Below are 60948 nucleotides of genomic sequence, written 5' to 3' on the forward strand. Positions count from 1 at the left end.
GTAATTAGCCCTTTCTTGCGAGGTTTCTCTTTTATTAGAGATATAACTACTTTTTTAAAGCGATATATTTACTGTTTCACTTTCTTTCTTTTTTTTTAATACAGACCTCAATACAAATGGGTTTTTACCAGTACAGTATCTTGTTTTCTTGCACCTGTTAGTTGTATTTATTTTCCATTCCTAACCTGGTGACCATACTCAACATTTGCTCAGCACCACTATAGTGGTGCTGAGCAAATGTTGTATACAATAAAAGCTTTTATATCACCGGCTTCAAACTAAACACACAAGACGAAGAGTTAGTGCAAATTGGGAAGTTATGACAACCTCAATTTGACTCTGATGTGTTTTGTAATGGAGTTAACTTTTCCTCTTCCAGTCAACGCGAGAATTATATTGGACGTGTGGACGAGGGAATATAGGGTGTCAAAGTTCAATTAAGTTCATATTTCAATGTTGGCAGCAAAACCATGGCTGAAATTCAGCTGCTGGCCAGTATGGCCGTAAGGCTCCTATATCAGGGATTTACAACTTTGTTAGCGTAAATATATCCCACTCCCTGTCACTCCTGAGGTTACACGGCAGCTAATAAATATTGATGAAGGCAAACACTCTTTTTCCTGACAGAGTTTTTGGTGAGCAGCTGAGGAGTACAGCGGCATAAATATTTATGTGAAGAATGAGTGAAAAAATAAATCATTTCAGGTTAAACCCAACTGCATTTCATTGTGCAACCAATAATAAGAATTCAACTTTGAACCCCATTCAAATCAATCAATGTTTAATTCAAACGATGAATCATTTGATAAATGTTTTCCTCTCCTGTCTCCCAATAGAGCAGGGCTTTAAATGCCATAATTACAGAGGGCTTGTATTATTCCTCCCTTCACCAGCATCAAACCCGATTAGCCAGCCGTCATATATAATTCCATCAGCATCTATCCTTCTGTGCAGACATGTCCCATCATCTCCTGCGGCCTCGGGCAAGGTTCAAGGACTATGGTACCCATTTACAACGCATGAAAAGAAAGCTACTGTACAAAAATCTATAGCTGAAAAACAACTCTTAATAACTCGGGAGGATCATCTCTCTGGGACCACAGATGACAGTTAGAATATCCGTCCATGTTTAAAATGTTTCCTGGCGTAACTCAAAAGAGCTGATTAAAAATAACATAAACTGTGTAAATGTGAGTATCTGTGGGGATAGAAATGACATACAACTGTGCCTATGGTTGAGTTGCATTTACAGTACTCTCCCATGAAGTGCCTTGAGAGCGGGAGTCGCTCATCATTTGAGAGTGTGTGTTACAATTAGGCCACACACACACACACACACACACACACACACACACACACACACACACACACACACACACACACACACACACACACACACACATACACACCGTGAATCACAACCGTCATCCAGCACGCCAACTACAACTTGACCCTGTAACCCCCTGTTATTATGAGATGGGAAACTTACAGAAAAAATAGCTAATGTTTATTTGATTGTTAAATAAGTGTTCCCAAAAAAGGATGTAATTTCCTCATAAGACTAGATTATAATAACAATTTTGTAAAAGGAAACTTCTTTTTGATTTGAGCCTCTAAGAACAAATAAGGTTAAAGCACAGACCAATGAGAGTTACAGGATACAAACAGTCAAATGTACTTGAAAGAGAAAATGTCAATCAAAGCACCACATATGCATTTCTACTGCTGCTTCTTTGGTTTCCCCTTATTTACCTGCCATAACAGCAGAGGGAAATTTATTTGAAGAAGGTGTAACCATAATATGGGGTTACGGAAAATTACAGTAAGGGAAACAAAAGATTCAGCAAAAAGGAGCCACAAAGGTGTCAGCGTATATGTGAGAAGCCGTTTAATTGGTCATAAAAGGTGCAGATGGATCACACGCTCAGTGAACCCAGACTTTAAACAATCAATTTGGAAAGAGTTTTCCACAAAATGTCAAAGCAAGGATGGAAACAAATGCCAGAGAGGGAAATGGGAAAGATCTTTTGACCAGCTTCAGAATTTCTACTCGAAGGAGAAGGTCCAAAGCCAAAATGTGGTACTTTTAACTTATAGTACTGTGTACTTTTCATAAAAAAACGTAACATACGCCTCTTAGTACAATAGTATTTTGTTTTATAATGACAAAAAGAGAAGATCACATCTTAATATTTTACAAAAGACAGCTGGATTGTTCTAATACCCAGAATATTTTGTGGATAATGTTTTCAAACCAACATGCTTTGCTAGTTTGAACTGTTGCTCTTCAGAAGAACTGCTGACAGACACAAACAGCAACAAACAAGAAGGTGTCAACATGAGTCTTCTCCTGCAGTTCCACAGCTAAAGAGAACTGTGTGAAAAATAAATGTTTTTCAGCAAAAACCCAGAAGTGTCAAAAGATGTGTCTGGCACCACATTTTTAAAGGATCTGCATGATTTGTTTTAATATGACGGCAATGAGATTTAACATTAGCCAAGTGTTGACACTGGAGGATTTAAAGGTCTAGCCAAATCATTTCCTAATCAGAGCAGCTATCGTGTCCAAGCGTTGATTGCCATATCTGATCTGGCGTCATTATGTCCTCCTTGGCCATAATCCTGTAACAAAAACTAAAATCAATGCTAGGAGAACTTGAGCACCAGGTCACTGAGGCGGTTCAACCCGTAACCGAGCCAAATTCACAAGTAGATCATATTATTAATATCATCTCAAGCGACGGAGCTCTGCCAAAGTTTGATCATAAACTTCCGCTGCATTGTTCAACAACACTCACGATGACCCCTCGCATCATTTTTGTCATTGATTTTATTGAACTCATGTGGAGCGTGTGGAGCGGAGCCTGTTTACTGACGCTGTGTATAGAGACTGGGGTCAGCTGTGTTTCGTCAGTACAGTGAGACCAAACACAGCCATCACTGAGTAACAAAAATGTTCTCATTAAATCTGCCGTTTTCATGTGGGTTTTTCAGTCATCGGCAGCGATTGTTACTCACGTTGTTGGGTTTGGGCACCGTAAAGAAAACCACTTAACGACGCATTCTGTTTTCACTTATATTTAACGTCATGAACAGATTTTGTGCATGCAAAGTGATGTATAAACTGAATAGTCAACAAGAAGCAGGTCCTCTTGTGGGAACAGCTTAGAAATACTAAATGAAAGCAACATTATTATTCCTGCAGATTGTGTATCCTATGGCAGAAACATAAACAGTAGGACTGTATTGTCATCCAGATGTTGTTCTCTCTGGTGCATCACTTAAAGCTTTAGATTAAAAGTGTTTGCTGGCCCTTCCTGATCCGGCTCTTTGGCTTCACTCCGTTCGGTCTCAGTCCGGACCTGATGTTATCTTCAGGTCTCAGCGCCAGGCAAACTTTCACACATCTGCCTTAAATCACAACCGACTGCCAGCAGAGGCCCCATTTCTCAACCGCGGGTCATACTTCGTTTGAAACGGTTTCCCACATACTTGTCTGATAACAGTGAAACAGAAAATTGCCTCAACGAGATGCAACAGGACTGCATTCTGGGGGAAAAAAGGAAATGATGGGCTTCAATTGCATGCTATTATACCGCTTAACATGTTTCCTTTGACTAGTTGCCAAAGGACAAAATAAGACATTTCACTTCACTAAAACTAAAGGACAAGCTGAGGCAGGTCGGCTTTAAAAACGTAAACGTGTTGCAATGTTCACATTTGTGTTTAAGCACACGTATAGTGTGAGGTAAGAAAGTTGTTGTGATGCAATGAAATAGTCTATGGATAAAACATTGGGCTTTAAAAGTGTGTTTTTATTCATTTCATCCAAAGAAAATAAACACTCGTCAAATAAGTCTGAAGCTCTTATTTGAAAACAGCAAATAATTCATCTTAATAAGGAGGATCTAATGTTCACTGGGGACCACCAAAATGGATGTTGACTGACATTTATCGACCTCACCCTGAAACTAAAACTGCAGTCTGTTTATAAATTCCCTCAACGATTCATTTGATCTTCTTTCGCCTATACGTTTCCCAGTATCTTCTGGGTAAAATATCCTTTTTTACAGATAAAGCTTAACCAACAGTTATGTTTCATTGACCCATTGCCATTATCTTTAACTCAAATGAATGTGTTACTGTGTTGAACACACTGACAGCTATCACTTCCTGCCGCTGTGTTGACGTGCTTGAGTCTTTCTCAAAGAGACTTTGAATCCACCGAGGGCCGACTGATGCAAGATCTGCATTCAGAAAGAAAAACGGTTCACCATACAGCCAAGGGGAATATTATTTAAGAGAACAAGGACGGAAACTCATTCACCTTTTGGTGCTAAACCACGGATGACAAGTCTTTCAGCAAATGTGGATTGTATTCACTCCTTCCTCTACTGAAAGCAGAACATAGCTTTGTCTATCTTTCTAATAACACTGCCCTCTTCTCTTTCCATGCCTCTTTACGTCGCCTGTTTTCGACTCATACAGAAATTAGCCTCAGGAAGAAATATACTCCACGGTTGCCATTGCAGCAACATTATGGTCTATTTACCTTGGACTTTAAAATCACTTCAAGTAACGACACTTGCTGCCTGTCCCTGTGTTTCTATAAAATCACCACAGAGCTGCGTGCATGGTTAATTTATGGATTCAAATGCGTCAATTAAGATTTGAAGAAGTACACACTAGACATAGCAGAGGTTGAAAGTTAAAGCAACTAAAGTATAATTATAGTGGCACGCACGCAGCAAAACAGTGACAGATAGCAATTAAGTCATAAAGAGGACAAATATTTAAAAGTTTCAAGCTTCTTTTCACATATGATTGGCAGGGAGTGCAAACATTTGAAATGACTTATCCTCACGTCAAGAGGATTTCCAAAACGTTGTTGAAATTCAGATGAAGACTAAAAAAGGCACACACACATAAAATGATGCCAAGTTTAATTTAGGATTGCAGGGGAAAAAGTCACATGATATTCAATATTGTTGACATTATTGAAAATAGCAGTTCTGTATAAAAAATGTTTTCTTCAATATCTTCATCAAAGAAATTGGCACCCAATTACCATTTTTCCAAGCTAATTTAAACTGCATTTCTCAATAGCAATTTACTAAATGTATTTCACATAGATTAGATCTTAAATATAATGGAAGATGTTTACAGTAGCAATTACGGTTAAACATGTTTGCATAACGGACTCGTACATTATATTCCTTGAAATCAAAAATGATAAGTTTATAATCACGATGTTGTGCGCAGTTTTGGTTTTATTTGAACAGATTAAATAATTGTCAAAAGTTGGATTATTGTTTGGAATCAAAGTTATGGATTTTTTATTTCCACTAAGTTGCAGTTTTTAAAATGATACTCATTTGAACGTACATTTTTGGTTAAAGCCTGAACACTTCACCACATTTGTTATCAGACTAACATGCAAGACTGTTTTGGAAGCAAAGAAAAAACACTTTACACATTATTTTCTATTATTATCGTTTTAAAAACGTTAGTATTTGTATATTTTACTATGGATGTCATTCCAGGAAACCCTGCGTTTGAGGGCTTGAATTCAGCACAAAGCTTTGCAGTTTTGCATGAATGACCGCAGCAGTGTAATGAGCAGCCTGTCACTCAAAGCCCATTGGTGGCTTTCAGATAAAGTCACCTGCACCTCCCTTCCTCTCTGAACGGGAGCCTGCACCGGGGGGGTCGGGTTTCCTGCAGGACTGTGTGACTTTTACCATAAGAATGAAGCCACTGCCATGTTCTTTTTCAGAGGGAGGTGGATTGTTCTAGTCTGCAGACTGGATTGTGTGGCTGCTTGTCAGTCATCCCAGACGGGCTCATTAAAACGACTCCATTAGAGTTAATGAGATGTAGGGCAGCGGCTGTGGGTGGCCTCTTTATTCAGGGCTAACAGACCACATAATTGATTTGGTTAATTCACAACGAACCTTAAGAAGCCTGGAACTATTCTAAAACAAGAAATGTTAACATAATAATCACACTCCATGAGAAAACACGACTTTAGAACAACAGGCTCAGCAGAATCGGGAGGGTGGTGAAAACAACAAACTGCCTCCTGCAGGATTGTACAGGTGGATGCTGGGGTGAAGCAGCTGAAGCTGAAATAACAGCATAACAACTGAAGCAACAGCAAAAGAGTCACAGTAGAGTTTGCACATGAGCAGCAGCACACTAAAGCTACCATCACAGAAAAAGAGAGTAGAAGAGCAGGGAAGGATGGCATATAAAGACCACAATATTGCAAAGTTGGGTTACAACTTGTGTTTTTATTGCATTGATAATCTCCCAATTATTTATTCTATTTAAGATTCAAATATCAGACCATACTGTATGCACAAAAACTACAGCATAGTTTCTGCAATTAAAATCTCAAGTCTAAAGCAACATGTAATATTCCCAACATGGAAGAAAAGGCATAAATTGGTGCAATAAATATAGTGGTGGAAATAAGTTACAGGAATAAGATAAAATACATATATCTCACATAAAATAAGGCAAACAGAGTGTAAAATTAAACAATGTACATTTACAAATATACTATAGTTCTATGTACTGTAGGTGTGTCCATGGTTCATTTAAACATTGCTGATTAAAATTCCCAAGAGTAGAGGCTATTTTTTTTTTTTTAACTGTGCTAAACACAAATACAATCAGTTTACAAGTAGAAAACAAATTCATATTTAAGATTCCGGGACCAGGGAAAATGTGGACTTTGAGGTTAAGAATTCAATTGATACATTAATAATCAGAATTTCATTTTCTGTAAAGTGTTTATGATCGATCAGTGTGTTGCAGTGTTTTCATGTGCAATTGAAAACTGGATTTATTATGTGAAGACAGAGTTAGGAGGAGATATTTAGTGTCTAAGTTCTGATGTAATCACTAGCAACAAACATATGCCAAACCTAGCATAGCAGAGCAGAACTAATGCTCAGCTCTATCCCAGAACCTGTTGGATACAGAAGCAGACTTTTATGAGAAAGTTATATGAACTCTATTGGACGATTCGGGGAACTCAAACTAAGAGGGGATTGGACCTTTTAGTGAGCTCCTTCCACATTAGGGCCAGGCCTCAGCCATTGCCCATAAAAACAGCAACACCTCCAACTAATCCAGAAATATAGGTGGATTTAAAACCCTAAAACGTTGCCGTAGCAAAGACAGCCTAATAGCACCCATGGCTGCAGGTATTGTGCATGCTACTGAGTGGCATGGCTTACTGGGCCACTTAAATGCAACAGAGCATCATTAATGTAATTATTTGCACCTGTGTTTTTTTTTTAATGGTTCAAATGTGTGCTGTTTAAAAGGGTACATTGACCAGATGCATAACAGCAGAGTTAAGGCACTAAACTACGCTGCAAAATAGGAGAAATGATGTGAAGAATATTATGGAAGATGTCACAGCATGTTACTTAGCTTGAAGAAGAAGCGATGATCCTCAACAGTTGAGATGAGGTCCAGAATGTTTGTTTCCCATACCTGAAATCACGTTTAAGCAGGGGTGGTTCTAGGGCAGTGCCCCCCTAACACTGACTTTGGACCCCCTGTGGCCCTGAAAATGAAAAAGAAAAGAAAAAAAAGTTTATGATTAAACGATTTCATGGCTGACGGAATAGGTGGAACTAACGCTATTTGTCATTCTAGTCGGACCCATTACAGCGTAAAAACTGTAACTATAAGTATCTGAAATAAATATGTGTCCTGAAACAAATACCAATTACTGTATTGCATTGTTTTCTTATTTCTTACGTCAAATTGGTCTAGAACCGCCACTGCGTTTAAAGACGACAGTTGATGAGAGTTGAGTCCCTGAATGCAACACAAACGAGTATATCCTCTCAAAGTGAAACGGCATGGACTAGCTTATGTTATGAAATGCTCATAAGACGTAATTTGTCGTTTTTAATGTTAAATGATTAAATATTGAGCAGCTGGGAGAGTGACAGTTCAAATAAACCGCCCTTGCTTGATAGTGGTGCGTTCAAAGTAAAGTTGTAAATTATGTAAACCATAGCTAACTATGACCAAAGGGCTCTCTTATAACTTCACAATGCTGCATTGTATATGGCTACCAGTTTGTTTGTTTCTGATTGACTTTTGTCAGTTTAGTAGCTTCAGCAGATAGTTTAGTTTAAGGATAAAACACATGAGACTGTAGTAGGCTCTAGAAACAATTTGATGTTAATGTAACAAAGCAAAGTCAACCCTTGATACTGTTTACAGTCTGTGGCTGAAACTAAAAGGCTTACATTTACTTAAGTATTGTGCCTAAGTACAAATGTATGGGACTTGTACTTAACTGAAGTGGAAATACTTCATGTAACCCTGTATTTCTTATATACTACATCTCAGTGGCAATATATTTCTTTCGACTCCACTAGGCCTATATTTGTTTGACAGCTTTAGTTACTTTTCAATATACAATTTTCATAACCTTTCTGTGCAGTGAACGTCACATATTTCCAGCCCATTCATTTCGCATGTGAATGTCTTTGACTAATTAAAGGATTAAGTTTTCCTTTGTAACTTGAAAAACATCTTCTTATAATTGAACTAGACAGACACTTTCTTAAAAAAAAAAAACATAGTTGATTTTTTAGAGAAACATGGTTCTAACAAGAGAACAACATTTGATGATGATACTCTGGAAATGTAACTCCTCATCCTGCACAACCTTGAATATCCACAGCAGTAAAATGCACCATGCACATTTATGCAGCATTCATATTTATCCAAAACATATCATTTATCATATTTGATGAATAGATAAAACTAAATTGATGCCACACATCATACATGTTGACCTAAAAAACATAAATATAATTTATATTTTGTGCATTATTTAAAATATTAAATAAATAAAAAGGTCCATTATAGCCTACACAATAAATAAACAATTACCACAGTGTATTATGACACAGTCACAAATAGAGGGAGGATATGAGCATGAATAATAACACAGATAAACCACACTTGACGAATTTGTGTGAAGCACTTGCAGCAGCCAATAGAAAACACAGCTTTTTGCAGTATTACTCAACTTTTTGCCCAATTAAAAGTTGAGAGCACAACTGCAGAACAGTCCTGCGGGTTTTAATGAGGTTTTATTATTACTCCATAAGGAACTTTTCATTGTTGTTTTAGCACATTTCCCACAATATTATCATTTGCACATTGTGCTGCAAAAACCCTGTCCAAAATCATCCAAAAGCTGTTTCATCGGGTTAGGGCGTGCAACATCCTTCACTGTAGCATCACCGTTATCTGAGTGAGCAAAATGTTTCCTATGTGCAGGTTGTTCTGCTGCAGCCCATCTGCTTCAAGGCTCAATGCAATGTGAGAATGACAGGCGTTTTCAGGAAGCAAAAGTCAAACCTAAACAAACTTTACACAGAGCGGCCAATCAGGCTCCACCGATTGAAAATCAGCTCAAATATTGAAGGTCAAACTTTTGAGGAACTCTTTGAATCAGCTTACCATAATAACATATTGAGGCTGGCCAATAACATCGTCTCTGACCCTGACCGTGTCCTGAACAGTGAATATGAATTGTAACCATCTAATCTGAGATAGGTAGCAACAAATGTATAAAGTTAGACTCAAATACTCTCTTGTGAACCAGTCAATCCTAATTTTAAATACCGAGTTAATCCCAGGTCAGATGTACGTTAAAGGATCTTAAAAATATTGTCTTCAGTCAATATAATTTATGTAAATGTCTGTTTCCTTTCCTTCATATTTGTCCTTGTGGCTGTTGCAAATGGATCTTGTGTGATGCAATAACAATTCCAGACTTGATCTAACAATATAGTATTATCCTGTTGTACTGTAAGGTGTGCAACATCCTTCCCTGTAGCATCACCGTTATCTGAGAGAGCAACATTTTTCCTGTGTGCAGTCATCAGGTAGTTCTGCTGCAGCCCATCTGCTTCAAGGCTCAATGCGATGTGAGATGCCCCAGTGCACACTAATGTTGTACAGCAGCGTTATGTGGATAGTTGTAGCCCACCTAGTAGCTTGAATGAATGTTGCTATTCTCCTTCACGGCAAGACCAGACTGCTGACTGCATGTTCCTTAACCACAGAGCAACAGCTGTGTGTCGACGGCCAAAATCTGAGCTTCAAATTACTGGGACATTTGTTTTCTGTTAACATGATTGCTCTTTTGCATGATACATGAAATAATAGTGTTGCAGATTTTAAATAACATGAGGCATTTATTCGCATCTTGTAATTTTCAGAAAACTCATTATACTCTTTGCACAAATGACACATTATACATGACAAGAGAGATTTTCTCTGCTGCTGTAATACAGTTAATTTAAGAGGAATTCTCTCGCATTTCATATTAAATCTCAAATAGTTTGATGGCTCAGCTTGTAGCATTACTTTGCATGTTAAGTATTCTAATTCACTGAACTTTTAATCAACTAAATAAATATAGATATTATTTAGGGGTCTGTATTATGGTGCATACATTCAATGCGTTCGTAGGTCATGATTTACCTTGCATCTTATCGTGCAAAAGATAAGGTGAGATTGCCCCGAAAAAAATTATCTTGCACTCTACAAACCTTAGTTCTTCAATAAATTCAAATGGGAAGCAATCAAACTTTTTATTTGTCTTTTAATTAAATTCTAAGCAACACTTACTGACACTGACGTCTTAGAGTTTAGAGATTTTTTTTCAGCTCATGCCAAAGAGGCAACTCCAAAAAGAGTGTTTTGAAGTGAGGCTAGTAATCTAATTAAAAAAGGGAGAGGAACATTTGTGAAGGGCAACGATCGTCCACAAACATGAGACAAACAAACAAAGAACAATATCCTATTGAAATGAGAGAAGAAGTCTACAGACATTTGTTTAGATCATTTCAATTGAAAAAACATGTAATATTTGGGTACCATTTATTCAGGAATATGTTTGTTGTTAATTTTAATCTTGTGGTTATGTTTTTCCATGTTGTAAACATCTTTAACTTTCTCCCTTCATTGTGGACTGTGAGGCGCTGCAGCCTCAGCCAGGAGACTGTGATCCAGCCCAGATCACTGTTAAGACCTCAGTTATAGACAACCTTACAGTGCCTCTGACCTCACATGTCAGTTCATCAATGCATCTCCATGACTACTGAAAACCTCTGGAGAAACATACTTCTTTTTTTACATGAAACTGTTGTATTCTGTTTTTTGTTTTTTTCAGTTTTAATCACCATGTCTGTCTTGTGCATTTAAACATACATTATTAGGGTTAGTGTTGGATAATGAACCTGGGAGGAGGCTTCTTGTGAAGGTCAGATTTAACACCTACAGCAGTTGGGTAGTCCAGCAGTTCATTGATTTGCACTATGAGGGACAATTAGTTACACAATTTGAGAGAGTAGACAGAGTCATAGGAACAATGTGTCTCCTTTGTTAAACAGCCCACGACTGAAAAGTCACAGATTAAAACGCCATGACAGCCAGAGAGCACCGTTGTCGTGGGGCTGTAAAGCGAGAACACTTCCTGTGCTGGCATACATTCTTTAGTTAGAGGAGTAAACTTCAATATTTACAGGCCTTTTACTGCTGTTTAGGAATAGCTTACATTCCTGTCATTTTGCAAGCGAACTGTTTTTCTAACTTCTTCAGCCATGCTTAAAAGGTAGCTACTTGCAAAGCTATCCTCAATTTAAAGAATATACAATTATGTTTTCCTGGCTTTTGTTTCTGTTTGTGTCCGGTGATTGACACGAAGTAAGTTTGAACATAACACACTCAGACTGCTGACACTTAACTCAAGCACACTTAGGCTCGATGACACAAAGATAAAAACGAAATGACAAAACATAATTAAGGCTTCTGGTTTTCAGTGATGGATTATCTTTGGTGAACGGTGTCTGTGTTTCATCACTGCAAACATCTTCATCAAAGCACTCTGGATGTAGGAAATCATGCTTGATGGAAAACAGACTAAAAACAGCAATATCAATATTTAAAAAATGTTATGCCGTGTTGACAGCTCATCTGGTTTGTATATGAGGCTTCATAAACAGAATGATCTGGATTCTTCTTTTTTCCTAAGAAATATTTGCTCATTAAATATGTTTCAATACATCTCGTGTTCAAACAAACCTTTCAAAAACAAATGGGTTAGAGAATGCTGATAGAATTTACAGCAGTAATATAAAATACCCTAAATAAAATACTCAGATCCCTTGCTCCAGTAAAAGTAATATTACATTACAAGTAAACGTCCTGAATCGAAAATGTTACAGAAGTCAAAGTAAAGAGTATTATTAGCAAAATGTATCTAAAAGTATCAAAAAGTCAATATGCAGAATGGCTCTTTTCACATTACCCAAATTATTTTTAAACATTGGGTAAATTAGTGTTAAAGTACTGTACAAAAAAAATGTATAACATACAAATGTATTGTATGTACATAAAATAATTTAGTGGAGTAAAACAAAATAGTTATTTGCTTCCAAATTGTAGCATAAAATAGAAACACTTAAGTAAAGTACAAGTATGTCAAAATAGTACTTGAATAAATGTACTTTGTTACATTCCACCGTTGCATGTTACCACTTTTTACATTATGCAGGCCTTCTTTATTTCGGTATGTTCAGTATGTGAGGATCTGGTGAGCGGGAATAACATATTAACTTTGTTTCCAGTATGGTCCTCACAAAGTATGTGTTTACAGTGGGTTTATGAGCCGGGCGAGACACTTTCCCTGCTTGTCTCTCAGCAGGGTGCGGAGCGGTGTGGAGCTGGATGGGGGCCACAGCCGGGCCTGATGCAGGAGCCCAGAACACAGCGAGCCCTGATCACGTCCTCTAGAGACCACCGAGGTGCTACAGTTCACGTGGAGACACTGAGAAGGTACAGGATAGTAATCTGCAACACAATGAAGCACACAAAACTAGAAGAGACCCCATATCAGTTGATGCAACAGCTTGTGTCACAAACACAACATCCAGCAAACTGCGTGGTCCCTTCATCAAGTGTGTCAAAAAAAAAGTACTTTGCCTACTCTGAGACTGGTTTTTAGTAAATGCAGTAGATATTAATCTCACATTTCATTCTTTAAAAGGATCATCATTTTACACATCCTTATGAACGTTTAACCCTTTTTTCAAACTGGTTGTGTGACATATTTTTTTTATCTCCAGGGAAGCAATTAAAAACAATACATTGATAAAACATAAAGGTAGGGATAAAATAATAGGAAGTTGGCAGCAATTAAAACAAGCAGGAAACGGAGTAAAAATAAGAAAAACAAGTTCAGAGACCTCCATAGCTCTCTCAAAGTGACTGATGTGAACATGTATGGTTTTATTTGACTTATATCTCTATCTTAAGTATAACATCTCAACTTTAAGCAGGTTAATATACAGTATATGGGCGTTCAACTATATCGTCTTCACTGGGTATTCTATGGGCTCAGAACAGTCTCATAATACACACATGCACACAGAAGGATTCACACTTGTATTTCATGATCCGCAAAAGGATTCACACTTGTATTTCATGATCCACACTTGTGTTTTTCAATGCACACTCAAATGTGTTCCGTTTCATATACATGTAAATAAAAACCAAATACAGAAAAAAGTTTTACATGTATGTATTTTTGATCCACACATATTTGTTTTCCGTTTAAAACCGCTGCACCTACAAACACAAACCGCTTGCTGTACATTCGTGTGTGGGTTTTTTGAGACTCCCCTGACAGTCAGCGGATTCGTACTTGTAATTTTTTCTATCTATAGCCAATCAGATGTCTCCTCAATTCTAAGCCAATCACATGAGCGCGCCCCCACGAGGGTAGATGTCTTGCGTTCATGACGTAGTGCTTCATGTACGCATTTTGCGCAGTCCGGAGCTGACAGGTCCATGGAGCCTGCCTGCAGGCGCTCATCTCAGGACACCTCCACTCTCAGGACATTGTCACTTTCCGAACAGGAAATGCACGCAAATACAAGCCTTTATATTATTAAGGTACAGCGCCACTTTCCGAACTATTGATGAATGCTTGTGTGTACACAAAAACGGCAGGCAAAACCGATTTAAATGTGTGCTTCCTGTACAGCTGCTTTATCAGGGTTGCCAACTTTGGGTACCTGGCTGGAGTGAGATTTTGATATCATGGGTTTACTTAGACATATGCGCACGAAATGACTGCTATCGTGTCAGCAGCGGGACCTTAGCATATATATAGGATATATATACGATATATACAAATACACAATATTAGACACAGACTATAAAGGGCAGACAGTTTCATTCACTAATGAAAGTCAAACACATGTTTGTTTCAGCAAATTTGCCGAGCTCCGCTACAACTACGGGTAGCGATGAGAAGTGAGGCAGGGACGAGCTCTGCCTCTCGTAAGCCCACAGTAACTTGCTGGAGCGCGAGCACTAATTTAACGCGGGCACTTATTTTGTGAGCGCGCTCAAGCCAGTTACTGTGGGGTGAGGTGAGGCACAGATGAGCTCATCCTCACCTCAGAATGTGTCACCCCACAGAAACTGCCTGGAAAGAGGGCCCTAACCGCATGCCTATTACCATCTCACTGTAGGTCACCAATGTAATGTTTGTAGATCCCTTTATTACATTTATCCTCGCCATCCATAGTCTCTAAATAACTTATTTAACGTATATATTGTAGTGCCGGTAAGAAGGAGTCGGAGGCGGAGTATTTAGAAGGGATTTCCACTCTTTATTTTCCATCAAGCAATAGTAGTATCAGACATGTACTCAGTGAGGAGAGTCAAGTTAGAGTGCGTTGCTAGCTCTAGCTTGGCAACCTATATCTCCGGTGTTACGCTGAAAACCAGGTCTGTGTACGAACTGTGACCCAAAAGTGAATTATGGTTAACTAGAGTCACCACACAAGCCCCCCCAGAATTCACAGATAAACAAAGTCCGTGCGGCGGGGAGGAACAACACGCTCCTCCTTAGGCGCGGTCCTCAGGCCCAACATCACCCAGGGCAGCTTGTCGACCCAGTTACTGTCCGTAAGGCCGGCCTTGAGCGCCGCCTTCATGGAGCGATGGAAGCGCTCACAGAGTTCGTTAGCCTGGGGGTGGTAAGCGGTAGTCCTGTGCAGTTTGACCCCCAAACTGTCTGCAACAGAGCCCCAGAGCCCCGAAGTGAACTGTGAGCCCCTGTCCGAGGAAATGTCTGACGGGGTGCCAAAACGACACACCCACGTCGCGATAAAAGCCCTAGCCACGTCAGCGGCTGAAGTCGACACAAGAGGAACCGCCTCCGGCCAACGGGTCGTCCTATCCACCATGGTGAGGAGGTAAGAAAAACCCTGAGAGGAGGGCAACGGACCTACCAGGTCGATGTTAACATGATCAAACCTCCTCTCTGGCACTAGGAACCGCTCCAAAGGGGCCTTCGTGTGGCGGTGCACCTTAGCACGTTGACAAACCACGCACCCCCCAGCCCAAACTCTTACATCCTTTTTCAGCCCACGCCAGACAAACTTCGCGGCCACCAAGCGCACCGAAGGTTTAACGCCAGGATGAGACAAGCCGTGCACCGCCTCGAAAACAGGACTCCTCCAGTTGGCGGGGACGACCGGTCGTGACAGGCCCGTAGAGACGTCGCACAGAAGGGTGATGCCCGCGTCGTCGAACACCACGTCCTCCAGGCGCAGCCCAGCGCTCTCTGTCTTCAGACTCTGGACTCCGGAGTCGGTGACCTGGTCCGCCGCCATACGAGCATAATCCAGGCCCAGCTGGACGGCTCCGATGACGACCCTGGAGAGGCAATCGGCAACCAAGTTCGACTTGCCAGCCACGTGTTTAATGTCTGTGGTAAACTCCGAAATGTAGGAGAGCTGCCGCTGCTGACGTGCCGACCAAGGCTCCGCCACCTTTGACATGGCGAAGGTGAGCGGTTTGTGGTATACAAACGCTGTGAACTCACGGCCTTCCAACAAAAAACGGAAGTGCCGCACAGCCAAATAAAGACCCAGGAGCTCCTGGTCAAAAGCCCAGTACTTGCGTTCCCTCGGCGTCAGCTGCCTGCTGAAAAAGGCGAGCGGTTGCCAAGCTCCGTCCAGCCACTGTTCGTGCACCGCGCTGGCTGCGTAGTCCGAAGCATCCGTAGTGATGGAGATGGGAGCCTTGGATGAAGGGTGTGCCAGCAAAGCCGCTTGAGCCAGCGTGGTCTTAACTTCAGTGAAAGCGACTTCCGCCTCTGATGCCCAGTCGATCGCCTGAACGGGGGTCTTGCCTTTCAGAGCCTCATACAATGGCCGCATGATGTGGGCGGCCCGGGGGATGAAACGGTGGTAGAAAGTCACCATCCCCAGGAACTCACGCAGTGACCGGGCTGTAAGCGGGCGAGGAAAAGCCGCAACAGCCTCCACCTTCGCCGGCAGGGGTGTTGCACCGTCCCTGGTGACGCGGTGCCCGAGGAAGTTAATGTCCGACACCCCGAACTGGCACTTTGCAGGGTTGATGATCAATCCATGTTCGCTGAGCCGCGTGAACAGGGCCCGGAGGTGAGACAGGTGCTCCTCCACTGAAACGCTGGCGACGAGGATGTCGTCCAGGTACAAGAACACGAACGGCAGGTCCCGCAGCACCGAATCCATCAGGCGCTGGAACGTCGGGGCGGCATTCTTGAGCCCAAAAGGCATCCGCAGGATGAAAAGTCCTGTATGTGCAGCACCGGGTAGCGGTCAGGTGTAGTGGCATCGTTGAGTCGGCGGTAATCCCCGCACGGGCGGAAACCGCCGTTCGGCTTGGGCACGACTTGCAGAGGAGAGGCCCAAGGGCTGTTGGAGCGGCAGACGATGCCCAGGCGTTCCATGGTTGCGAACTCCGCCCTCGCTACTGTTAGCTTAGAAGGGTTCAACCTTCGGGCCCCGGCGTAGACTGGAGGCCCCTCGGTGGTGACCTGGTGCTCCACGCCATGTTTGGTGGTGAGCACGGAGAAAGTGGGCAGCGACAGATCAGGAAACTCGGCCAAAAGTCTGAGAAAAATGTCCTCCCCCGACAACGAGCCCGACGGCCCGTCGTACACTGCGCTGCCGAGTGTGCACACGAGAGAAGAAAACGTTAAGGCATCCACTAAACGTTTATTTTTAATGTCCACCAACAGCCCATGAGCACACAAAAAGTCCGCCCCAAGAAGAGGAAAAGAAATGTCCGCTGTTACAAACTCCCAGCTGAAACGCTGTCCACCGATGCACAAACACATAAGCCTTAATCCGTACGTGCGAATGGGCCCACCGTTAGCCATTGTTAGCCGTGGGCCGTGCCCGCCTCCAATGATGTCTTCTCTCGACGCAGGAACCACAGTCCGCTGCGCGCCCGTGTCGCACAGAAACAGGCTCCCTGAAACACTGTCTTTGACGAAAAGGAGCCTGCCCGTGCCGCCGACGCTCAGAGCCACTACTGAGCGTCGGCACCTCCGTTTCCCGGAGGCTTGTAGCTGAATGGAGCGATGCACCTTTTTGAATTTGTCCCGAAACGTGCATGGTAGAAGCACTCACCGGTATCCCCTCGCCGACTCGGCGTCGCTGTGTCCGGCCTCCGCCATGCTTTCTTGCCCGCAGAAGGGCCGCTGTGCGTCACAGCCAACGCCTCCACACCAGACTGTCGTGTAGCCAGGAAGAAACGGTCCGCTTCTCCGGCCAGCGCGCAGGGCTCCTTGATGGATGTGTTGGCCAACGCTGTCTGGACCAGTGGAGGTAAGTGTTGAAGAAACATCTCCATGAACAAAATCTGGGTATCTTCCCCTCCTAGCAGGCTTAGCATCTTCTCCATTAACTGAGATGGCTTGCCATCTCCGAGGCCCTGAATGTCCATAATTTGGCGGGCTCTTTCTCTCGTCAATAAACCAAATGTCTTCAGGAGAAGAGCCTTGATAGCCTCGTATTTGCCGAGGCGTGGGGGTGCTGCGATGAAACCCACTAAGCTGGCTGAAGTAGAAACCCCCAGCGAAGCCACCACGTGGTAATATCTCAGATCTTCGTCGTGGAGATGCTTGCAAGCGAAGTGAGCCTCCACGTGTGCAAACCATGCCTCCGCGGCATGCTCCCAAAACTCCGGCAGCTTAGCGAAAACATCTCTTTCAGCCATGTTCAAAAGAAATTTGGAAACTATCTCGAAAAACTCAGGGTCACCAGTGTAGTGCCGGTAAGAAGGAGTCGGAGGCGGAGTATTTAAAAGGGATTTCCACTCTTTATTTTCCATCAAGCAATAGTAGTATCAGACATGTATTCAGTGAGGAGAGTCAAGTTAGAGTGCGTTGCTAGCTCTAGCTTGGCAACCTATATCTCCGGTGTTACGCTAAACCAGGTCCGTGTAGGAACTGTGACCCAAAAGTGAATTATGGTTAACTAGAGTCACCACAATATGATATTTAGGCTCGCTGGTCTCATCATATAACGGCAATGAAAAAAGCAGCAGGAGAGGCAGCCATAACCTCTGCCGCACTGAAGGGTTCTTGTTGCTACTGTTATTCTACGCAGAGACGGATAGACACAAACAACAAACTAGACTTTTGAAACTACAGGAAGATAAGGAGGACTTTTACAAAAAACTAAGAGATTGTTGTCCAGAAGGAGAGCATGGACTTAATCTTCAAGTCAAGGTAAGACCACAATTGTAATGGAAATGGGATCTTACTAAGAAAGAACAATCCAATATTTAGATTTTCGGTATCCTTTTGTTGAACGGTCTGTTTAAAATTAATCGAAGCATCAGACTAAAAAAGTTTTTGAAAATAACCAAATATTTTGATTAAGGTCAAAATATAATATTTGTAAATCTGACTCTGAAAGAGTCAGTGTCTCACCAGCCATGAACCTCACCGCACGGCACTGGTAGAGATGTAATACAGCAAAAGTATTCTCAGTCGGGACTTCCTGCAAAAACACCACGCCGTTATCTTGATTCTGATTGGCCAGAAGACATTATCAAAGATGTTCTATTGAGAAGACGACCACTACGTGACAAAAGCTTTCAAAACCGTTTCTAGTCTTCGGTATTCTTGTTTTTGGCGTGAGAATAGTTTGGGCAGCGTGAGAGCGAGAGATTGAGAGTGAAAGCGTGTGTCACACGCCAGATGCGTGAGAGTTGGCAACCTTGGCTTTATTTATGTCTGTATGAAGTTGTTGTGAGTGTGAGGGAGAGTGCTACATTGATCAGTGCTAAACAGTGAACTGTCAACGGGGGGGAGCCCCGCCGGTCATTATCGGCCGATATTGACTCTAAATAGTTTGATCGCTGCTCTCTATAAAGGCAATCAGGAGAGCTGGATCTGATCGATATGGACATAAACGCGAGTGAAGTAACCGGATGCAAGAGAGAGAGATCTGGGGGGTATACTACGAAGCTGGTTCAACCTAACCTGGATATGTTTGAGTTAGCCGGTTGGCCTAATCCAAAACATACGCGCTCTCGCTAAACGGTACTACGACGCGGGTTATCAAGTGGATTGCTCAAGCCAGCCGTGCCCTATCTAGTTAGGTGCGCGTTCACATGAAAGGGGGGGTATTTGGAGCATTCGACCAATCACAAACCTGGACAACCGTACTGACAGCGCAGCGTCATACTTCCTGAATGAAAAGTGAACTTTAATATTAGTCAAATATGAAGAAGTTAAACTTTAAACATCCATGAATTAAACCATTTATCCAGGATAGCCACATAGCTGCACCTGCAAGGTGAATACAGCTGGTAAAAGAAAAAGTGTTTGAATGCGTACATTAACAGGTTTATGATATCACTGCCCCGTCTAAGACACGAGTGGATCTGACTTTAATTACATTTGTCTCGAGTGTTTCGTCAACTTAATGTGTTGCTTAAAATAATACTTCTGCATACAGTGTGTGACACTGTGAGTGTTGCACAGCCAGATACGGCTCAGCTGACTCAGATAAGTGTGATAAGATGATGTGATATGCCGCGGACTGTAGCCTACTTAATGTTACTCTGATCCGGTTACTTATGTTGTGGCAGATATTTAAGTAAGCTTTCTTAACGCTAATGTTATAATAGTCAGATTGCTCAGAAGATGGGAGGTGATATTCTATTAATGTTCACGTTCACACAGTCGGTGATTTTTGCCGGCCGTCTTTCCTGCAACGGCAGCTTTTCTGTATTTCCTTTCTCCTGTAATATGACTTGATCGCTTTAAACTCCGCACACTGAGCTCTGATTGGTCAGCAGGCAGTGCTTTCACTGAGTTGATCTCTTAGCCTGCAACCTAACCTGCTCCCGACCAGGTTAGCCATACAGCGTAAGTTACCATGGAGATCTAGCCCGCTAAAAAGAGAACCAGCTTTGTAGGACCGGAAACCCCGAGTTTTCCCTGAAGTTAGCCGGCTAAGCGAAAATCCTGCTTCGTAGTATACCCCCCAGTTCAGCTGCCGAGTCTGACGGAGACACGCAGCTCTGCATAATCACCTGATGCTCCGCCGTCTGTTTACTAGCGAGCTGACCGGACAGCGCAAAATTTGTAGCCTATATGAAGTGTCATGAACGCAAGAAATCATACCCTCGTGGGGGGGCGCTCATGTGATTGGCTTAGAATGAAGGAGATATCTGATTGGCTATAGATAGAAAAAATTACATGTACGAATTGGGTGAGCGTGAGGGGAGTCTCAAAAAACCCACACACGAATGCACAGCGATCCGTGCACAGAAAGCGGTTTGTGTTTGCAGGTTCAGAGGATTTAAACGGAAAACAAATATGTGATGATCAAAAATGCATATGTAAAACTTTTTTCTGTATTTGGATTTTATTTACATGTATATGAAACAGAACACATTTGTGTCTGCATTGAAAAACACAAGTGTGGATCCGGAAATACAAGTTTGAATCCTTTTGCGGATCATGAAATAATGTGAATCCTTCTGTGTGCATGTGTGTATTATGAGATTGTTCTGAGCCCATAGTATTCCTTTGTTAAAGATAATGGTATAAACAAAGAGGAACACCAGGGGAAGTTGGTATACAGTAGTTGATGGCACAGGTGTAACTAATACTAATAATTAGTGGTATGGCAGTTAAACAAAGAGCAAAACAAATAAGAGTGGTGTACCTGAGGCTGAAGCCATGTCCACAATCATGTGCAATCCATGTGCTTTTAAAATGGGCTCCATTGAAAAAGAGTCATTTTTGCTTACTCAAATCTCCAGTTGGCCTCCATGATAAAACAGACACATTTTAATCTATGTATTGAGCATTTTTTATAATAATCAAATTAACTATGTAACTATGTGTAGTTAAATATAAGAAATAGTCTATGAACAAAAAAAACAAAAGAGACTTGCGAGATGCTGTGCTCACTTTATCAGCCGTTAGCTATTTTTCCAATAGATGAATGTTCCCTGCTTTAAAAAATATATATATAAATTGTTACATAGTGTCATAAGAAAAAGTAAACAGTTTCCCTTGCACAAGATGTCTGTTTACATCTTTATACTAATCATCCTAACATCAATGCAGTCAAAGGATTTATTGCCTGTCCAAATGTTGCCCATTTATTGATGTAATCATCTCTCACATGGTGAACTATGATTCTTCTTTTGATGTGTTGTGCCAACATTTTAATCCACAAGCACTCACTCTGACACCTGAGGCAAACGGAGCGTATAATAAAGCTTCCCGACCAAGCCTGCTGCTGAGGCATCGCAGGTGTTAACACGCCTGCTGCACTGTGTTCGACGCAGCACGCAGCCTGTGGATTTAGACGGGCCAGAGCAGACAGATGTTGTGGTGAGGAGCCGCAGTGATGGAAACTGAAACTGATGGGATGTCACAACATTGTCTCAGATTCCTGTGGGTAATGTGACACCTATTTCCATGGGTAACTTACATAGACAAGATCCATTTCATGTTCTTAAAAAAGGAAATTCAGTACCGTTTCTGGAGAATTGCACTATATTCTCCCTGCTTGCCCAGAGATAATCGTTTAGTCTTAAAGATTACATTCAACTCTCTCTTTTCAGATCGTAGATGTCTATGAGAGCAAATTGTGAAGAAAGGTATATGAAAGTGTCAAAGTCATCCATAAAATCATGGATATTATGCCGAATACAGAACACAAGAAACAAATATCCATTCAATAAAACCATAGATTTAAAAGAAATAGCATTTTTCATATCTCCTGTGAAAAAGAGAAAAATCCTTTAGTGTGTGACGTGATGCATTAGCCTGCTGCAGCACAAAAACACCATACTGTAAAGTGTCGCAGATGTCCTTCACCCTCCATATTTCTACATAACCAGAGTTCAATGTGATCTCTGTGGATGTTATTGGGTGGATTTTTCACTATTGAGCATTAAACTAGAAATGGAACATTCAACCTTAGTGTACTGCCGCTGTAACATGAGGTTATCCCCTGAGGATGAGAAATGATTGTGAATCTCATGCAAAAACTATGTTAAAACTGTTGCTATGAGACGAGCCAGTATTAGGCAAGGTGTGTTTTCCACTTTAAAGAGGAGCTGCTCCTATTAGGTCAATCTCACTGCTCAACATGTTGTGCCTTGACACTGTGAAGGAAAAATGGGAGTATCCACACATCAGACATCTCTGCCTCACAATTCTTTGGAGCTTTAATCCAGCGTTCAAATCCTCTGCTCTGCACCTGGCCTACATACAAGACAGCTATTTTTCAAAAACATAAACCAGTAACAAGAAGTTAGTCTTAGTAATTATTCTAATTTCTCAGAAACAGAGTATTTTGTCAGATCACTGTTGCATGGGCGGACTTTCAGACATTGGGACTCTGGGCACAGACATGCAAGACGCCCCATCACCTCATATAAGCAAGGCACACATTATAGTTGTTAAGATTCTTTTGGTAGTTACTTTTGAGTAGGGATGCAATGATACCAAAAACTCACGGTACGATAATATCGTTAGTCATTCTGTACTCCTGGTGACGCTATTATCAGTACATTTGTGTCTCTTTTAACTTGTTTTTGACTCTTAGTAATTGTTTTGAGACTCTCCGTGGTCTCTATGTGGTCATTGTTGGTGTGTGCCTCTTTGAGGGACATTTTAAAGGTGAATGCCATTGGGTCTTCTGTGCCTGTTCAGTTATCAATCCATGGACTTTAACACCCCACACACACAAAAATCCAGCACCAGACACTTTTTACGCTGCTATGGACAGTCTTGCACTAATGTACATTTCTCAAAGATATTGAAGTGACTGTTATTTTGAATATATTGATTTTTGTGCTTTTATTTATGTCTAAAATGTGTGCATATGTATAAATGTGTTTGTTGATTGTGTGTATATATATATATATATATATATATATATATATTTTGTATTCTCAGTCTGTACACACAAACTGAAAGATTGACTTTGATGAATGTTTAAGAAACACAACACAACACACCAGTACCTATACATCTGCAGTAACAGTGTTCTCTGTGCTTGTTGGCAGGTGGTGTTCTCATGAGGTCGTCTATGCTGGTCCTGTTCCTCCTCATCAGCGCCCAGGCTGTGGCCGCCATCTTAGGAGCAGCACAGCAGCAGGGTCCAGGCAACAACTCCAACACCATCCCCACAGTGGACCCCAAGCTCTTCACCAAGCGCCGCTACCTCTCACCCAGGGTGCTCTTCAGCGACCAGCCGCCTGATGCAGATCCGGCGGGGTCCCAGGGGGGCGTCAGGAGGACCCCCAGGAGAGCGGGGCAGCCTCAGCACCGAGGAGTCTACTCAGTGTGCGATAGCATCAGCAACTGGGTGGGCAACAAGACCAAAGCCACAGACATCTCAGGCAATGAGGTGACGGTGCTGCCGGACGTGAACATCAACAATGTGAACAAGAAGCAGTACTTCTTTGAGACGACGTGCCACAGCGAGCGCTCCGGCAGCTCCGGTTGTTTGGGGATCGATGCCAAACACTGGAACTCCTACTGCACCAACTCACACACTTTTGTCAGAGCGTTGACCTCGTTTAAGAACTTGGTGGCCTGGAGGCTCATACGCATCAACGTGGCCTGTGTGTGTGTGCTGAGCCGTAAGTCATGGCGTCAGTAAAGACTTTCCATTCACATCACAAACACACTCAATTACAAACACAGACATACTCATCACCAGAGACCTCTCATCCTCTAAACAAAGTAAGTTATTAGTATATGTCAAAGTATCAGGACTGCACAACAGCCCTGGGTCAAATAGCTAGTAGCGGGTACATTACCAAAGATGCTGTGACACTTAGCATCATACTGTCCTTGCTGCAGGAGACACCACCACATGTGTTCAAATGTGTATAAATCCTTTGTGACATTAATTGTCACAACACTTCTTTGGGTCTAAACACTTTACAGTGTGTTTAAAAGAAGTGAGCTTACCAAACTTCTGCAGCGCACTCCTCATATCTGCCAGTTCGTCTTCACAGCAGACATTTTTGACACATCACTGCAGATAAACACAGGTGTTATTAATACCACTCATTATGGCTCTGGTATTGTGGCTCACTGGAATTAACTGGACCTTAATTACCTTAATCAATTACACCTGTGTACACCCTGCAACCACATGGCAAAATGGCTGCTGTGAATGTAGCCTATTAGCTTAGAGGCTGCATGTATGTTGCATTGTGGGTAATGTAGGCACCAGGTTTTGATGCATGGAATTAAAAAGACAATATTTCTGGTTTTGCTGCATCGATTTTGTATTCCTTTTGTATTTGACATTTAGTACAGTTATTAAACAGTATCAGAATGTGTACCCTGTCCTAAATTCAGATCATTTTTAAATAGTATGATTATTTTAAACTTGTTGTCTATTTCCAGAACAGCCTAAGCCAAGCCATGGCTGCAACCACATCCAGCTACAGTCCTTCTCACACTGCATAGATGTGTACTTTACCTTTCATTTTTAGCAATTTGATAAACACGGGTTAAGCTGAATGACAGCTCAACTTCTCCAAACTAATAATATGAGAAGCCACAGATGATCTAAAATTGTGAATATATTTTTTTAATGAGTTGCAGCCGTCGATATGTCCATCATGACCTGCCGCAGAAAAACTACATTTAAAATAGCAATGTAACCTTATCGTGTACTTTATCATGTTCTACTTCCACATGACCTTTAACCTGCTTTCCACCTCTGCAGCAGATTTATTTCTAACCTGATGCGATGACCTCTAGTGGCATACAGGTGACAACTACAAGACATTGAAACTGGGTTTTAAGCATACACTGTATTTCATTTATATAAAGTCTTTGGTTGAACTAGACCCTGGTGCATTTTAAACTGCAGCTTATGAAGACACAGAATTGGTGTTTAACAAACTACCATAGACTGTATAAACCTACTTTAAAGGCATCACAGGTTTAAACCTGTCTTATACCGCAGCTCAGTTTGTGCACATCAACACAATCATGCTGATTACAGTGTTTTCTTTTCTTCACCCATTATATATCCCTATAGCACACCACACTCACTATAAGTGGACTGAAGCAACCCACACAGTTTAGAAATACAGTTTGACCCAGGTCTGATATAAGAAAACTTTGGTAAAATGTTGTTGTTTATTGTTATTTATTAAACACTTACATACATGCACTGTGTGTTTCTTGAAGTTTGTTGTTTATGTATAAAATGTATTGTTCCTCAGAGACTGAGGACAGAGCAATCCCTTTAAACGAAAAAAAAGATGTAGCCTTAGCCTTGACAAAAAAATGAGTTGAAAACCCATATGGTTTCATTTTACAGCCACTAATTTGCTGTTTTGGCTTAGCTTTATGTTTTTCCCCTGCTCTTTATTCTACAGTGGATATGAAACAATGGGAAAATACATAAACATGTATTTATGAAGGCCTGTGATTCATCATCTAACTCTAAGTGATAATATTATGGCTCGCCATTTTCTGTTTTGGCTTTGACATTTAAGTGCTGTCAGCGTACTTCACATTGTTCTTTAAAAAAATACAGTCAGTATTAGTATATATTCAGGCTCAAAGCTAAATGTTATATCACAGCTGACATTTAAGATGTCTCTGGTGACACTGCAGAGCTTCGGTGTAATGTGGAAACAGAAACTAAAAGTTTTATTTGGAAAACTACATTTTTAAGAGAAGTCTCAAAATGTATAATGTCTACCTTCCAACTGTTAATACCATTTTTCATAGACAATTTGTTTAGTTAACTACTGAATTGTTTACTTAAGAGAACTGCTCCAAAAAAATACAACACTGCCCTCTGGAGGTCAAAGGGTAGAACTTGTCTAATATGTTTAACGAACGTCACAACAATAGATCAGTTATTACAATCATAAATGTAATAGCCTACTTCTGATCAGACACCAAAATGTAAGTAAGAGACTTTACAATGTATAACTTCCAACATTGTAATACCCAAAAGTACCTAAAGTCATATTACTTGTATGTGATTGGATTCTTCTTATAGGTGCCTACATGCATGGATGTAATTTCCACTGAGGACAGGGGGGACATGTCCCCCCCACTTTTCAAAATCCCATTTGTGTGTCCCCCCCCCACTTTTAAAATGTGTTTATTATTATTGTTCTCAAAGTGACCAGATTGATGAATTCAACTTCAATTTAAAGAAAAAAATCCCCCCCCCCCCCCCCCCCCCCCCTAGTGGATGTGAGGTCATCACAAATAAAACAGGTTCACATGGATAGGATACTAGATAAGTGTGCACACTCATTATATATTATATACACTAAACATTTTTCTTGGATTTGTTAACACTATAGTCCCTAATATATTTGTAAAAAGGCAAGAAATGGAATTAAATTGAGAAAATGTTTCATTGTGGAGGACCCCCTGTTTTGTGTCCCCCCCACTTCTCAAACCAAAGTTACACCCTTGTGTTCATCACTTTATTGTTGCAGCTAGTAAAAGTAAGGCAAGTTTTAAATGCTTTTTGTACTGCAAGGTAAATAAATATATCACTCCAACCACAACAACAGAAAAGGAAATAAATGACGTAAAAAAAAGTAAACATTGTGTGCTTCTCAGTCCGACCACTAGATGGAGACCTTGATGTGACTAAAAATGTAATCCCATGATAATTCAGCATGTCTGTCTAGTCATTTTTAAGTTATCTATTTTGAGTGGTAGGCCTACTGATGCAAATATTATGTTCCTAACATTTTTAATTCATTCTTTACTTACAGGCCCTGTGTTCCATACTAGTCTATCACCATGATTTTAACCTGTTATTTGTATTAACTGAGTCGCATGACCTGCCCTTTTAAAAGTGTACAATTTCTGCTTCGTCACCTCTGATGTCTCGTGGTTCCGTTGCACCTATCTATCTATCTATCTATCTATCTATCTATCTATCTATCTATCTATCTATCTATCTATCTATCTATCTATCTATCTATCTATCTATCTATTTATCTATCACTCCCTTAGAGTGGAGCCTCGCAGTTTTTCAGGTTGATATGTGAAGCTCATTAGCTAGCCAACATGTATCTAGCAAATGTTTAGCAAAATATTAGAAGTGAGGCTACACTAACGTTAGGTCTACTGTAATAGCCTTACTTTTAATAGTTTGCAAAACATTAGCTAGCACTAGTGTTTTGCAGTTGCTAGCAGCTTATTGGGATGTTATGCTAGATATACAGGCATTGTTTTGATATAATAAATTAAGCATTATTGTTAGTTAAGCATGTCAACCTGCAGCCCCACTTCTTGTCTCTCTCCTGCAACTCAATGCAGATGGCTGCACTGAAGAAAATGGTACAGAGAGGAAACCAGTTGTAAGATGTTTAAAAGTTCATTAAACATAATATATGCTTAAATGCATTGAAGTTGTGTTGAGTTGTGTTGGAATTTGTGTTATTCTACATTTTGACACCAAGATTTTCAGATTTTTCTGCAAATGTATATCGGTTCCAAATATCGGTTATCAGTCTCTTTCATTATTAATAATCGGTATCGGTATCGGTATCGGCCTTGAAAAAGCCATATCGGTCGATCCCTAATACACTGTTTATCCTATAGGCCTACGTGGCGCCCGCTCTGGGACACGCAACTGCAGCCTCCCGGGTAGAACCAACAAGACTACGCACAGCTTCTTCCCTTCAGCAGTCAGACTGCTGACAATGAACCCCACACTGTCCGATACTGCCTAGTTGTTGTCGTGTGCTGTGCTGAAGCGCAATTATCCTTGTACATTACTGTTGTATACTGTATTCACTGTATTTATTATTATCTGTGTATTTATTCTTATTGATACATTTCCCATCTATTTACCTTTATTTTTGTATAATTTATTATACTTCTGATAATTGTTTATATAACTGACTGTTCTGGTTAGACCCTCTTTAATTTCGTTACACTGTGCTTGCATTTTGTAATGACAATAAAGTAATCTAATCTAATCTATCTAAATCAGTCTTTTGATATTATCGTGGCTGTCTCCTGATAAATGAAGAGGATGTAGGCAGTGTTGTGCCTTATGATCCTCTCTGATTCTCTGGCAGGGGAACAGGGGGTCGCTGTTTCCCTCCCACATCAGTGCAACAAACAAAGGCAAACATGAGAAGCTGTTCTGTCAGAGCGAGGGAACCCGAGCTGACCCCCTCCGGCCGGAAGAGAAAACACAGAACAGCTTCATATGTCGCCTTCATTACAACAACAATTTGCATATTAACACAGAAACATGACACTCTCACCATCACAATTACAACATGAAACATATATTTTGCAATTCTTTTTCTGTATTTTGCTCAAATATATTCATACATATGTACTGTTACCCAGCTTTAGTGTTCATTAGGCCTGCAGGAGAGGTTTTGGAAATGTTTTGTTTTTTTGTTTCTGAATTATGAAGCATAGTATGCTGCTTTCTGTGCACAAACAGTGATATATAAATTAAGATAATTAATTATATCCATAGAGCCATGCCACCAGGATTTGCGCTTATGTAGGATGAAGATTTTTCCTGACCGTGCTTTCAAGACTTTGAAACTCAACACTCGGCAGTATAATTAAAGAGTGTACTGTTTTTGATTGTTTTTTAAACAATAAGAATCAAATGATTTATACGCTGTTAAACTGGTATATATTTTTTGTTAAATGTGCCAGTCAGTGACTTATCTCTGGTCACTGGCCCTAAGGTGCATACTTTACACACGTTCCCATATTTCCATAATAAACAGTGATGTCATTTGAAAAATACAGTAGGCCTAAAATCTGCAGGATTAAAAGCGCAGATAAACTCTAATCCAACTTCTAATGTAAAGGTCATAGAGATAGAAGTCAAAGTGAGACTGTTGCTTTTAGTTAAACTAAGTCAGACTTGCCGTTCTGAGAAACCCATGATGCTCACATGTATTTTTCTGTGACTAAAAAGTGCAGAAAGAAATAAAATCTGCAAACAGATGGCAGTTTTCTTTACCAGTTTTCTATCTCCTGCCCACATAGATTGTTATGTAATGTGATGTTTCCTCATGTATACACACACACAAATATGTGATGTGAAGGGCAAGATTCAAGGCTTTATTTTCATGTGCACATTAGCTACAGTGTAGATGTGGCAATGAAAAACGTAAGTCACAGGCTCCTCCAACAGTGCAACGCGTGAATATATAGGACATAAAACAAATAAAATTGTGCAAGAGAATGTTGTATTTGTTATTTGTTAAAGTTGTTTATCTGTAACTCACATTTGAAAAGACAATGCCCTTTATTTCTAATGTTGCCTGCCAAACGTGAAGCAGTGATATCACACTATAAAACGAGGCTGTTCCTCATGTGTTGGGGGACCTCCCGGAGACTCCCCCGGGGGTCCTATCCCGTCCCTGAACCCCACCTTGGCTACCACACACACACATGCGCAGGGAGGGGCGGCGCGAGCGTGGTGTGCAGCTTTGTGCGCATGTTCTGCTGTTAGGATGGTGTCGCTGTGCAACTCCTCATCATTGCATGGTTCATGTCCAGCTGGAAGAGGCTCTGCACAATAACAGCCATCAGAAATCGGGAATATCGACAAATCAGGAGGCATCATGAGCAAAGTACAGGGAGGGATGAAATGCGTGAAATATCTGCTGTTCATCTTCAACTTCATCTTCTGGGTAAGTCCGACTCACTTCGCGTGAAAACAACGTTATCGCTATTTTAAAATCACCCGAATGTTTTGCACATTGTGGCCATTTTTATTCTATTTCTCTTCGATTTATTTGATTTATTACAAACAATTATTAAGCTTTGTATGTGGAAAACCGGTTAGTGCTGTAGCTCAGAGTCGTGTTTACATGTTCAACACTGCAGGATATGTCTGTCTATTGCTTTTGTTAGATATGTTTTTTAATCAACTTGGTTTCGTTTTACTCTGGGGGAGTTCATCCACCTGCTCTGTGCAAACTCCTCTCTGACTGGCTCCCTAAATACTCAAATCATTGCTTTATTGCCATCCATCATCATCTTATCTAAATCCATCATAAACCATGACACCTCTTAAAGTGCTCTCTATCTATTACAATGTATAATAATTAATGGTTAAATCTGTACAAACCCTTTTAATACCCATGCTTTATGTTGTACTGTAACATACACACACACACACACACACACACACACACACACACACACACACACACACACACACACACACACACACACACACACACACACACACACACACACACACACACACACACACACACACACACAACCTAACCTGTGTTAGGAACATCATGGAGGTTTATGTCTGTTATGAAACATTATGATCAGATAAGGTTACCTGTGGCTCCGGCTGCTGTGGAGTCACTTTGGATTTTTTACTGCACTGAATTATCCTCTGACATTGTGTCGGTTCTCCTTTTGAACTGTGTAGCTGATGGGAATATAGGCTTGGTAAACTTTAGCTTAAAACCCTCACACAATTAAAGCTACTGTTCGTTGTGTAGCTATGAAACCTGTTCACTAAACAGTGAAACACTGAAAGAAAAGATTATTACTTTGTTGTCTGTTGTATTTCTTAATAACTAGACAGCCACTGAATTGTCCATCCCGTTTGGGGTCGTGACCCCCAGGCTGCAAACCAATAGAGTGGAGCTGCAACCATTAGTGGACACATTGAATTGAATGAAATTAGTATGACAGAAAATGCAGTTTTAGCCGGTCAAATATTGAGATTTATTCCTTTTCTCTGTTTTATATTACATTTAACTGAATCATTTTAGCTGTGGACTGATAAAAAAACTATTACATTTGTACAAATCTCCTTGGATTTCAAGAAAATGGGATGGACATGCTTTCTAGACCACACGATTCATCTAGAAAATATTTGTTATTTGCAGTCTCAACATCAATGCCAAATTATTTCTATATGATCCCACCTCAGATTGCATGATATGCCTACATGTATCATGTTCAAAGACTCCTTTGTGTAAATTCAGCATGAGATTAGTTTGCAATGGGTTGAAATATGTCGATTAGAATAGAGATAACCGATAAATGAATCGGCTGCAACTAACAATTGTTTCGTTATTCTTTTGGTCAAGAAAATGTCTGAAGCAAATGACATCAACGTTTGCATGCCAAAGGTGATTTGTTTAAATTGTTAGTTTTGCATGAACAAAGTGTCCAAAACTCAAAGATTAAATGTACTATCACATAAAGCAAATAAAAGCAGCACTGTGACGCGCTGGAACTAGGCAATGTTTGGAATTTGTTCTAGAAAATAAATTAGTTAATATGCGTGACAGACTCAGTGCTTGTAGATAGATGCTTGAGTTTGACTTCTAAATGATACAGTGTATAGGATCTTGACGGTTGCATTGACAAATCTCTGTAAACGATCTCTTGTGTCACGGACACACAGCGGCCTCTTTGTCTCGCAGTTTGGGAACTGAGAGCAGGGCCGTTGTGGTCTGGGCCAAAAGAGGCGTACAGTACTACGCTGTCATTTTGGGGTGCAAAGCCAAACAAGCAGCCAATGCTAGTGTGAGTTACATCACCAGGCCCTGTGAGGCTGGCACAGCCGGAGGCTGCAATGCACCATGGGAGGTGGACCATTGATGCTATGATGTTAAGATCTGATTATTATGATTGTCCATCTGCTGTCTTCCTTCTCCGATCATTTTTACTCTTGCCTAGTTCATGTGTTTTCCTCCTAGAATGTTATTTTTAGGAATCAGGGTTAAAAGTAAAATGGTTGAGATGATCACATTTACATGTATTATCAGATATTTGATCTGTAAAATGAAGATCAAGAAACATTAAGGGTTGTTATTTATTAAAAGTATGTGTTCAGGAGTTATTGTGTAAAATATTGTAAAACTCAACTGTTTTGCTCTAAATAAAAACTTATAATAGGAAATAACCACTAATACACCCCACCTGCTGCTATATTGCTCTCATGTTATTCATATGATTCAAGAAATGTATTCACAAAAGTATATTTAGTATTAAAACCCTTCATATGTATCAATGTTAAACATGGGCAGTTTACACCTGAATGTTCTTTGTGTCTAAGGTCAGAAGGATTCACTTTCTGAGGGTGAGACCTGCTTCAATCGATGGTTTATTTCTGGTCAAACTCACCCAGGGAGCAGTGATGACGTCTCAGTGTCGAGAAAAACATTGCACCTGATGTCCTATCTTAATTTGTACTACATGCCATTAAGCAGAGGAAAAGTGTTTCCTGGTTTTACAGCCTATGATCTGTTTGAGAGTCTAAACAGGTCTTACACTTGTAGTCTCTAAAGAGTTGATGCATTAACATCTTTGGCAGCAGTTTGTTCGGGATAAACAGGAGAAGAAAAGGGACAGTGGGCACCAGTAGCCACTTCACTGAGGAGACAAAGATGAGAGCAGCACATTCAGAATATTAATCAACAGAAGAGCCAAAGATAAAAACTACAGGGGCCTCAATATTTAACTGTGAAGAGATTTCTCAGAAACATCAAACCAGAGACATCATTTAAATCTTCAGAATAACCAGAGACCACATTTCAAACAGTGTTCTTTAATATCCTGCCACAGTGAGTAATTGTAACCTGACTGTGGCTCCTCAGCTGTCGGGCCTGCTGGTGCTGGCGGTGGGACTCTGGCTCAGGTTTGACCCCAACACAGTGGAGCTGCTGACGGGGGACGGAGCCCCTGACACCTTCTTCATAGGTACGTCCTCCAAACACAGCCTACATCTACTGCAACATAGGGCAAGATAACAGAATAACATGTTTAAGTTGTTTATTTATTTTAGTGTATTAAACAGTTTTTATTTTTTCTTGATTTTAAGTGAAGTAATTTAATAGTTCAAGTTCTTATGTCAACAATGCAACAATGCAAGTTTGGCCTGCAGCTACTGAAGCTAAGTAATGTTATGAGGAATTGGAAGTCTATTTTTCAAAATAAATCTTCAAATTCGAGCAACATTGTGGTTAATAAAATCCACAATGTAGCTTGAATTTAGAGATTTATTTTGAAAAATGTAAACGCTATGTTGCTGATACATTTCCTTTTCAAGCTACTGAACATAGTTTGACTTCTCAATATAAAAAGTATCAAATGTAAGAATGTAAAAGATAGAATTTCTTAGATATTAAGACACATTTTCAGGCATAAAATAAACACTATTCAGGTGAACAAGAACAAGCTTCAGAGAACAAAGGGCAGAGCCAGGTTGCACGCTTGATGACATAAGGTTTTATGGTGCGCTGTAAAAATCGTTTCACAAATGCCCCTCTGGGATTCTCCTCCACCATTTTAACTGGAGAGCCTTTCAGGGGCCGCAGGTGTTGTTGAGCGGTAATGAGAGCTTAACAGGCGCATCCTACCTTTAATGCATGGTGATGTTTCAGCACTTCCTCCCCACGACCCAACTCACTGTTCTGAGTGGTTTAGTCCCAGATCATCGGATGTGCCACACCGCTTTGCAAAGTGTGTACTCACTAACATATTACGGTGCTGAGAGGAAGTGAGCACATGTCAAACCGTTATTGACATGCTCCATTAGCAGTAGTGCTCCGTTTTATAGGTTATGGAGAGAATTTCTCATGTTTTACAAATAATGATTCGGTTTTCCTCTCACTGGGGGAATACGAAATGATTAATCAGAGCTCAGGCAGCGACAAATGGACCTGAGCCTCAAACAGCACTTTGCACTAAGGTTACTTTTGATTGAGCTAAAACATTCAAACACAAAGAGTGGACAAACACCTTCAGTGTGTGGTAGTGCACACAATGGGCTTCTCTCTTTCTCTGTCGCTCTGCGTAGGACGATTAGAATGAAGCCTATTCTTGTAACTCCCGTTTAGATCATGCCCTAAAATGGTGACTTCACTTCCTCAGCGCTCTGCCCTCATGGGGCTGCCTCCCTCAGGAGAGGAGGAGCAGGCTGGGTGGGGCAAGTGACAGGAGGATACCTCCTTTTGGATCATGATGCTGCACCATTCAGGGCAACTTTGTGAGGAATAAAACAAAAACAAAGTTTCTTGTTGAATGTAAAAGGGGAAAAAGTGAAGTCCAATACAGCCTTAAAAATATAAATAGGTAACACCCAATATAAACTGGGCAAACAAGACACGCAATATATTATTTGAGAGATACTCACTTGAGTCCTCACAGTTGTTCATCAGTTTATGCAAAACTACTGCAGCGAGATCATTTTCGTTCAGTTTGGTTTAATTTGACATGCAAATATCACAGAGCGAGCACACATTTTTAATCGGTGCGTTGCCCATAATCGGTACTTCACATTTCAGCAGGAAATACTTACATTTTGACTCAACTAAAGTTACAGGCATCTGCTCACTCATCACTACATCAAAAATATTAATGCAGTACAGTATAATAAACTCAAAAAATTGGGCTAACTGCATTTATATAATATATTAAATAAAGGAATACCTTCCTTTCTGTGTTGAACTGCCCTTGTTCTAATGTTAGACAGCAGAGATATCTATTTATCTACATTTCCAATTAATCCTGCATAGGGCGTCTAACAGAGGAGCCTTAGCAACAAAATAAATATGATCATGAGCAGAACGCTGCCTTCATGCACCTCCAGCACTGAGACTGAACAGAGGGACCTAACAAGGGAAAGTGGAAGCATTCCCTGTGGCTGAATCCTTTTCCATGCTGTCACCTTGTTGCTCCCTGCGCCTGCATGTAAACAGCCATTATGTGCATTCATCAGAAAGAGACTGAGATGTTTACACTGATATGTATCGCTACATGCTACCAGCCTTAACAAGGAGGGACACTTTCTGCTGGTTTCTCTACAAGTGTTTAAGGCAGCAGCCAGGCAGCTTCTTGTACACTCTGTATACACAGTAGAAGCTTGGCCCATTATAACCCTCCACTTTGAAGCAGCCTATCCTTCGTTCATTCCTGCCCCCTTCAGCTATCCACCTCACCTTCACCTCCCCTTTTGTTCAACCACAGGAAAACAACAGCTTGTAATCACCCCCCCCCCCCCCCCCCATGTGGATTAATTAAATTGCTGCAATGGTTGCCGTCTATGTCATGGAGAAGACCCTTAGCGTGGACCCCGGGGACAGAGTCGGTGTATAGTTACAGTGTGAGGTCTACGTAGTGAGGGCTGGGAGCTGAGGAGCAGACCGGGGGGGCTGATGACATCCAGGCTCGAGGGGAGCGGGGACGGCTGGGGGATGTAGTTTAAAAATTAGATTTCCGACCAGACAGATGGCATCTCTGTGCTTCTGTACCTCACAATGTCGGAATCATTGGAAATGACATTATCAAAGGTCTGAAACCAGAAGCCTTGTTTCTCAGTAGACTCCATCAGCTTTCATTCTAACTCTAACGGTGATACTGCAGAGGGTGTAGCTGCACCTCTGAGACAGAGATGGAGGATTTCAGCTATTTGCAGCTCGCCTGAAGCAGCACAGAGTCCAGCGTCTTGCTCAACACACTCAAAGGGACGGCAGATGGTATTTATTTTCAGACTGAGCTTTCAGTTATTGGACTGTCTCAACCAGCTCTTATCTTCAAACCAACATTCTTTTTCTTTTTTAGTTCATTTTTAGAAACAATGATTAGGACACCAACTCTAATCCGACAGATTAAGTGCACTCATCTCTCTCATTCCCCCAGAGGAGGAAACATTACAAAGAAATACTATTTAAGTTCTGGTCGTGTCAGAGATTCTTTTTGCACCTCGAGTTAAAGCTTTAATATTCACAAGTATCTGGACTGGAGGAGTGGGCTCGTAATCACACTGAATTGTGGGAGGTGGTTCAGTGCTTTCGGGCTTCTCAAAGAGTTTCCACCTACACTTTTCTGCTGCAAGTCAAACAGTCCTTTTATAACTCATGTTACAGCAAAGACTTGCTTAATGATGCCGACTGCAGTTTAAGCTGTGAATTGCAGTCATGCTATAGACACTGGGATAAGATGTATTCATTGAGAACATATATTCCTCTATCCTGAACATTACTGGATTACATTTAAAAAAAAAAAAAAATTCTTTAATTATTATTTGTATTATATATATATTTTTACTTTATTTTACTATATTTTTTATTATTGTTTATGTTATTAAAGTTTTCTTTAAATAGTTCTCTGTGTTTTTTATTTTTGTTTTACTTTTATGTATGCACCACGACACCAAGTCAAATTCCTCGTACGTGTCAACCTACCTGGTAATAAACCTGATTCTGATTGTGATTCTAGTGGATTGTTACTCCTGATTTATTTCTACAGATATAAACGATTTAAAGTTCTCATCCATCTACTTTTCCTCCCCTCAGCCGTGTACATCCTTCTCGGTGCAGGAGGCCTGATGATGATCGTCGGGTTCTTTGGTTGTTTTGGCGCTGTACGCGAGTCGCAGTGTCTTCTTGCATCGGTGAGTGTGGGTGCTTTAAAGTGTTCCTATTCTTGTACTTTAAACGTGTAATCAATGTGAATCAATCCCTCAAATGTTTTACTTCTAAAGGTTTAATTACTAAATGTCCTGGTTATTTATATGCAGTTGCCTGGAAAGATCTATGTGTAATTTGGTTCCAATTATAGGTGAAATAGGCTTTAATTGGCACGATAATGGTGTTAATTAATCCTAATTATTGCGAGGGTAAACAAGAGTTTTGAAATGAGTGCACATTAGGTGCAAACAATAGAAAATGTGTCTGCTAATAAAAAAATGATTTTCTTAAAAGCATCTAGGAAATCACAGGGAAATGATTGATCTATAAAATGATCAATTTAAGTGATACAGACTCTCCTTGTAAATGGTAATGGTAAATGGACTGTACTTATATAGCGCTTTATCCAGTCTTTAAGACCCCTCAAAGCGCTTTTACATACTACATGTCATTCACCCATTCACACCCATTCATACAGAGCAGTGTACCTTACTCTAGGATCTAACATTCACACACCGTTGGCCATGCCATCGGGAGCAACTCAGGGTTAAGTATCTTGCCCAAGGATACATCGACATGTTGACTGCATGGGCTGGGATCGAACCCACAACCTTCTGGTTGAAAGACGACCACACTCCCTCACAGCCACAGTCGCCTTGTATAAAGATACCTCTCGTATGGGACATTAATGAGCCTTTCTCCTGCTCTACAGTTCTTCGCTTGCCTTCTGATCATCTTCGGAGCAGAGATTGCCGCTGGAGTGTTTGGATTCATGAACAAGAAACAGGTACAACACTGAAATTAAACATTATAAATCAGATTGTAATGTATTTTTCAAATGTAATAACTGATATTTTCTTTAGATTGTTGAGGAAGTCCAAAAGTTTTACAGCAGCTCCATTGCTGACGTCTCCAATCCGAATGACACAGCAATCGCAGTCATTTACCACCAAACTGTGAGTAAGACCTCTCCTCTTCATATGACTGAGTCACAGTGAACCAGCATCACCATCTTTTCTTTCACCTTTTCATTCACAGCTGAACTGTTGTGGAGGCTCCACATCAGACACGTCCACCACACTGTGTGCAGAGGCCGAGGAGAACACCCAGGTGACCCCGCTGCCTGCTATGACACTTTAGACCCACAGGGGGGCACAGTAGCACTGATTTAACTATGATCGAACCATCAGCGGTCACGGATCACAGGTGTACATGTATCCACAGCGGGGTTTTGTGCAGTGACTGTTATTAACAACATATATTCATTTTTCTATTTTTTAGGATTGTCTCACTGCAATATCAGACTTCTTCAATGAAAAGCTGCACTCTATTGGATACATAGGGATTGGGATAGCAGGAGTAATGGTGAGACTTACACAGCATTGAATTCAAACTTCATCAATCATGATCCCAGTTTACAATCACTTCTATAAATGTTCCCTCAATGACGATTTGATGGCTATACTGTATTGTCCAACTTTAAACAAAGCTCCATCATTGTTTTAACATGTCCAACAATGTGTCTGATTCCAGGTCATAGGGATGATCTTCAGCATGGTCCTGTGTTGTGCCATCAGGAACAACAGGGAGGTTATTTAGAAGTTGAGTCCTACCCAACCAGCGAGCCCACTACACCCTCAATGACCCCTTTATCATCAAGACATCTGAATAAAGATGGAAAACCCCAAAGTTACATTTCATGTCATTTCTCTAGTCCATAGGAATCTGGTGGGGGAGTTCAGTGAATATCACAAAGAGAGAATTCAATACATCCCAGTTGTCCACGGGCCAAAATTCAACACGATACGCTGGATCGTAATCTGCACACCTCAACTCCACCAGCACTGAGTGAAAAATATTTTTTTTTCCTGCAATCCAAACTCTGCTTTTGGCACGACTCTGAGACATTCCTCAGTTTTAACATCTTTTTGTTACACGACACACTACACGAAGCCTTTTTAGACACAGGAATGTTGTGACTGCTGTAAATATGGACAGCTATTTTATGCAATTGTTGTAAACATTATTTATTGTGCCCTTTTTATGTAGCCAATACTACTCCGTGTGTTTATATGTTTTGAGGACTAGCCTACCTTTGCTGAGTAAAGTTCCACCACGTGCCTATCTTGTCACTAAATTTGCCTATTTATTGTGATTTGAATATCTACATGAGTTCCCTGCCACCACTCTCAAGTATTTCTACTTTAAAGCACAGAAGAGGAAGTGAAGATGTGATATTAAAAGGGTTAGGGAAGGTCTGATGATAAACTGCCTTTCTGTGAATCCCCAAACGTATCCAAAAGGTCCCGAGTAACACAGAGTCGTGAGCTCCTCTCGAGCACGTGTGAACTGTAACGGTGAGCTAGTTTGCATTTTGTGTGAATTATTTTGGATGTACATTTTGTTGGTGTGCCAATAAGATGTGAATGATAGAATAATATAGTTTATGCCATATTGTTAACCGTAATAAATAGAAATAAATACTGGGTGCTTTTAAAAAAGTGTTTGGTTGTTTTCCTGCCTTTGAAGTCTCTAATGCAAGTTTTGTCTCATGGCAGCACAATGCTAAACCAGTTCAATAATGCTGGGAACAAATAGACCACACTCGACAATAGGGCCTCTTGAGACACATTACATTAGTGAGACAACATATAATCTTCAAGAGGCCTTTATACTTACTAAAATGCATTTGTTAGGCTGCCACCTTTATATATTATATTTCTTTAAAAGATAACGGAGTCCCTTTCCCACGCCACCTTATCCCTCCCGTCCGTCTAACCATTTCACAAAAAGCATGCATGATACTTGTTAGCAATCAGCTGAGTTTATCTATTCACACACATTTTAGCATAACAATGCATAATCCACCCTTAAAATGTCATATTTTTAAACTAAATTGACATTGAGTCCTCTCCTAATCAACTTCCGATTCATCAAGGTGTGCGTATGTACAATCCTATTTTACATGAAGGATATACCCAGATTAGCAGCTCTTTCAATAGCCTCTAGTCTAGTGTTTCTCCTTTAGCATCGTTAAGTATTATGACGATTGAAGCCATTTGTCACTACGGATTAAATGTTTTTGTTCAAGGGGCATTATCTCAGTTTAAACCAGCTGTCTTTTGGACCATTAAAAGTTTTTGTAACAAAGCAGGAATCATTTATGTCTGTGTGGTATAGACCTGTCAACGATATGGTGTAATAAATCAATGAACACAAAATGAGTGTATTTACATTTTTAAAGTTAATATACGGTATGTACGAAAAACACAAACACATGCTGAGTCACAGTAATATTGTTTTTATTTGGCATGTTTTCTATTCAGACAGAAAGGTCTTTCTGCTTTGTTTAAGGCATAAACCAATAAAAACATTTGAAGTTTCAGGTATCCATATGAAAATGTCTTAACTGAAGTTATGTGGATAGATACATATATAATATGCACGAATGCATCTCAAGTTATTGCAGGTAATACTACTAAAACAACTTCAGGGTAACATCAAGTATTTTACAGGACATGTTATGGATTGGAAAGCCATATGGTCCCATGTCAGTAGGAAGGTTCATGATCAGTGAGATTTAAACATGTACAATAACAGTTCTTGCTGGAAATGTGTGTAACCAAATAATTAAAATATCCCTTTGCATTCAAATGGGCTCAACGAGACTTTGTAACATGAGACAGCAGTGGAAAATCAAAAAAAAAAAGTACTGCAAGCTGCTGCATTCAGGAATTCAAAAATAAAAACAAGCATACACATAAAGTACACAAAACAAAGTGACAGCATGGAAGAAAACACAAAAATAGGATGTGTATTTGAAGGAAATAGCTCTCCTCCCTCACAGAGGGAAACAGGACTGTCTCGGGGACAGAGAAAGAATAACACTGCATCCCCCAGCCCGGTAAGGCCAACAGCTTCAAGTGCAAACATTGGCTATAGCCTCCTGAAAAAGTCACAAAAGTGTTTAAGTGCAACACAGCAGAAGATGAATCATAGGTCTTCCTGTCTCCAGACAAGACTCTGCTGTAAACTGATGGTATGTAGCTGCCAGTTGTTCCACCATCTACGCTCAGAAGGTCCTCAGTCAAGTTGATCTGCTCTCATGCCGACAGGAGGTTTAGAGGAGTGTTGTCCAGGATGTATTCTCCAACTCCAGCAAAGTACATAACCTGTGCGATGCCGAAGAGAGGTGCGATCACCAGAGCTCGACAGCCAGCACCTTTCAGGAAGGCTGAGGGTCCCTCCTTCCGCATTATTTTACTGTGGAGAAACAGAGCTTTATGTAAACAGGCATTCAAAAAATGAAAAGTGATTTTGTAACAATGTATGACTTATCCGTCTTACCTCACACAATCAACCACTCCACTATAGGCCTCCTCAGCGGACCCTTTGTTCAGTGACTGCAGTCTAGTCTTCACAACTACAAAAAAATGAAAGAAAAAATATGAAATGACATTAAGAAACATGACTGTGCTGTTACTAATAAACAGGGCACATCATGCAGAACATATCACACACTTAAATACTGACCATTCTCCATTGTTAACAACCATGTGTTGAAATGATATGGAGGAGAGCTAGCTAACGTTAGCTTTAAGAAATATCAGAATGGGGATAACAAAGAGCAGCATAGTGATGCAAGTTAAGACTTGAATAATTATATTTGTTCAAAAGAGATGTTTTCACAGTAGTATAAAAAAGGTTAGAGTTGGAACTATGACCCGTTTAACTTCCTAACAAAAACAGAGGAATTTCACTGGTGTGGTAACACCTGATAGATTTCTGCCATCATGGCTGACATGGCTCTGAACACTCACCGTCACACGGGTTAACAGCCACAGCGGCGGTGGATCCGGCCACACACCCGGACATGAAGGCCCAGTAGAACGGAGACGCAGCATCAGGACTCGGTTTGCCCAGGCGGTTCAGGTTGGCAAACAGCGGGAAGTAAACAATAGAAAAGGGAACATCCCTGAAAGGAACAAAATAAATAGTTGTTTCAGACTGAAACCCTGATACCTAGTAACTAGTCTGTCTAGTTAGCATGAATAGGAGTTTCACCTGATCAGGGTGGCCCCCAGGCCTTTGTAGAGCCCCTGGATGCCGTGTGTGTGGAACAGCTCCTTAGCGATCTGAGTGGCAGAAACGGCTCGTGGTGCTGAGGACACGGTGCACGAGTTGAAGGAGCGGCAGAGCACCGTGTTGGTGGCCACCAGCTTGGTGGTGGACATCATGACGGGCTTCTGCTGCTGGGCCGCTTTGGACCAAAGACAAAATATGTTAATACACACAAACAATGGCAGTATTTGAGTAAAATGCATATTCAGATTATAATTCAGTATCAACGGTGAACTCTTTTCACCAAGTCTGCCTGCGTCCTGTAGCTGTATCTTGAGCATCTCCATGGGGGTGGTGACAACAACCTGACACATGCCTGCTCCACACCCAGCCAGCATCTCTTTGAACACCGTCAGCCCCTTTCTGTTAACACAGAGGAACACAAATCATTTAAATCCAGTGTTTTGCTTATTATTTTTGTTTAAATGATGTTCTGATGACTGAGGTTGATGATTTTGCCTACCCATTTTTGGAGAGGTGTTGCCTGAAAAAGTCATTAGCAGCCAGCTTGATGGCCTTCTCAGGGGTGACCAGGGTCAAGTTTACAGCGGCACCTGAAATAAAAACACACACTGTTAGCATTGAAGTCACAATCAACAATTCACTCAGTTTCAAAAACATTACAGCCATAGGAATTGAATTAGTCCAACGTACAGAACATCTACACACAGATAGGAAAACATTTCAATTTAAAAGTAACTTCAACTATAAATCACGAGGGGTTATGTCTAAAGAAATAACATTAAATACATGATTTTCAAAAGGAAAAGGAGAAGTGAGCAAAACACAGGACGAGAGAAGAAATGAAAAGGGTGATGAAAATCCAGAGGAAGATGCAAACACTATGAAGTACACAAGTCACTCTATGATAAAGATGGCCGTCTTACAAAGAGAAAACTTTAAAAATGATAATGTGTTTCTATTGAAAAGACAACAAGCGAGTAAGTAGGTTAATGATGACAACAACAGACAAGAGACGAGAAGAGATGTTGACAGACTAAATCCTCATATGGCAATGCACTGTGTGTGCAGACTTTGGGCAAACATGAGAAGCTGATCTGTGAGACTGTGGACCATCTATAACTTTAGTCTACCACAGAGTAGTTTTCAAAGTCAACCAAAGTCTGCAAGGACACACTTCATAGACAAAATGAGGATCTACAACAAGTTGACAGTGAAGAGGAAAACCAAGTAGTTATTGACAAGAAGTCCAAATATAGAACAAACAGATGGCAAAACAAAAACATGTGCCTATGTTTTTAGATAGAGCAATAATGTAAGAACCATTAAATGATTTGCCTCCAGCGTGGCTGCGCCTTATCGGCTAGCCTTCAATATCCCAGGGGGACCCAGGTCTGCAATATGAAAAACACAGATGCAAACAAACGGCATTCCTCACAAAAGCAGAGAACCAGCTCTCAATTCTCCTCACATTTAACTATGTCCACAAGTTTTTACTTCTTTTGACAATAAAATGGATTCAATTATGATTAAACAGTGTTCTCTTACTCATTGCATGAATGCTATTCAGAATATCTTAAAGTGGCAAAACCACTCTAAATGAGCAGCTTTGGCCGCCTCACTTTCATAACCTTTCGCATTACTTTACTAATAACTGTAATTTTAAATAAATAAAGCAACCCATGCACTTAAAATACACTGTATATGAACCTTCAATAGCTGTAATCACGTAACACATTTTACTCTGTCCTACATCTAATCCTCTGCTACATGTTTCAGCCTACTGCTTCATAACATTCATAGGTGCATAACTCTTACCTCTGTACATGCCAAAAAAGCCCTCTGATCGAACTGTCTTGACAAGGCAGTCCATCCTGAAGAAATAGAGAACAGAGAAAATATTATTGGTCTGAATCATATAAAGTAACAGATTGTAAAAAAGAATTGTACAGATGCTTACTAAAAAAACTGTTATTTATTACCATTATATATTTACAACCTGTAACAGTGACATGTACGTTAGCATACATGCTAGTTGGGTGCGTGAAATGGGCAATACATTTCCACCCAAAGGCATTTGAACGCCTCATTGGAGAGGAATGAGAAAGACTTATATTTATCAAGGTCCATTGAGTCAGGTATTCCCCTAAATTTAAAAAGTAATCATGACGTCATTGAAGGATTAGCAAAAATAGTACTGATGATCAGTGTTGGGTTAACGCCAAACTAACGCCTGTAACGCAACTACATTTTGCGGTAACTAATAAAGTTACTAGTTACCTATTCCCATTCAGTAACGCTGTCATAGTTACTGTGATTTAAATGGGTGCGTTACTGCGTTACATTATGTGATGGAACTGAACAGAATCTTCCTGCGGATGTAATTTACAGTTGAATACAGCGATGTCCTCTCACAGTACCATGGAAAAGTGAAAGTGACCAGAGAGGAGTGATGATTGGTTAACGCGGGGTAACATTTCAGGATAAGCCAATCAGAGACAGAGTTGGGCAGGTCTTGCCTTATGGGGGGGGGGGGAGACACACACACACACACACACACACACACACACACACACACACACACACACACACACACACACACACACACACACACACACACACACACACACACACACACACACACACACACACACACACACACACACACACACACACACACACACACACACACACACACACACACACACACACACACACACACACACACACACACACACACACACACACACACACACACACACACACACACACACACACACACACACACACACACACACACACACACACACACACACACACACACACACACACACCAGCGAGAGCAGCAGCGCATTTACAACTTGGAGATATAACCACTATTTTCAATTTGTGGGGATAAAGGACGCAACAAATATTACGGTCGAATATAAACTGTGTGCAGGACAGAAAGCATTGTCTTACTATGCCACAGAACAACACAAAAACTTGTATTTTTATTGTTATTATTTAAAGTAAAGTAACTTGTTACTTTTATAATTTAGTAACTAATACAGTAACTAGTTACTTTTTAGAGAGCAGTAACTATAACTATTACTAGTTACTTTTTAAAAGTAACTTGCCCAACACTGCTGATGATACATGGACCTAGTAGGTATATTGCCAAGAGATTTGGCACACAGAGCGTTGTCGTATGAGACGAAAATACTTACATGCTCTTGTAGACCTGCTGTCCTGGTCTCTGATTCTGCAGTCTGGTCTTTGCCAAGTCAATGGGAAAGACACAAGTAACCCCAACAATGCCAGCAATACCTCCATTAATGAGCTTGGCTGGAAGACTGAAAAAAGAGAACACAAAGTTATTATATTAGAAATGGCATTTACTGTAACTATAAAAACAGTGACAAATAAAATGAAAGTAGACGTAAAATGATGGCTGGAATAGTTTTTAGATGTGATACTGTTCTCTCAAGTTCCATTGTACAGTTACATTTGATTATTATTATTATTATTAAAATCAGTGATGTCCTTCAAATGTTCTTAAGCCATAGTCCTTTCATGTCTTGTCAAACTACCTCACCTGTTTTGTTGCTGAGCCATGATGATTTTCAAAAAAGGTAAAGATAGAAGTGTAAAAAGGTAGTGATGTAGATCCAAATGTTCTTCAGTCAAATCAATAAATAGAGTCCTGGAGAGAGAAAACGGGAGGAGTTACTTTAGATATGTACAGGTTCCTCAGAAGTCGCAGACTCTTGTGTACATAGAGCTTATCCCATCCACAGCAGCCGGCTTTAGCTTATCTACCTCAAAGTCACGTGACCGTGAAGCAGCAACTCCGCTACTTGTAATATGAGTAGTGCAACCCGTGGACGGGCTCTAACTCGCATACCGGAACACCATACATGGGCATGACCATTTCAGTCATTATTCAACATGACTACAGACTAGCGTATTTTCAAGTAACATGTAGGCAGCAGTGTGAATGTGAATGTATTCGTTGTAAACTGAGTTGTATCGGGATGCTGTCCGTGCAAATGAGTTATTACTCTTGTCTTGCGATTCACGACTTTTTTTTTCAGAAAAAAAATCTGCATTCATTATCTCAAGTAAGTGTTTATGTATAACATGAAGGTAAGATGTAGAGTCAACAGTTAGAAATAAATCATAAAAGCAATTATCATACAGGTTTGTCTCAAAACATTTAAAGAGCCAATTCTTTAATCCGTTAGCTGTTACTAAACATTAGCAAACGGAGACACCCATTCAGAAGAATTCCTTCCCTTAAAGCGGAGAAGTTGGCCATTGCAAACGACTAAACGACTTTTAAATGCATAATCTTATTATCAATAACAAAATTCAAAAGTTAGTACTCACCAAACGATTGTCTTGTATGCTTTGAGTAAGATTGTTTCGAGCCGTTAATTTCTGTTTCCGTATGAGTCGCCGGCGGTCTGCTGATATATAGCTACGAGGGAAGAGAGTGGAAATTTCCATTGAGCTCTAGACGGGGGCGGATCCACCAAGAATGTAAATCCGGAGCTGATTGGCTACTATTGAACCTTCTCTATTTTAATTGGAAGTTCTACCAATCAATCGACCAATGCACCAATCATGCTTCTACAAATGAGTAAGGGGCGAAGAGAAGATAAAATAAACCATTGTTCGGCGAACATTTTTCTGAATTAGTATTGTTAAAAATAGAAGTAAACAAACACTTAGCAGCTATTTAATCATGATAAGTCTTTTGGAGTGGTAATCCCGAAAGTCGGTGAAGGGTTAAGATGCGGTTTACTAAAATACTTTTCTCTGTGTTAAGATCACCCTGGTCTGATCATCCTGGAACATTCTGGTGAACTTGTTTTGGCTTGTAACTACCTGGTTAACTAGAATGATCCTAATTACCTTATTCTAATTGATGCTATTTTGGGGTTAAAGTAACTAAACGCATGAATGTAACATTTAAAAAAAAAAATTATCCAACTACATACATCTGACAGACACAGTTTCTATAACCAACTACATATAAATATGTCTCCATACAAACCATCACAAGTTTAAAAAATACAGTGCATTGTTACCCCTACAGGATGCAACAGTTACAATTGGCTCCATGCAGTTTTTACCTGCCTTCATGTAATTGCATTAGTAACAATCATAATAATATAATGCATAAAATAAAAACAATATAGGCCATGTAACTTAAGCAGGACAGACATGGTGTGGGGAACAATTGAGACTGAGCATTAATAAAACCCTAAACTCACAGGTGTGTTTGTGTGTATAATAAATTTGGCAGGGAAACCAAAGAATCTGCTAGGTCATGTTGTGTGCTCTGGCAGATAGCCTACTACTTAATTTACATATTTGATCCGATCTGTTCATCATGCAGGCTATAACAAGAAGGTTTTGCAAAAAAGGAGAAGCACAGCCAATGGCTTAACCTTAAAAGTTTTGAATTTTTGAATATCGATGTAGTAAATTAAACAATGTCCATCTGTTGCTAAGGTTAAACCAGGAACTAATGTCTATTGAATTACTCAAAGGTGTTTTGTTGCATCTAGTAAATTCTACTGAATAGGTTTAAATTGCATATGACCCAAATGCGCCACACCCACAAACTGGTATGTGCCATAGAAAACTTACAAGGTAAATGTGCTGAAGGCAAGAGGGCTCTTGTTTAAATGTAAACTGGTTTCTCGAAGAGGTTGGTGTGAAGAAGATACATACCATACATACCAAGGCATGACTGATAGAAGTGTTGCATTAGTGTTTGCTACCTCTGAAGGTCGGGTAGTTGAGTTTTTTCATTGACAGCTTTCTTACACGTATCACTTACATAGCGTTTCTTTTAATAGTTTTGGACCTTTTTTGGACCTTTAGGAAGTTCAGGGTCCTAATATAAGCTGCATGGGACAACATTATATTAAGTTCAATAACAAATATCGAACAAGATTGCTACTGAAGAACATGAACGCGCACTGGTTGTTTTGTCTTTTATTTTGATCAAAAACAATGCTTAAACTATTAAATGTGACAATAAAAGTTGCATTACCATTACTTTTGTCCTCAAGAGTAGCCCTCCATATTCGTGTGTGTGTGTGTGTGTGTGTGTGTGTGTGTGTGTGTGTGTGTGTGTGTGTTTGCAGGGGCGCCACCAGGGATTTTGGGCCCCATGAAAATATATCACAATTGGTTACTTAAAACATTTTTTTCTTATTGTTCTAAAATTGTTTGGGCCCCTGTCAGTCACGGGGCCCTTGGAATCGTCCTAACTTTTCACCCTGTGTGTGTGCGTGTGTGTGTGTCTTATGATAAAAGCCATCAGTTATGTAAATGTGTCATAGAAGTACGAAGGCACAGTAAACATCTATGCCATGCTATAGCTTTGTTAAGGTGTACTTACGCACAGTGATTTAAGGAGCTAAATGCTCACAGTTTAGCATGTTAGCATGCAATCATTTACATATTAGCAGTGATGTCATCAATTAAAGTATTGCAGAACTGGAAATTCTGACTAGATATAGGCGCTATAGTAGAAACAATAAGGTGTCATAATATTTGTTACAGTTCATCTTGAAGGGAACATGAATGTGAGTACTAAAAACATCTTAATCCATTCAATAGCCATTGAGATATTTCAGTCTAGACTGAAAAAAAGGTCACATTTGTTCTAGTTGAATAAACAAAACACAAACAAAACTGTGTGGTTTGTCTCAATGAAAGAGTGGTCGGTATGTGCGTCACATGGCTGTTTTCCTGGACTGCTGATGGAAGCAAATTCCAATTCATCCACTGCTTTTTCCAGTCTGATGATTGTAGAGTTATGTCAGGTCAACTTTTTGTATAAGGTATACAGCATAATTAACCCTCTAGTGAGGTGGGTTTATGAGTAAAGTCAGGCTAGATCATATAGATTCATTGAACTCAGGAAACCATTTTATGTTGTTATGTTGGTTACAGGAGAAGTAGCAATATTGAAACTGAAAAACAAAGACATAAACAATGCACCATAAATCCAGGAATGTTCAATTTGACAGCAGTGTCAAGGTTAAACAGTGCTGGTCTGTGAGAAGTTGAAGAAGCTTCCTCAAGGTTATGGGCTTTAGGGTTCAGCATTAAAAACCGGTTTACATTCATAATTTCCCACACTTAGCTAGACCACATTTGGTTTGTTCCACCTCTGCCCCAAAAATATAAGGTTTCTAACTTTATGATATGTGTCAGGGACAAGTGGCACAGAGTCAAAGCTTGACATGGGGAGCAATGCAGATGTAGACAACTATTGTTCACTGATGAAAGTGAAACAGAAATGTACTTTCTGCCATTCATTTAAAATCTTTTTGTTTGGCCTTCAGTTCACCAGCTTCCTGTTAAATTTGATATTTTATTAAATATCTCAATATCTGAAAAGCTGCTATAGAGCTGCAACACCAATGAATAACACTTACAGTATAATGCTCTGATACGTACAGTTAGAATCTGAGCCTTACAAGATAGCTCTTAAGTCAACAAAGAGACACTTGAATAAGCAAATTAAATGTACACTGACGGAGGAATGTTGTACATACAGAAGTGAGATGAATATAACCTAAGGTGAGGAAAGAGCAATGTAACAGAGTTCCACATGATGGACTTCATAGTCAGTTTCACCTTTGAACTACTGTGCTATTAATAAGCTCCAGCTGTCTCCCTCCAGAATTCACTGTGACAACAGGAAACAACACATTGATGCTGTACTATTATTAATGTAAACATATTATCTAATCAACAAATTGGTAAAGACAATTGTCATACTGTCATTTTGGAGATTGGCAATTCTTCTGCCTTATCTTTGTGGACCACCATGCTCACTGATAATCCATTTGGTAGGAAGAGGTGAGTTAACGATCATGTGCCTTCAGAATGACGGATGTGGCAAATATAGTATCCTGAGGTGACATTGTGGAGCGTCATGGCCTTGTGATTGTGATGTGGAAGCTACTGTTGTGCTCTGTACAGGATGTGATTAAGTCAAACACAGCTTAGTCAGAGAGCTATTTAGAGACGTGAGCTTTAATTGAGTTGAATTCAGAGTATCCCTCTCAGAGTAAACATAATACGTCTGGGAGTCACACACACACACACACTCACACACAAGGGTACAGGAGGATAAAAAATGACGCTGACTAAAATGTGCGACAGGATCAACCCCGCATTGTAAAGTGAGTAGCAGGGCTGCAGCACAGGCACGCTTGGCAACAAAGACACAATAAACAGTCGGAACAATAGGTACCAGAACAGACAGTATAGATAACTCTGTATCCATCACCAACTAAAGGATGGTGTTTGTTTCATCTAAAAACATTCATGACTCATGCAGCTGCTGGGTCGTTTGAACAGTAAAAAGAGATAAGCTGATACCAGGAGAATCAGAAAGGGATCATGTAGTTTCTCTGGCCAGGGTACGGGTAGAGACTTCTCACTGGTTTGGTACAGCGAGCTCTGTCAGGGCCGGCCCTCTGTATGCACTCATTGCTGTCCGTCCTGCAGGCCCCACAGTGGCAGCTGAGGGCCACGGGGTAGGTGAAGACGGGGTTGGAGTCCACGGGGCAGCCGGGCAGTACGGCCGCACGGTATTCCACCTTGTCATAGGTACAGCCTCGCTGGATCAGGAAGCGTGTGCGGAGTGGGTGCTTCAGGTTACTGTCCTGCTCAACGTACAGTACACAAACACATCATCAACTCATTATACATTTCAAATCCTTGGAAACAAACAACTTTTTGTTGATTTGTATCTTAAAATTGGATAAATCCAGCTGTGGCTCTGTCTCTTTGTCAGGGTTGAGGTCAAGGCCCCCTTAGGCCCCTTGATCAATAGCCAACAGACATATTTACATTGAGGTTGAAACTGAATTGTTGATTAATGTACACTTTTCTAGGTAAATAAATAATGCAACAAGTTTGTTGGTTAAATGTTACAGTCTTTGTAAAAGATCACCTATGTTTTAAATATGTTTGTTTTTTATTTGACTGTTCCTTTCCCTAAGGACTTTGCACATTGAACACATTTAAATGTTATTATGAAACATATTCAGTTACATTAAAACTACATTTGAAAATACTACAAGTAAATCTGTTTGTTTTTCATTTGTTTCTGACCCTTTTGTGTTTTTTTATTTCCTTAAATACTACCTTCTATTTACACTGGTTAATGATCAAACGGAAATGTGTTTTGACTGAAAACAAAAAAATGTTTAAAGTGGATTTACAATTTTAAACCATTCACAGTTAATCATTTTTATTGGCCATGATGAAACAATGAACCTTTGCATCAATCACTTTCCTATATGACAATCTTTATTTTTCCAGCTGAAGAAATGAATGAGAATCTACGTCAGACATACCTTTGAGTAGCAGAATCCCATGCAGATGGTTGTGTTGATCGCCACACAGTAGCCACACTCTGGCTGTTCCACATACAGGGTGAAGTCTGTGGGTAAACACATGGGAACAGCTGGGCTGAACATCAGGAAAAGGAGCCAGCTGGTGAACACTGCACTCTCCATGTCAAGCAAAGGGATTTATTTCCCAAATAAACTTGGGATCTGCAAGGAAAGGAAATATAAAGACACACATTGTCAACGAGAGATCAGCAAGGACATAAAGCGTAGTATCTTCATTATGATTTGCTCCTTTTTGCATGTGAGAGTCACCTGCTCCAGAGATGCAGGACCTGATGATTGTGAGTTTGAACATCCCTCATGAACAGTATTTATGCAAACTTTTTCGTATCCAAGGTAGCAGTTATCTTCTATCTGTGACGAACAGACAGGACTTAGTGTTTAGTCCATTAGTTGAGTGACATGAATTAATAATTATTTGAATGATCAAAGTTTATGTAAAAACAACAAAGAAAATTGATTCTAAATGAACTGAAGATCATGGGCTTGTTCAGTGTCCACTAGATGTCACAAAATGCCTAAAAGCATACATTCTTGGAAGGATGCTTATTTTCTAAAGCACATTTACATGTTAACCAGAGTTACAAACCTAATCTGTCCCTCATTTGGATAAAAATTAACTAGAGAAAAAAAACACGTTTTGAACTAGATAACGTGTCTCAGCACTTCTGTCAATGTGCATGTGGAAATTATGCTTCATGCATTGGTGGTTCCAAAAATCCACACCAGTCAGCAAAGTTTATGCAAGACTTTCACAAACGGCACAGTCCACATTTGTTATAAACATGGGTAAAACACATTCAGAGGAGGGTTATCTAATCTTTTGTCCTAGTACAGTAAGTCAAATGAAAACTGCAGCAGTAGACATTGCAGTTTATCTCTAAACGTCAGAGATAGAGGCTTCGAGCTACTGACAAGTCGGTATGTTCACTTGAGCCAAAGCTGCATGGATTTCCTTATTTTTGTTTAATGATTGTCAAGGGTAGTTAAAGTCTCTGGTGCATTCTTTTTGTCATTCCAATAGAAAGTATCTTGTCTGCCATCAGCACAACCCCCAGGAGCACCACCTTTTACAATCACTGGAAGGCTGACTTGAGTACAATGTGTCCTTGATGGATTATTAACTAAACTAATCTTTATAGTCTGCAGAAAACTTCAGAGTGGCTAAAACACCTGCGGGAGATGAAGAGTGGTTAAAGTGTCTTATACCTCTACTCTCAGCTGGAGCAACTCTGATAGTTAGATTACAAAGTGGAAAACAGCGTTGGACTAACGCCTCAAACTCTGGATTTTTCTATTCTTTGTTGAAAGGACATTTTAAGGATGAGTGCAGTTTATTTACACCTGTCTCACATTTGACACAGTTGGCTTTCTCTGACTTCTACTTATGTTTTGGTTTGTGTACAACTGGAGCTTAAGACAGTTTCAGGCTAAATTAAAGTGAAGATCCTTCAACGTTAGAAACAACAAATAATTCAGAAGCATTCATAACAAGAGTTCAGAGAGAAGCGTTGGTGAAAGCTGCTAAACTAACCATGACTGGTGCAGGTGGTCCAGTGTCCACTTTCTCCGTGTGGGATTATGTGGTGTTTGCGGGAACTATTTTGGTTTCAGCCGGCGTTGGCCTTTTTCAGGCCATTCGAAGCCGCAAGGAGACCAGCAGTTCTGAGTTTTTGCTTGGTGGACGACAAATGACAGCTGTGCCTGTTGCCATGTCGCTCACTGCCAGCTTTATGTCTGGCATCACGGTCATCGGCACACCGGCTGAGGCCTACCGCTTTGGAGCTGCCTTCTGGCTCTTCGGCTTCTCCTATGCCATCATGTCTGTTATCACCGCTGAAGTCTTTGTCCCACTATTCTACAGATTGGCAATCACCAGTGCCTATGAGGTACGGAAATGATTAAAATATTACAAAAGCTGGCACCAAATACCTTGGAATATAACAATAATTGGAGCATGCATGCTTTATTGATGGGCACTTTTACAAGTTAATGTGGCTGCACTTTATTTCGCAACATGGCTGTAGCTTGTTTAAAGGGTTTTACTGTTATCCATTGCTGTACAAAATCTGCCATAAAAGCAGTTCCTCCGATAATTGGGCAGACATTGGAGTGGAAAACAAATAAAAAACAATTTGCATATTTTTTAAATATGGATATATAAACCAAATGAACAGTTTACTGAAGTATGACTGTCTGTTTTCCTTCCATTTCTAGTACCTGGAGCTGCGCTTCAGCCGGCCCGTTCGTCTACTTGGGACAACAATGTACATTGCTCAGACGGTAACTAAAACATGCTGTTCAAACATATTCATGGTTGCTATGCATTTAGATCATTCAAAATAACATGAAAAATGTAACATGGTGAAAAGCACCTGTTTTGTTTCATGTAAAATGTATTCTTGATACCAATTTCAAAATGAATATGAATCACGTTTGATGTGTTTCCAACTAATCAGCTAATGGGAGCACTTTTGTTCAGATCCTGTACACCGGCATGGTCATCTACGCCCCAGCTCTTGCACTAAATCAAAGTAAGTCTGCTGCAGCAGTTATGAATAAAGAGTTCTTCAGTCGTCCAGAGGTAACCTGTGTTAGATTTGATTTGGCCTGAAAACAGAGTTTATACTGTTCAATACTGACAGATAGGACAGATGGTTTCTCTGTCTCATGTTTAACTTCAACACAGATTTAACCTAAAACTAAAAAAGCTGAGTATGTGTTTTCCTTTTAAATACAACATTTTAAGGAGGTTGTGAGAGCGGCTCGGATTAACTGAAATGTCTCATGGTGTTATGTCTCAATGCATTTGTTCTGAAATCATAAAGGAGTTTTTCTGTGGTTACTCAGTCACAGGGCTGGATCTATGGGGAGTGCTGGTGGCCACAGGAGCAGTGTGCATCGTCTACTGCACTTTGGTCAGTATGCTGCATTTCATATAGTATTTATTGTAGTAAATAGTAGTAGTAATAGTAAATACATGATCTGCATTGTTAGACTGCTCCTAACACTAGGATGGGTCAAATGCAGACGAACTATGTCGTTACATAGTACCTGTACTATGTAATGACAATAAAAGTGCAAAAAAAAAAAGAAGAAATGTTTAAAAATAAACTTATTTGTACAGATTGCACACACCTATTTAGGTGTGCGGTTAATTACACCGTCAGATCTGCTTGTGAAACTAAAGTTGTCAAAGTTGATTTATAATTGTACACATTTGAAATTCACAGCATGAAGCCTCAACTAGCACTACATTGGAAAGATCTTCAACATTACTTGGAAATGATAAGCTGACAGGAACTTGGATTTGTTTCAGGGCGGTCTGAAAGCAGTGATCTGGACGGACGTAATGCAGATGGTGATCATGCTGGCAGGGTTTGTGGCGGTTATAGCTCGAGGAGCCGTTCTGCAGGGAGGCCTGACCAATATTTGGGAAGATGCTGGCAAAGGAGGCCGACTAGATGCGTTTGAGTAAGTACACCAGCAGAGTTGTGGAGGATAGTATTTGTTGTTGGTTTGTTTTGAACAGATTATGATGTCAGATGGGCGGGGCTTCCATAATCAGATCAATTAGACTGCAGTGACAGAAAAAACAATTTGATTAACTCCGGTAATTGTCTCCTGTGACTAAACTGCTTGTGTATACACGAAAGGAAGGTTCTCTGGAAACTGTTGATTAAATATCAATCATTTCTGTTTATTCACTGGAAAAACAGAAACGTTGACTGTATTATGCCTATTGGGTTAGCTGAAAGCAACAATATACTGTTTTTATTCAAACTTAATATTATTGCTTTTAACTTACCTAATACAATTATTAGTAATTTGTTGACATAAAACATTTCATTAAATTCAACTTTTTTCTCAGTGTTGATTTAAAAGACCTTTCTTTACCAGATGTTTGTGCTGTTGATGTCCCCAAACAATCAAACCTTACACATGTTTTTGACTTTTAGCTTTGACCCGGACCCTCTGAAGCGACACACTTTCTGGACTATCGTAGTCGGTGGCAGCGTCATGTGGGTGTCCATCTACTCCATCAATCAGTCCCAGGTGCAACGCTACATCTCCTGCAAATCCTTGCGACATGCCAAGATGTGAGCGTTCCTGCAATGCCAAAAGTATGTTGTTAGATGTGAGCAAAGGTTTGAGCACTGACGCGTCTTCTTTAACATCCCAGGTCTTTGTATGTGAACCTGGTGGGCCTGTGGCTAACTGTGAGTCTGGCTGTGTTTTCCGGCCTCACCATGTTCTCCATTTACAAGAACTGTGACCCACTTGAAAACGGTGACATAGGCACACCTGACCAGGTAACCACAGCTGTTATAGTCTCATCATCTCATGGTCATCATGCTGTGTGTCACAAAGCATTACTGTTAACTGTAAAATGGCTCTTCTTTGGACACCAGATGCTGCCGTACCTTGTGATGGATATCCTGGCAGCCTACCCTGGAATCCCTGGCTTGTTTGTGGCTGCTGCATACAGTGGTACCCTTAGGTGAGGCCTGAGACAAACGTGGAACATTTGTTATAGTTTTTCTAAGGAATAAGGAAAGGATCTTGTAGATAAGATACAATGATGAGTCAAAATGAGCTGGCAGTACCTGGGTTATGTTTCTTCCTAACTCCATGTCATTGTTTTTCTGACGAATGAGAAAGTCATTGTTGGGTTCTAGTCATTTTATGCACGCATGACGCACGAAACGACCGTCTGCATGCTATCCGAGACTAATCCTACCTGTAACCTAAATGGCCATCTAAATGCATAAGTCATCCTGTTCTATTCTAAAAGACTAAAAGCTAACTGTTGTATATTTTTCAGCACAGTGTCTTCAAGCATTAATGCTCTTGTTGCTGTCACTGTGGAGGACTTTATTCTTCCAGTGTTCAAAAACCTCACAGAGAAGCAAGTTTCCTGGATGAACATGGGCCTCAGTAAGTTCAATATGCTTTCACGTCAGCACAAAAATGAGCAAGTATCAGAAAAAGTGTGATAAAGACTAAACTACTCCCAAGAAAATGTTTTATGAAGACAGTTTTGCTATACAACCTTACATATGTCATTATCTAAAGAGATAGTCAGTTCTGACCATCAATACCGCAGTAATTATCTTACAGTGACTCCTTGAAGCTCATAAGATAGTAGTTACAGAGATAACCATTATCTTATGTTATTCTTCCAAATAAATATAATTGTTTCCAGTTGCACTGTTCAAGTTATGACATGACCAGGTGGTAATAAAATAAATGAAACCATTGGAGAAAAGCTTCTAGAAGCGGATTTTGCAAAGCTCAATGTACAAACAGTGGATATACCTCAATTGGCTGAACAAACCCTGCAAAGGTTGGAACACGTAGGTCAACTTGGGAGGATCAAAGTTGTGGTTTCCATTATTACTTTGAAGTTAAGCCCTTTATTAGTTAATTACTTGGAAGATAAACCATTTATTAGTTACCCATAGGATACATTTAATACAGGTTACATAACCAAGTGTTAATGATTAAAAAAAAAAAAAAAACTAGTGATGAATGGATTGACCACACATTAATTTAGCTCAAACTGACACGTACCCTTTATATGACAATGTGTTTCCTTCCTAATGTAATTTATGTGTAACGTCTCCTGACAGCCCAAAATCATATGTGGAATTACTTTTTAAATAACATCAACGCCTATGAACTGACATTATTAACTAAATTCAACGCTTTTTATGACTTTTCAAGAACAGATACCCTGGAAATACAAGACAACATTCAAAATACATTGAGTCCAAAAACCGCTAAATTATAAAAAAAACATTTGTCTCTGAAAGCAGTGTTTAGATCCTTTCTTTGATCTTAACAATGCTGATTTGAACACCTCCCAGGTGTTTTCTTTGGTGCCGTGTGCATTGGGATGGCTGGAGTTGCATCAGCCATGGGAAGCATTTTGCAGGTGAACACCATGCACTCACACCATGCACTCATGTATTGCTCTACTGCCCCACCAAGAGCTGAACACCATGAACTACAAGCCTTCTGATCGTTTTCTTTTCACAGGCAGCTCTGTCCATATTTGGCATGATCAGCGGGCCTCTTCTTGGTCTTTACCTATTAGGCATGCTATTCCGCACATCAAATTCAATAGTGAGTATTTCCTTTTACACTAGCATTCTTTTTGAATGTGACGCATCCAGGAGGTATTTGACTGCACCATGTTTACTTTGCAGGGCGGGCTCGTGGGAATGATCATTGGCCTGGTGTTGACTCTGTGGGTGGGGATTGGAAGCCAGATCTACCCCCCCACAGCTGAAAAGACAAACCCTCTCCCAGTCTCCACTGTGGGCTGCAACAGCACAATGAGTCAAAACGTCACAACCCCAGCTCCATGGACCAGTCCCGTGACTCTGACCTCACAGCCCCAGTGAGTTATTCATGACACTCAGGGGCGTCTGCTGCCACTCACATGACATGAGCAGAGCCAAAACAACATTAGCATTTTCATTTTGCAAATGTATACCAATTATAGAAATGTTTCCAAGCTTCATATCTGACCCGCAAAGACTTCAATTTGCCAGTTTATTACCAAAAGTAAAAACTCTAAACATATATAAATACAAAATTAAATTATTTAGCTGTTGTCAAGGATGAATGCTCCCAGAGGGAGTGCTTGAATGCTTTATCAGTATATTAATACATATCATTAAACTTGATAATATATGCTGAACCCACCGCTTTTCTGGACTACATTTCAGAAATGGATTTTTATACAGGGTTTTGATGCTTTTCAAAAATAATTTCGGAAATACAAAATGCACATTGATAGAGACTATATCCAAAGAAACTCAGTCTACATTTATATATATACTTGAGCAGCAGTTACTTGCTTTATTAATACGTCAATTGAGAGAAAATCAACTATTTCAACAAGCTATTAATTCCTCAGGGCATTTGAAAAATGGCAACTTTTCACATGTTCCAGTTTCTTAAAGGGATAATTTGCGGATGTTTCTGTTTTATATTATTGTTTATTAAAATATGTTAGGAATTTGGACTGCACGTTTGACAAAACTATTAAAAGTCGAATATTCGATAATAAGGATAAACGATAGTTGCAAACGAGGTTCATGCAGTATGCCATCAGAAGAAATGTGTCATTAATGTTGGCATAAGAAGTGCAGAATAGAATGAGGACATAATGTAATCATGTCCTCTGTGTTTCAGTGTGAGGCCGCCTCTGGCAGACTCCTGGTACTCTCTGTCCTACCTCTACTTCTGTCTCCTGGGTACGCTCACCACGATGGTGGTTGGTCTGCTGGTGAGCATGGCCACAGGTGAGACATCTCCTTTACCAATACCTCCAAATACACATTCTTGTGTTGGTGAAATATTTAACAGTATAATGTAAATCTACAATTAGAACTGTTATGGGAATATGTTTCCATTTGTGTTTAGGTGGATGTAAGCAAGATGAAAAGAACCCTGATCTGTTTGTGAAGGCGAGTGACCTGTTTAGCTTCAGCTGCTGTGGTAAATCAAAGGTAGGAGAATAACCCCTTTGTTATATAACAAGTAACAAAGTAAAGATATATGAAATACAGATGTGTATATTTTGTCACTTGTTAATAATAGTTTGTTCTCACTCCATTACAGGTATCAGAAGTCACAGAAAAGTCTGCAAAAGACTTTAATACGGTGGCTGACAACCCAACATTCACAGACTTTGAAATGAAAAGCAAAGATCCTGAAAGAGCCACCAAACTGTGACACTGCTGCATTCATACATATTTACTGAAAGGAGAGATTTTAAAATAATTATTTTTATAAACATGACAATGACAAGACTAAATTGTTTTGCTGCTTGATCCCCTGTGCATTACATTTGTGGAAACAATTGTTTTTACAAATCTTCCATTACCGTGTATTTATGTTGATGTGTTTTAAACATGTTTCTTGAATTTCAATAAAACATTATGTATATTTTACATTGAGAAAGAGCTTGACAACTTGTCTTAAATTGAGCTTTAAGAACATAAAGAAAATCCAAATCTGTATTTGGATGTTACTACCCTACTGAGGTGATTTTAATAATAGAAAAAAAAGAGTTAAACCAGGACATTTCTGCAGTTTTAGCATTCATCAGAACAATAGGCTTTGAGATCACACACAGTCACCTCATATTTGATCTCACGATGACAGAGCGGCTCTCATTTCCTGTTAAGCAGTGATGTGTTCACTTTACTTTCATTGCCCTTTGTTCAATTGTTCTCTTTCACAGTGTCTGCTAGCTCTATGTTCTCTACCTGAACATTGTCCTCCTTCATGTCCTGCTGACAAAGGCACAATGAAACACTGTTTGATATACTACAAAATGTAAGATGACATGGCCATGTGTTTGTATTTGTTAAGTGGCTGGTTATTTTTTTGGGGGGGGGGAATTGTGAACTTTTTTAGTAACTGCCTACTCCTTATTAAAGATTTGATAAACCCTTGTACACAAGCATACAGAAAACCCCAGTGAGTGTATGACCTCTGTATGTAGAGTGAGTATATATGACAGTGAAACTAAGAAAACTACATGTATTCTGCAGTTTCTGTTCTACTCAGGGCTGTAAAAAGTGTTTGACCTGAGCAATAAGGAAAACACAGAGTGAGCTTTGGTCAGGATAATAAACGTGTCATTTGTCTCCTTGGCAACATACAATGGAGGAAGGTTACAAAGCACTGACCTGCCCACTTTCACCTGCCACTGCGCCAGCAAATCCACACGAGCTGCACAAGGTTTACAGGAAGTGGAGTCAGCCGTAGCATGGAGGCAGACTCACTGCCAGTGAAGTGAGCCCAGTTTGTTTTCACTGACACCGACAAAACAAGGTGAGACGGATCTTACATTTACTTCCTTGATCAAGATTTGACCTTAGTTTTTTACACAGAGTAAGAGGGAGATTAGAAATGATTATATTTAAATAAAATAAGAGTTGGTATGCCATTATGTGTTTGAATGTGTCTGATCTTTGCTGGATTATATTGATTAATGTAGTAGATATGACCTAGTTATTAAAGGTCAACCACCATGTTTAAGATGTTGTTTTCACAGGCTTACGGTTTAAACACATTTTACACTGTTTCTGGAAGTGCTCATGTTTTGTTTACCATTACAGGACTTAATAGTCATGGATACCATCTCTGCTGGTCTGGCTTGTTGCCTTCTGGCTCTTTCTATTGCTGTGGTACAAGCGGAGAATATCACTACTATCAGACCTATAATACCAACCCCCAGGTCAAACATGACAAACGGAACAACAATGGTACCTTCACCTAACTCTACTGTTATCTCAAATTTGACCAGAAACACGACTCCTTTCACCAGCACAACCCGAGACAATGAGACATTCACAGGAAGTACAGCCGCAACAAATGAGAGCACAAGTCACCCATCTCAGGCGACTGCTCTAACAAACACTACATCACAAATAACCACGACACCTGGCAATCGCACACCGACACTCACTGCACAGAAAACACCAGCAACACAGACCACGGCAGGTAACATGAGTACACCGACTGCTACAGTAATTACAACTTCATCACACACCGTGAACACAACGTCAGA

General features: G+C 40.2%; 5 protein-coding genes across 15 annotated transcripts in view; 3 read left to right on the top strand and 2 right to left on the bottom strand.

The window, feature by feature from the left end:
• ngfb (nerve growth factor b (beta polypeptide)) overlaps positions 1-25511 on the top strand; it is a 61693-nt gene extending 36182 nt beyond the window's left edge. For 3 of the 5 annotated variants that reach the window (XM_079683725.1, XM_079683728.1, XM_079683726.1), the window contains exons 2-3: positions 12761-12891; positions 23452-25511. In XM_079683725.1, the coding sequence (XP_079539851.1) occupies positions 23463-24050 (588 nt within the window). In that variant the 5' untranslated portion in view covers positions 12761-12891; positions 23452-23462 and the 3' untranslated portion in view covers positions 24051-25511. Of the gene's footprint in view, positions 1-12757; positions 12892-23451 lie in introns of all 5 variants that reach the window. The other 2 variants (XM_079683727.1, XM_079683724.1) reach the window with 1 other exon arrangement.
• Positions 25512-29870: 4359 nt separating this feature from the next.
• tspan2a (tetraspanin 2a) lies at positions 29871-40773 on the top strand. 2 transcript variants are annotated; one of them, XM_079682075.1, is made up of 9 exons: positions 29871-30075; positions 33022-33124; positions 36721-36818; positions 37547-37621; positions 37698-37790; positions 37873-37944; positions 38116-38199; positions 38368-38435; positions 38549-40773. In XM_079682075.1, the coding sequence occupies exons 1-8, from the start codon at positions 30007-30009 to the stop codon at positions 38431-38433; spliced, it is 660 nt and encodes a 219-aa protein (XP_079538201.1). In that variant the 5' UTR covers positions 29871-30006; the 3' UTR covers positions 38434-38435; positions 38549-40773. The 2 variants fall into 2 exon arrangements, with proteins under 2 accessions (XP_079538201.1, XP_079538200.1); XM_079682074.1 differs by having other exon boundaries at positions 29877-30075; positions 38368-40773.
• Positions 40120-46444, bottom strand: slc25a55a (solute carrier family 25 member 55a). Of its 2 annotated transcripts, XM_079682071.1 has the most exons (10): positions 46288-46444; positions 45494-45601; positions 45126-45251; positions 43735-43790; positions 42419-42509; positions 42200-42318; positions 41899-42094; positions 41655-41809; positions 41182-41257; positions 40120-41097 (listed from the first exon to the last, which is right to left on the bottom strand). In XM_079682071.1, exons 2-10 carry the CDS (start codon positions 45511-45513, stop codon positions 40938-40940), a joined length of 999 nt encoding a protein of 332 aa, XP_079538197.1. In that variant the 5' UTR covers positions 45514-45601; positions 46288-46444; the 3' UTR covers positions 40120-40937. The 2 variants fall into 2 exon arrangements, with proteins under 2 accessions (XP_079538197.1, XP_079538198.1); XM_079682072.1 differs by lacking the exons at positions 45494-45601; positions 46288-46444 and having other exon boundaries at positions 42419-43310; positions 45126-45209.
• Positions 46445-49875: 3431 nt separating this feature from the next.
• On the bottom strand, positions 49876-60180 carry tshba (thyroid stimulating hormone subunit beta a). 4 transcript variants are annotated; one of them, XM_079682522.1, is made up of 3 exons: positions 60065-60180; positions 51297-51497; positions 49876-50600 (listed from the first exon to the last, which is right to left on the bottom strand). In XM_079682522.1, the coding sequence occupies exons 2-3, from the start codon at positions 51456-51458 to the stop codon at positions 50322-50324; spliced, it is 441 nt and encodes a 146-aa protein (XP_079538648.1). In that variant the 5' UTR covers positions 51459-51497; positions 60065-60180; the 3' UTR covers positions 49876-50321. The 4 variants fall into 4 exon arrangements, with proteins under 4 accessions (XP_079538648.1, XP_079538647.1, XP_079538649.1 ...); XM_079682521.1 differs by lacking the exon at positions 60065-60180 and adding an exon at positions 55294-55426; XM_079682523.1 differs by lacking the exon at positions 60065-60180 and adding an exon at positions 55251-55312.
• slc5a8l (solute carrier family 5 member 8, like) lies at positions 52414-59330 on the top strand. 2 transcript variants are annotated; one of them, XM_079682518.1, is made up of 15 exons: positions 52414-53242; positions 53571-53636; positions 53836-53887; positions 54204-54271; positions 54673-54827; positions 55313-55453; positions 55537-55666; positions 55766-55854; positions 56179-56291; positions 57224-57291; positions 57396-57482; positions 57566-57759; positions 58560-58669; positions 58791-58876; positions 58989-59330. In XM_079682518.1, the coding sequence occupies exons 1-15, from the start codon at positions 52889-52891 to the stop codon at positions 59100-59102; spliced, it is 1827 nt and encodes a 608-aa protein (XP_079538644.1). In that variant the 5' UTR covers positions 52414-52888; the 3' UTR covers positions 59103-59330. The 2 variants fall into 2 exon arrangements, with proteins under 2 accessions (XP_079538644.1, XP_079538645.1); XM_079682519.1 differs by having other exon boundaries at positions 52416-53242; positions 57566-57753.
• Positions 60181-60948: the final 768 nt, after the last annotated feature.

The sequence above is a fragment of the Notothenia rossii genome (genome assembly GCF_949606895.1).
Source record: "Notothenia rossii genome assembly, chromosome: 5".
NCBI classification, from domain to species: Eukaryota; Metazoa; Chordata; class Actinopteri; order Perciformes; family Nototheniidae; genus Notothenia; species Notothenia rossii.

Bases quoted from the DNA above. Each gene is read 5' to 3' on its own strand.
- tspan2a (XM_079682075.1), top strand. From the start codon at position 30,007: ATGAGCAAAGTACAGGGAGGGATGAAATGCGTGAAATATCTGCTGTTC. The intron at 30,076-33,021 runs GTAAGTCCGACT...GTGGCTCCTCAG, and splicing joins TCTTCAACTTCATCTTCTGG to CTGTCGGGCCTGCTGGTGCT. The intron at 36,819-37,546 runs GTGAGTGTGGGT...CCTGCTCTACAG, and splicing joins CGCAGTGTCTTCTTGCATCG to TTCTTCGCTTGCCTTCTGAT.
- slc25a55a (XM_079682071.1), bottom strand. From the start codon at position 45,513: ATGGCTCAGCAACAAAACAG. The intron at 41,258-41,654 runs GTGAGTGTTCAG...ATTTTTTTGTAG, and splicing joins GGCTGTTAACCCGTGTGACG to TTGTGAAGACTAGACTGCAG. The intron at 41,098-41,181 runs GTAAGACGGATA...GTTTCTCCACAG, and splicing joins GGAGTGGTTGATTGTGTGAG to TAAAATAATGCGGAAGGAGG.
- tshba (XM_079682522.1), bottom strand. From the start codon at position 51,458: ATGGAGAGTGCAGTGTTCACCAGCTGGCTCCTTTTCCTGATGTTCAGC. The intron at 50,601-51,296 runs GTATGTCTGACG...TACGTTGAGCAG, and splicing joins TGGGATTCTGCTACTCAAAG to GACAGTAACCTGAAGCACCC.
- slc5a8l (XM_079682518.1), top strand. From the start codon at position 52,889: ATGACTGGTGCAGGTGGTCCAGTGTCCACTTTCTCCGTGTGGGATTAT. The intron at 53,243-53,570 runs GTACGGAAATGA...TTCCATTTCTAG, and splicing joins CAATCACCAGTGCCTATGAG to TACCTGGAGCTGCGCTTCAG. The intron at 55,454-55,536 runs GTGAGCGTTCCT...TTAACATCCCAG, and splicing joins TCCTTGCGACATGCCAAGAT to GTCTTTGTATGTGAACCTGG.